Below are 70106 nucleotides of genomic sequence, written 5' to 3'. Positions count from 1 at the left end.
GCTGCTCCTCATGGATACGCTGTGCCTCTTCCTCTTTCTGGCGATAGAATGTATTACGCCTGTCCTCTTTGCGTTGCTTCTTCCTCTCCTCCAGACGCTTCTTCCTCTCCTCCACCAAGCGCTCCTGGAACGCTTTTAGTTTTTCCTTCAAAGACAGAACAATGAAATTGAAACCACTGCTACAATCATATCAATACTCACTGCAGTGTTGGTGGTGGGACTTAATGGAATTGCTCTCCTAGTCTTACCTCATAAATGAAGCTACGGGCTGCTGTTATTTTAGACACAAAGTTCTCTTTGTCCTCCATCATCCTGGACATGCGCTGCTTGTGCTCCAGAGCCTTCTCCCGTTCAACTTTCATGTTGCTGATCTATAAACAAAAATAAGGATTTTTTTTCTTAAATTCTTGATACTCGTCAGAGTGTATCAACTTGATTTAAGAATGGCAATTTTCAAGCAATGATTTACTCTTACCCTCTCCTCTTCCTGGAGCTCCCACAGTTCCATGTCCTTGACACGCTGCTCCTCATAAGCCTTTTTGATGAGAGGAATTTCCTCAAGGCGTTTGGCCCTCTCAAAGTAGTCAATCTGCAAAGAGCAAACCACAAAATTGACTGCCCAATCCACATGGGTGGTGGTTATTTACAGTGATTCATAAGTGATGCGTCGCTCTGTTACCTTCTTCTCCTGGTTCTTCAGACGCTCCTGAAGTTCCTTCTTCTCCTTCTCCAACTGCTCCACCTGTTTGGCCATGATGAAGTCAGGGTCCAGCTCCTCCAGGTCCTGTCCAAAACAGATCTGTTAGTCTCACCTTTCGAAGTTTGGTTACATTGACCCATTTCAGCAGCGTAACCTTCTACCTGATTATTTTGAATAATTCTACCCAGTTGACTATTAAGACATTTACCTCAATATCAATATCCTTGAAGGCCTTGGCTCCAAGTTCAGTCTTCTTGATCTGCTCCAGCCGTTCGCGCACGGTCTTCTTCTTGATCTGCTCATGCTCCTGCATGATGCGCTCCTTCTCCCTCTCTTTGGCTTCCTGGCGCAAGCGCTCCTCCTCAGCCTTGCGAACTTTCTGCATCTCTGCCTCGCGTTGCTCCAGCTCCTCCTTCTCTCGCTGGATGTTCAGGCTCTCCAGGCGCTCCTTGCGCTCTTCAATGGTCTGTCTACGAGCCAGGATGCGCTGGTGATCCTTGCGGGCATTTTTCAGATAGGCAGCGATGGCCAGCTGGCTCTGCTCCTCACGCTCTTGCTGGAAAGGGACAAATGAGGCCAAATTGCAGCTCAGAAATGGAGAATGAACCATGGCAACATGAGACACAGTACTGAACAAAAAGAGATGTGTCTGTTAGTATTCAAGCTATGTGTATGTAAAAAGTCTGTATTTGTGTATATATTGGCTTGTGTTTAAAAGGGAGTCCTGCACAGGTTATTTTGTTTCTTCCCATAGCCACAAAACCATTTCCGAGAACAAGCCATTTTCTCTTCTTTCACAAGACAAGCCAGACATTCTGAACCAATTTTGGTTTCTCATTGGGCGCCTGCAGTTGCCTGACCAGATGCCTCTGGTGTCTGTGTGTCTGTTTTCGAGCTCTCAGTAGAAGGATGAACTCACCAGGATGGAGGCAGGCTTGATGACCTGGATGGCTTTGGCCAAAGAGGAGGACATTGCAGTCAGCTGGTTCCTGATCTGCTCCGAGGGCATGTTCTGCAGGAACGGACCAACCGGAGAGTCTTCTTTGGTCGAGTAGTTCAGGTCAGAACCAAAACTCAATGTTCGAGAGCTGTGGTCAATTCGAACCTACAGAAGAAAATAGAACATAGTTACAAATGTGTAAAACAGTACGAGAGAAATACTAAGTCTTAACATAAGATGTAGTGCTTATATAATGTGGGAATATCTCAGAATTATCAATGCAAGTGACTGTAATGGGTTTTGGTGACTGATTAAAAAAGTGTTATCCACACTCAATAAGCAAATGGAAAAATCATAGCTGTATTGTGAATGATTGCAATGAAAGTGGTTTGTAAGTGGTATCAATAGTGAACCCTAAATGTTGAATGCACAATTTCTCTCCAGAAACGTGACCCTACCTGCAGATCACAGTGTCGGGCAGCATCCACGATGGAGCGCTCCAGCTGGAAGGCATCCACGAATGGAACCAGGGAGGCCAGGCGGCTGAATTCGATGCTTTGATAGATCTGGGCAACCTAAAATTGTGGATGCAGCAAAATCAGACAGATATTACTCCCGTTACAGTGAAGATGGGATGGGACTTGTAGCAATTTTCTCTTAGGGGGAATGAAAAAGATTAAAGAGAAGTCACCTGCTGCAAGAGCCGGAGGATGGTGTTACTCTGCAGGTGAGGGACGTACTGCTGGAGATCAGACTCCTTCTCAGCCTGGTCTCTCACCCAGTTCAGCACCTAGGAGGAGAGAAGGTGGAAGATGGGTTAATACCACAAGTTGGGATAGTTGGGAAATGACCATTCCTTACATATACATAATTATAGTACTAACAGGACAGATAACATCAGACAACACACTACTGTGTCCCATAATGTGGTGCAGGACATTAAACTCCAAAATTCAAATCTAGGTAAAAATAAACTCAAGAGAAACGATTCAACTCTGCATTTCTTCTGTCAATGATATGTTCAATGACCATAAAATAAATTGCACAATCGAAGAAGTGTAGAGATGAATAGTTTTTCCCCTTTTTACACAATTTCCGTGTTGCCAACTTGTTTACCTTGGTCACTCTTCCGCTCAGCTTCAGAGGGTGGAAGTCTACCTCCAGCCAGTTGTACAGTTCTTTCACTTCAGGTACAATGTACTGCAGCAAATTAAATCTCACCTAAAATGCAATCAATAGAACAAACAATTCCGTTATACACCCTGAAGCAAAGGATTACAGACAGCTAATTTTAGAAGGTCATGATGAAAAGTCAATGCCAAAGTCCCAACAGGAACCGAGTCTGTGTTTACAGAAGCAAACGGAAAGAATCTTTGGCGTTGGTGATTTGAAAAAAATATGATCAAGGACATTATTCATAATTAACACAATTCACAAAGCTCATTTCTTTGATGTGCATAATGTACCATGTCATTGATGAGACTCTGGCGGGTCGGTGGAGACTGCAGGCCCAGAAGGGTGGCCAGCCTGCGGTGTTTCTCCACAATGATGCCGTCCATGTCCAACAGCCGAGCAATATCGGTGCGTTCAGGGGTGATGGGAATGGACAGTGTGGCCAGGAGGACCCTGGTGGACATCCTGAAGAAAGAAAGCAACCGTTACTACCAGTCTGGTCTATACCACAGCAAAAAGTCATGTACTGCTCCACAGACTGCTAATGAATAACTTACCTCTGCATCTCCTCTTGAGTGAGGTTCTTGCGCATCTCCCTGGAGAGGTGATAGAGCCGGTGGAGGGTGCAGGCATGGAAAAGAGCATTACCAGACTTCCAGAACACAGTGGACACCTTGTTGTAGTAGTTGGCCATCAGCTGGGGTTTGGGAGGCTTCTTGGAAAGGGCAAACAGGCCGTGGATGTCCTCGACAGCCTTGAACGCTTCCTGGAGAGAGACAAATCAAATAATACTGCATCAGTGACATAATCGTCCAATGATAACTGCATGGGTATCGTAGGGAGGATGTTGAGGGATATACGGTTAGGTTGACCGACCTGCCAGAGCTCCATACTTATGGCACTGTCCAGCTGCACCAGACGGGTCTCCAAGTGCATTGACTGGCTCTCGGGGTTGTTCAGGTTGATGGCGGTGCTCTGGTTGTGGTGGCGCTGGATCTGGCCCAGGTGCATACGCAGGTTGTCGCACAGCTTACGAAACTCAGCCTTACGGGTGTACTGAAGGCAGAACTTGAACGCTGCAGAGCATAGGACCGCATGTTAATGAGGTGTTTAGGAAGTGACTCTCAAAATGTATTAATTTCAAAATTTACTGCATAGTTTACCTGTGAATCAAAATATTATGCAAAACATACATATACATATATATTGAGCATATTTGTTTATTATGTATGTATATGCTCAATGACTCTTGCTTCAAAGTATATTAAGCTAAAAATTTAGTAATGTAGAAGAAGAAGTTTGTAGAAGTTTTTACCACTAAACTAATTGTGTGTATTTTCCCAAGGAAAAAGTTGGTTGACATCTTTCTTTGATTTAAGCTTTAGACTTTATGAGACAAAATGAGTTACAGCATAAATTAGGTCAGAAACTGAACTTGAAAATATGAATTCCCCTGTAGAAATACAACTTATGTTTGACTATTTTATTGTTAGCAACTTTTGTGTGGCCTTAAAAAAAACCCACACCTGAAGTCCAGACAAAAACAGGTGAAACACATAGAAAGAGTATTTCAGGTTGGCCTATTCAATGTGTGTCACTACCTTGCTGGGCAATGTCATGGTAGAGGCGCTCCACCTTGGAGTTGTTTCGCAGCAGGTCCAGGCATTGGCGGTAGGACTCCCACAGGAACTTCACCCAAGGAGTGAGCAGCAGACGATCTGTGCGGTCCTGAGTGTCCTCTCCACTCACAGCACTCAGGAGCACACTGAAGTCACATAACAAGAGTGTCAGTGTCAATAACCCATCAGAAGCAATTTACCTCATTGCTTCTAACCATCTTATATCCTCACTATGTGATGGAGCATTCATCAGTTCAGAATCAGCTGCACTATACATAAGCAGATGCATCATTGGCATCCAACTACATGAAAATGTCTGTTTGAATCGAGTTAAGGGTGATTCAACAACAGGGATGGCCATATTACTTGAAGCATTACAATGATTTAAGTGCAAACCAGAAGCCTGATTTCTGCAGCCTCACCTCTCTGGAGTCTGGATGTTATCCAGATCCTCTATGTCCAGGACCATCTGCTGGGACTCCTCCTTGGCCGTCTCGGTCTTCTCCTCAGCCAGCTTCAAGTATGCCCTGACCACATCCTCCAGGGATTTGATGTTCACCTAAAAGAAAAGGCAGAGGTTAAGTTTGATCTCCAGGGGGCTAAAGAGTAAACAACCACCTGATCGGCACAAAAACAGGAGTGTTTTCTCACAGACCTGCTGGCATATGTTCTTGTACTGGTAGAGGCCCTCCTTGGCCAGGTGGCTCTTGCGGAGATCCACGCAGAGCTCCAGGTACTTGAGCATGATGGGCTCGTGGATCTTCTGCCATGTTCGATGTTTCTTGCTCTTGATGACATCGTACAAAACATCCAAGGCAGGCTGCTTCTTGCCCACCTCCAGAAACTCTGTAGGGACATTAGCAGACGCGGACAATGAGCTCACATCCCACAATAAACAGGTCAATAATTAACTAGACAAAGGTAACAACTCAAAAACCCTAATAGAATCTCAAAAAGTAACACCACTTTACAATACCTCAAAACATTACTATTAGCTGAATCCGCGTTTGACTGACGTAGCGTTAGTTAGGCCCGTCAGTGGCTGTTAACGTTACGTTAGCATTAACGTTACCTGTGTAGAAAATTTACTATCTTACACCTTGACAACTAGTATACATTGTCAACAGAAAGCTACCAAGACCGTTAACGATGGTCTATTATACATCTCAATTAATTGGGAAAATGTTACTGACGTTATACAAATAGTCGTGTTGCTGGACCACTACCACGAGAACGGCCTAGGTAGCAAGCTAACTGCTAACTGTGCAATATGGCTTCCCCGCCATTCCAGCTAGCACTAGCCGTTAGCCAGTCTAGCTACACTGCAGCATAATGATGATGAGGCAACCAAAGGCTACCTAGCTAACTAGTTAGCTTGCATGCCTGATAGCTCGCCACAAGCTTGACATCTCTAAAAAAGGTGCGGTTGTACTCACCGTTCGCTCGTTTGAGAGCATTCTCTGGGCGTTGAAAATATGCCGGCATTTCGGTGGCTTAATAGTGACACGAAAGATTGGCTGACTTTGGTGAATTTGATAAATTTCACCAGTCCATCCGAGCCAGGCTCTGGTCCGCTTCACCACGGTGCTGAGAAAGGGAAAACCTCGTGAGCGGCCTAGTTAGGGTTGCCAAATGCGTCACATGTTATCCCCCTTTCAAGGTGTCTAACAACCATCATATCAAGGCTATGAACTTCTTCTGACATGATGAACATGATCAACACTGTGTATGCGAAAAATTATGTCTATATCCCAACCACAAATAAAGTTGAATTTCTATTGATTACTTAACTGTAGTTTTTGATAATGTGAACATCTAACAATGCATATTTGTGCACATGCACCATTCTATACATATGTTCTTCCATCTGTATACCAGATAATCTGAACATTTAATGATGTAGGATTTGCACATCAGCTTCAAACCTGTACATCTGTCATCGAAGATGCTCTGTACATATTTCTATTCTTATTTATATCCTCTCTGCTGCTGTAACAACACAATCCAATTTTCCCAGAGATCATTGGATCAAGCTTTAAATAACAGCATATTACAACATAGGCCTCTCTCTCTCTCTCTCTCTCTCTCTCTCTCTCTCTCTCTCTCTAGATAGATAGATAGATAGATAGATAGATAGATAGATAGATAGATGAGAGAGAGAGAGAGAGAGAGAGAGAGAGAGAGAGAGAGAGAGAGAGAGAGAGAGAGAGATACATATTAGATACATTTTAAATGAATGCCCGTATCCTCCTCTCTGTATATTTAAAGTTAAAATGTATCTAATTGTGAGATTATGAGATTGTACTGAATAATCCTTTAATTACGTGTTTATGTTAATGGCTACAAATAAATAGATGAGGGTAACCAACAACCTTCCAAAAACTAAAATCCCTAAAAGGGGGTTTCCTACAAACTTGGCAAGTCTGAGTGTACAAAGTTCCCGTATGTGCTCCTCTAATGCTGCGTTCAATATACCCTCGCAAACTGGCTGTAACCTGTACAGAGGATAAAGGCAATATTTTTCTTTCTGTATCAGTTGATATTAAATGAATGCATATTAAATATTCACGAGGAACATTTGGGACCACCACAGGCTGATGAGCCAAACAGGGTCTAAATACAACTCAGATTATTGAGATGATTGGTTATAAACTGTGATGTGACTGACCTGTTGTGGTGGAAATCAACAGTGATGGCTTAGGGAGCAGTGGTCTTCACATCTGCCCTAAATAAGTAGGACACTCTATCGCTGGCCTCATACTTGGTCATATAATGAATGTAAGCAATAAGCCACAAGAAGATATGCATTGCAGTCATTTTTAGAACAGTTCATGTGTCCACGTTGAGTGGCTTAATTGCTTAATAAACGTAATACACAAATGCATAAAAAAAAGAGAATTAAATTCAAGAAATCATTTATTTTGCAATAATGATAATTAATAATAAAGATGATGAAATGTTATTCTGCCCCCAAGCAATGCGGTTCTTGAACAGTAGTTAACAAGCACAGATCCTACAGACCCACGGCGCGTGTGTTCAGTTCTGCACTGAAGCCCAAAGACACCCACTCAGTCCAAGCGACGGTATGGACGGCCAGGAATCAATGAATGAATCAATAAATAAATGCAATAACAAATAAAGGAATAAATAAATCAATAAATAGCCTAAATGAATGAATCAATGGTCAAATACATGTGGGAATATAAATTAATAGGCTAAATAGGCTAACTTCAAAAATAAATCAATAAATGAATAAATACCTAACATTTTTGTTTATTCATTCATTCATTCATTCATTGCCCAATAGCCACTAGTTAGCCATGCAAGCCAACTTGTTTATTAACAAGCAACACTACGAGTTCTCTACTCGAATATGTGATTGTTACATTATCTGTGTAGAGTTCTATGCTTCCCCGTGAAAAAATTTCAGACGGCCTTCATATGACGATTTGCAGACACCTTGCTCTGTTTATATTATCTTTCTAAGCCTAACTACATTTCACGATACGCGAGTAACAGTACCAATTTTACATGTAAGGAAAGAGGTTTACTTTAACAACATTTAATCCTGTTATTATATGTATTTTTATTGTCAGTATCTTCTTTATTGTCAGTATCCAGTGAGGGCTTTCATGCTAGAGAAACCGACAGACACCTCAGGTTTCTTATTGCAAATTTAATTATTGGTTATTCTGAATTAAATACAAGAAATGCATAAATATGAGTTGTTGAGAGCATATTTTTGTCAGGTTCTGCCATTTGTCTCATTATAGTGTACATCTGTGGAAATTGCCACCTGTGTCATTTGTATTTGTGCACAAATGTCTGTCCTCTGACAACGCTTCTGAGTTTCCCGGGGAGTGTTTTTGATCGATGTATAGGTTTAAAACCAGCTTCTTGGGCCTTTCTTCCTCCACTTTGGTCATCAACAGCTGAAATCTTTGCTGAAAAGCCTGAATTTCCTAGCCACATTTTTCTTCCGGCTTCACCCAAATGCCACCAAGCTTACAGCATCCCCTTGTTCTACCGAGCCCAAGAAGAAGCTGAAGATTTTTCCACCCATTAATAAAATAATAATAATAATAAAAATCCCCAGAGGACACTGTTGCACCAGCCACCAGTAATGTTTAGCAGTGTGGTGGAGATGAAGGTGTCATAGGACAAGACAAGCGTCTCTAATTGACTCACCCCTCTTTCTCTCTTGTCTCATGATCATGTCTTCCTTCAGGACTACACGAGGGACTATGACTAGTCCTGGAGAGGACTGCTATTTCTTTTTCAACTCCACCTGCACTAAAGAATGTAAAGCTTCCATTTGAGCAAAAAACCCCAAACATAATCCAACCAGTTGTAGCGATAGTATGAATGGTGAACAGATGGAAGATCGTGGTCTTGTTGTCTTTTATTCTGCAGGGTGAGAGCTGCACTTTCAGGCATTGCGAGGCGGCAAAGGGCACCGAGACGGTCTGCACCCTGTGGCAGGACGGACGCTGCGTCCGTGCAGACTGTACATTTCGGCACAAGAAAATCAAGGTAAGCGAATGGCAAACTGAAGATTTCCCAGAACTATCTCCTTCAGGCTTTGCCAACTCCAGGCTGTGTGTGTCTTAAATGAAAAAAGCCTCCCTTAAAACCTGGGTCAGGAGCCTCACTCCTGCCTCTGAACCTGTTGGCAGGAACTTACTGCACAATCTATAAAGTCAGACAGAAAACCTGTTAATATGTTACTTACCAGTGAACAGAATTCACAGAAGACTCAACTTGGTTCATCCTTGTATTCAAATTAACATAAAGAAAGAAACATTTAGTTGTTCAGGGTTCTTACGTAGGTGTAGAAAGTATGGACAATGAATTAGTTGGGAGGAACACTAAATTACAGGGATAACTGGACATTTTCAGATTACCTTCCTCCAGAAATGTGTCATTATATAGAGAAAAGTTTCTTAATTTTCCTTCAGTTTTATTGTTCTTTACTACTCTTTGAAAGTTGACCAATCAGGCTGAAGTTCGATCGAATCTCTAGGTAAATCCATGGGGAAAATTTACTCTGTGACATTGTGGTCCATTCTGGCTTTAGAGATCTCTGTAAGTGGAGTTGAGCAGGACATACTATGGATGTTGTTACATGCTGTGTGCCTTGTTCACCCCAACAGAAAAACAGGAACGAGGTTCCCTGCTATTGGGAGAAGCAGCAGACCGGCTGCCAGAGGCTGCAGTGTCTTTTTCACCATGAAAAACCTCGCTGCATTGGTGATGACTGGCTCCCACCCACTGAAGGTGAGTTGGCTTTCTCAAAGCAGACAAACTAGGAATGTCAAGTAAAGAGATCAAGATCATCTCACATCCATCTGTGAAAGACAATATTGATATTCTACGTAATTTGTTTGATCTCAGGTCCAACAAAGAACGAGGACCAGGCACCTGAGGAACCAGCTCCTCCTCCACCTGCCCCTCTCCTCCCTGCATCCTCAGCTCAAAGGAGGCATGAGGGCAGGAAATCAGGAGACCAATGGCAAACAGAAAAAGCGGGAGGAAAAGCAGAGCTGGGAGAACTTCCCCAGCCCTGAAAAGAAGAAGGCTCGTAAGAAAGCCCCACGCAAGAGCACAGCCCCGCCCAGCCATGTGGCCCCAGCTGGGGCCGAGGTCAGAGTGAAGACCCTGGAGGAAATCCGCAGGGAGAAGGCAGAAGGAACTCAGGCTCAGCTGGCACCTGAAAACGGGAAGAGCCATGGCACTGAAGCGCCCAGCGCTAAGAAGCCCTGCATGAAGAAGCCAGTTTCCCTCGGTAAGACGGCACTTCAACTGTTGATTAGTTTTGTTCCCTATGTGTTGCCACAAGCTCACAGAAACACGCAGTATTGAAAATAACAGTACATAATGAAATCCATGATGGCCACCTCTGGAACATACATCAGTCAACTGGCATATGATTGATCTATGGGTCTTGAAGTGGCCATCTTTGATGTCATGGAATATATTTACTGATGACCGTGCATTCAGTTCTGTAGCCCTGACAAAGCCTACTATAACCGAAATGTGTGTTTTTAATATTAAGTTTTGTCTGTTGTTTTTCCAAGAGTAGCTGAATTGTTTCATTGTTTGATTGTTTCTTTGTTATGGACAGTCATGTATGTGTCCCTCCATTACATGCCATTATTAATTTGGTTCCTTTTCAGCGAGGGCCGATCGGAACGTGAAGCCTGCAGCCCGGGTGAAAAGGAAGGCAGCGCCCCTCAACAGCACCTCCACAGAGGCAGAGGGGCCACTGCACAAGACAGCACGCAGACAGATGGAGGTAGGTTGGCAGACTGGGCCCACGTTTGGAGTAAATTGTACAATTCTTTTTACACAACACATGACACTTTCTGTCCATATGCATGTCGGACTGTAGATGTGTTAATGTGACACATAGGTAAAAGAAAGAAGTAGTTCCACTGCTATTATTGACCTTCGGTGACTTATTTTATTGCCAGGTGTCCCTGTCTTCCAGTGCAGAGGCTCGGCTGAGCCCTGCTGTCCCCAGGAGCCCCACCGCCCTGCTGGACTCACGCTCCAGCTCCAGCCCCCTGAGAGAAGAGCTCCACACACTCCGTGCTTTTCAGCAGAGTCCGGTCCAAACCGAACCGACCGCCAGTACCGCTGCAGCCAGGGAGGCCGCCACTGTCCCTGAAAGGTAAAGTATGGGCGAGAGGAGATGTCATGATTGATTTACGGTTATGTCTGCATTTACATCATATGGGAAAGACGAGGTTCCTACAAGAGAATACTGTTCACCTCAGGCTTCAGGTGATGAGAAAAATCATAAATAATTTGGTGATCACAATTCTTAAAATAACATGGCAGGACACAGCCAAATGCTGTTTTTTTTAAATTATTATTATTTGTGGTTGACATTACAATGTTTGGCTTGCTGTACAACATGAACTCAAATGTTTTCAGCACTAAATTTATGTGTGAAGTGTAAAAAAAAAACTTATCAGGAGCAACCAAAGTCTATGGAAAACTTCAATCATGGCTCCTTGACAGCTTTGAGTTTGAACGTGTGAACACCTCCGACTCGTTCCGATGGTTATTCCCATATGACATGAATGCAGCATTATTGTCCGTCACTTAAGAAGAAGAATGAGTGAATATCAACTTGCCTCTCCCTACATTTTAGCCCAGTGCCAAAGACAGCCACTCACTACAGCTTGGAGGAGCTGATGGAAGAGTTCACTGACGACTATCTGGAGGTGGACTACAGCAGAGCAGTGGACGACCTGCTGCAGGAGCTGCTGGACATGACTGACAACTAAGGGTTCCCAGCAACATCCTACCACCTTGTTTGCTGGTTCCCAATAAAAACAGTTAAACTGTTTATCTTTGATTATGATGTGCTTTTGTGATAACCTTGTCAACAGGTTGTTGAATTAGGATTGTTTTTGTCTTCATCAGTGTGATGTGGTTTATTCAAAGATCTTATGGACTGAATCTTCTTTCTATTTTTGTCATTTTTATTTATGGACTCTACATTGGCCTTAAAATGTAAATGTTTGACTGAAATGATATATATATATTTTTTAACCCATGGTTCTATCCAACAGCCATACTTTTAAATCACTGCTATCTGGGATAACTTTTGTAAGTGCTCTCATTTTACTCTGTGAATTAACAACTCAGGGACTGTTTCTGATTGTATGATCTTTATGTGCTTGACATATACACCATATTTCATTTCAACAATGCTGTTTAGTTGCTTGAACCCTGATGTATTTTTCTTTTGTGAAACCTTGGCATTGGTTTATCAGTGTGGTATGAGACATGCACAGATCCTGTACAGACCATAGGTGTATCATTATTTCAGTTTTACAAAGCTATTTCACATATTTACGGGCAGCAATTGAATACACCATTGAGTCCGCGGGCTGTGGCCTTCATGTGACCACGTAAACCCCGTAAACGTGCACTGCGCATGTGTAGTATTGCCAAATCCGATTGGTCGTGACGACTCTGTCCCCTCCTGCATCGTCCTCCTGGTCCGGAAGAAGGAAGAAAGTCTGTTGACAGCTGAAATCACACCCAGGTCACTGACAAGCTTATGCATATTTATTGTTTTTCTAAATCTGTTCACCGTCGCATTTGTATATTTGGATTTAGCGGGAGTTCAAGGTACACTGCGTTGCTCTTCTGTTCACCGAGTGCTGTACAGTCACTTGCAGTGTGGAGACTGAGCCAGGTTTCTCTCACAGCACTTAAGTTATATTGTCAACTCTTTCAGGTATGGAATATGGCAGCAACTGAAACGCAGCTTATGTTAAGCGTCGGATTAATTGGTAAGTGTTTATTATCATCACAAGCCACTTCCGCTTGTTTTTCGACCGGTGCCGTCACGCTAACTTGGCGCCTCAGCAGTAACGTTAGGCTCTGTGCAGCAGAGCATCACATGATATCGGTGTGATCCAAAAGTGTCCTATCAGCAAGGCTCTGTGGCTCAGAAACTGCTGGTTAGTACAGTTTCATCTGCATGGGTGGCCTGTATAAAATGTAGAATGTATTGAATAGGCCCTGGAGGGGTTCCCAAGCCTTTTCATGTTAGGGGCCCCCACATTTATACACTTTAGACCACATTTTAGACCCCCATATGGTAAAGGTTTGGTTCCAAGGAGCTCTATCTTAGACTGTTTTGGTTGTCTGTCAGTGTAGGCGGGTGAACCCTCTTATACAGTCTCTAACATGCAGTGAATGAAATAACAGTGACATTGAGCTAATCATATTTTGCTGGGGACCCTCTGGAACCCCTTCAGGGACTCCTGGGAGACCCTGGATCCCAATTTTGGAACCACTGGTATTGGCAACAGCAAAGAGTTTCCCGCTAGGTCTGGATCTATTTCTAATGCTTTTATTTATTTATTTGTAATCCACACAGAGAAAGATGTGAACGGAGACACACTGTGGGTGTGGTGCTACCCCTCCGTCAGCACAGAGCTGAGGGACGTCCTGCTCAGCAAGTGCTGTCTGACGCAGGCCAGCCGGGATCTTCACACCTTTGTGTTTGGTCAGTTCTGTCGCACCTGGTACTACATCACCACAGTGGAAGTGCAGGAACCCACCGCCCTAAACAAGGTCGAGTGTCTTACTATAGAGATTCTTAAGTCGCCAACAGCTATTTGCCTTTATAACTATATGTAGGCTAACCTTGTTTGTGCTACACAGCGATACGAGTTTTAAATTTGTTTTTGGAGGGATGCGTTCACCACTGTAAATCAGTCTTCTTTAAAATGTTTGCACTGAGTTGTATTTTTGTCTCCAATTTCTCTCTTCAGGTCACTCATTTTTCTATAGTTGTTACAGCGAAAGACTTCAACCCTGAGAAGTATGCTGCATTTAGTCGAATACTCTGCAGGTACAGTGTGCAGTTTATTAATTCAATGTGTTATAGACTATTTCAAGATGAATGATGAGACGGTAGTTCAAACAGCTGAGTAAGTTCCTGTTGTGTGGTATTTTTTGTTTTTCATTTCCATTATTCAGAATGTACATCAAACATGGCAGCCCGGTGAAAATGATGGAGGGTTACATCGCTGTCCTCACCAAAGGCATCTGCCAGAGTGACGAGAACGGCTCGTTTCTCATCAAGGATTATGATGTCCGGAAGGCGTACTTAGCCGGTTCAGTCAAAGGTAAAAGCTCACAATTATATAGAGGAACTGAAATCAGGAACTTTGCCACGCTTGCCTGTTTTCAGTTTAATCTTGACACAGTTGAATTATTAGATTCAAACCGGCAAGTCCTACAAGAAAGCACCTTACATGCAAATGTGGGGATCTTCCAATCGATCAGCTGCTGATTGCTATTGTTGGATATTCCCTATTCACTTTAAATTGGAGATTGATCAGCCTGCAGGTGACTGGCCTCCTCTGATGCACCAGTTATGTGAAGCAGAAGAGGCAAGATGTGTGTGTCCTCTCTTGGTCACCATCTATTGTTTTGCATTCTATTTGTTACCAGTGATAAATATAATATTTTGCCATCTATTGGTGCAAGATCGCTGAAAAACATAGCTGAAACATACCGTCGGTATAAGATGAAAACATTGTAACTCCAATTTTGGCGATTTTCATGTTTTCCATGCTCCTCTATGGGTTGAGAAAATTCTACAACCCATGGGTTCACGAAATCTTTTCAAAACCAATCAGATAAACTCAAAACTGCATCGTAGTGAAACTAAAAACAAGGCTGTTTTTCTTAGTTCCTGAAAAGTTGACATATTGGAGATACTAGGTTTTCACCCAACAACGGCGATACTCTGCATTAATAAATCTTTCAGATGACCTTATTAAAAAATTGGCAATCCGTAGTGGTTCAGAAAGTCTCACTCGGAACATCGCTATCCAAATAACTTCAGAGATCCAAGTGGGTCATCCAGTGCAATTCCATCTTTCCGTTTCAGATGTGGTGTCCCAGTTTGGTATGGAGACCATCATCCTGTATACCGCTCTCATGCTGAAGAAGAGGATTGTCGTCCACCACCCTCGTATTGAGGCGTTGTTGGAGTTTACAAGGTGAATTTTGGGCAGAGAATTAAAATATCTGGGTTGAAACCTTAAGCTGCCTGCTGTGCTTTGCCAGATGGGTGATTCCTTTCCTCGTGTTTCCCCCCAGAGTTCTGCCGGCTCTGACGTGGCACAGGAAAGACTGGTCCATCCTGCACCCCTATGTGCACCTGACTGACACCGAACTGGACGACCTCAAGAAATGCCCTGGTGAGGATGCCTGCCTACTCAAATCTACCATACTTTGTTGCAGAAACATTTGAGGCTCGTCCTCATGATTAGGGATTAGCCGCCATCTGCACTGTGTATCCTGAAGAATCTCGTGGCGGGGGGAATGAATTATTTATGTGCCAATATGTTCGGTTTCTCTGTAGGATACGTGGCGGGATTTGTAGATCCAGAAGTGAGCAACAGATCGGACTTGTTTGATGTGTACGTGAACCTCCCAGACAGCGTCATCACGGTTTCCCAGAGTGCCAAAGGTACAGTATGGGTCCGAATGCGTCCGTTCAACAGGGAATGCAGTGTCAGTGTGTTTTCTAAGGCTGCTTAGATTCCCGAGAAAGTAGGGCAGCGTTTCCCTCTCACTGAAGCTCATTATCCCACCACAGAGGCCATGTCTATGGGGAAGTTGCACAAGGACATCGGCCACTTAATTGTCCAATCTGCCGAGGACGCCGACAGGACAGACAGCCAGGTGATCAAGGTGAGAATGCACTCAGAACACCAACATGACTGTCCGCCGTAACACCCAATCTCTTTTCAATTGTAAGAAATGTATTCCATGTTCTTATTCGTTCGCAGGACATTTCTGTAAAGACGAAAGAGATCCTTGCCAACTTGATTGCCCTGGCGGATGAGGGAGAAAACTCTAAGATCACACTAGACGGTTTGAAGCGGCATCATTTCCCCCCAGCGACAGAGAACTTCCTGTTCCATTTGGCAGCTGCCGAGCAACTCCTAAGGATATAAGCCTATTCTTCCCACCCAAACGCTCTACTTCAGGACGTGCCGTTACTCTCAGCAGCATGGACACTTGCTGTGCTGTTGTGTATATGTTGCGGCAAGCACTATGTTCTTAAAGGCTTGCGCGTACTCTAAATAAATGGTTATTATGGCACTTAAACAGCAACCTCGACGCTACAATCCAGTGTCACAATCATCAAATTGAGTTTAGCTGCACTGCTGTGCCAAAAGGTTATGTGACGAACACTGTACCAACAACCAAGTATGATATCAGGTTTTATGTCATTTTGAGATAGAATTTATATTAGCAGTTGCTTACAATGAAAAGGTAAGTATTTGTCACTAATAATGTGAAATATAATGGAGACAATTGACCCAGGACTTTGGAGCTACTTTGTAATAAGAAGTTGATGGCCGTCTTTTTAGGCTGCGTTCACAAATAGCGTTTTTTCCACAACCGCCAGCGCCCTTTTCTCATTAAAAGTAATGGGAAGCGGCCGCAAGGCGCACAAAAGGCGGCCGCTCCCGAAAAGCGCTGCAGCGGCGTTTTTTTCGTCAGAGCGGAGCGCTTTCAAAAGTTGAGAAATGTTCAACTTTTCGCCGGGTGACGTGAACCGGTTTTTCCAGCCGACCACTCGCGATCACAGAGACGCTGGCCGTTTCCCATAGCAACAACAAATATGGAGAAAGTGAAAGTGCCGGTGGAGAAATTGGACGTTGTAATAAGTGAATTTCCGTTACCGCAACAGCGATCATAAAGGCAGTATGGATTATACTGGACATGTATTGGAAAAATCTGGTAAGCCTTTGCTTGTTGCACAACACTGTTCTGTTCTGTCTGCTAGAAGAGCTAACCAGCTGGTTAGTGAGCTAGCAGCTGCGCAGCTAACGTCAGGTGACGTTGCCGTGATCCGCTTCTTATTTCTCCTCACAAAAAGCGCTCCAGGCAGCGCTTTTTCCACATCAAAAAACGCTATGTGTGAACGCAGCCTTTTAGGATGTTTTCCCAGTATGAGCATCAAATGGTGATGTGGATAAAGATGGCAGCCTCCCGGGTCGATGTTAGCGTCCATCCCACAGTGCAATGCGGCAACATCGACTCTTGCCGGTTGAGAACTAATACATCCATGGTTCAGAAACATTGGGTACATATTGCACTGTGAGGACCCAGCTGTATTAGTGCAGCAGTGCCTGATGGCAGCTGAAGTCACTTGGATGTAACAAGCACTCTCTATTATCGAGTTAGTTTCTAGAGACTACCTGTTGTAAGTCGGTATCAGATCATAAAGCTAACCGCAATATATTGGTATGTTGGTTTATTTACATTCTCATCTTTTTAATGCCTCATTTTTGTATTTACTAATGACTGCGGTGCGACCCACAATTTAAAACAAAAATACAAGCAAATTGTGTTGCCTTTTTTTTTTTTTTTTACTTTTGCTATGATGCTTTTTCAAACGGCACAATGTTTTGATAAATAGAAAGAAAAGGCTGGTGCTGTTCATCTATCTGCAGCTGGTCAAATAATCGACCAGCTCATTGATTTCTGTTGCATATTCTGTGTCTTACTGTTATATTTTCTATTGATGTATAGTTTGTGTAAAACGCTACGTGTTATTTTACCATAGAGTACATTTTCGTCCCCATTGCCAAAAGGATGGTTTTGTGCCTAAGTATTTCAGATAAGACACTGTGTGTGCAATATATAGAAATGCTCATTTAACTTTGAAAACTAAATTAATGTATTTTCATGAATTGATGTAAAATTTCATATCTATAAATACACCTAATATTCCCATTAAATAAATTTACTATCAAAAACTTATATTCAAGCTTCTTTTAATGTAATAAATAGTGTTTTAGAAGAAAAAATACACATGAAAACTAGGAGAAAAAGATTCACTGTATGAATGATTTTGCAATTCCTTCATGTCCATTACATGCACCTTACATTTGCTGCTGCATGATAAAAAAAAGAGCAAATTATTATTATGCTATGCAAATTAGGCCATAATGTAGGAAAGGACATTGGAGACCATGTGTCACAGTCTTGGGTGATTTTTGCCTATACTATTTATAAGTGGGTGAAGTGCGGGCCGCTCCTCACAGTCCCCTGTGGTAGAATAGCTGGCCATCGACAGCTGCCGCCTGCAGCACCTCCTCCAAGTTTTCCTTTTTAATCTGCAAAACAGGAATAACTTCAGCCGAGTTCATCGCGAGGACAATGCTACGGTGTCGACAGATGCTGAGTCTTACCGTTCCCAGTTGCGGGAAGAGGCTGAATGACACGGGAATCATCAGGCCCAGGACAATCGCGGCGCTCATGTGCCGGACAGGAGCGACCAGCATAGAGTTCCTCTGGAAAAGTCTCGTCCTGTAAAGAATAGTCTGTTTGTTCAGCTTCAACAAACAGGATTTTGTGTAGGTCGATTCCTGTTCTTCCTCTAACATTTTCTCTAAAATCTTCAGTTAACCACAAGGATGAATTTCTGCTACCAACAATCCCCCTTCATCCCTTCTCAACTAAATGATGGAAATATTGAAGTAGCACTCCCATCACATGCGACAAAGTTATCTAGTGTGGACATTAGATATGATCTAAATCTGAACTGAATACATCTGCTGAAAACAGAATTCAGTCACAACAGCACAATAAAAGTGACTCACCTCTGTAAGAGCAAACCCAGCAGATTAGGAACAGCAGCGGTCGTTCCTAACAGCACTGCTCTTGACAGCGCAGTGTCCCTCACTGCCTGAAAATACAAAGACAAAAAACTGTCAAATATTGAAAACTGTTAGAGTGTGAAGAACTCATTTTCCCCACTCATTTTTCTTACCTTTTCTCCTGCTGCTTTAGAGAGCCCAACAGGATTTCCACTGGAATCAAACACTTGGATTCCAGTTTCGGACTCCTCGCTTCTGACAGTAAACACATTGAAGGAGGCCAGAGCAGCTGGAGAGAGTTACACAACACGTTTAGAGGGGAGATACTGCAAATCAAATAGTTCTACCTCTATATATCTCTAATTGTATAGGTATTATGTTGCAATAGCATTATATTATACTATATATTATACTATCAATGCATCATTTTATGACACAAGCTATTTCCAGATCCATCTAATATCAAAAGATGAGTAAATGCAAAATTAGCAATTAATGCAACATAATTCCGCCTCTGGGAGAATTTATTATGTATGTACTGTATGTATGTATATAGCTATCTGACAATAACTTCAAGTAAAAGAGTATCCTAATGCAAGGGTGGACCTATTTTAGTTTAAAAATGGAGGACATACCTGAGAGTGGGATTGGTAATATTGACCTAAAGAAAATCTGGAATGGCGCGCTGCTTATGCCAAGACGATTAAGGACTATTTGAGGAACGGCCTGAAACATAAAGTACAGCAAATTAAACAATTTTTTGGCAAGCTAATGATTTGACACTTTCATCTCTCCATGTATAGGACATGTACAGGGCTTTAGATGCCACCACACAATCAAGCTGTACACACCCCTGCACACGTCGCATAGGCAACCGATCCAGCGATCAATAGAATCTGCTTCAAAGACGTCTTGTGACCCTGGTGGGGAGAGATAAAGACACGATGAGCAGATAAGGTGAAACACACACAGGGGGAAGATTGAGATTAAAGACTCTCCACAGTGGGAGGGATTTAAAGCAGCTCGCCTCCTGTTATTTTTCAAATAATGCAACTGCCACCTGGGCTGGCTCAATCCAGCCAAACCCACTTCAGAGTGCTGATATTAGTACTGCTTCATTTATACTAACATAGGAATATATGTGGGGACTTAATACATTACCTGCTCTGATGAAGAATTTCTGTTTGCAAAGTTGAATCCAGCACTGTAACTCTGCAGCAAAAACTGCAAGAATGCATTTGTGTCATTAACAAACAGGTCAAAGTATTCTGGTGATTTGTGGTTTGATTTGATGTGATGAAGGTTCTACCTGCCAAAACAGAGCTGGTTTGACTCCGCTGTGTGGCAGAAAGCTGGCAACAACCTGAGAGAAGATCAATTTCATCAATACTCCTTATACAAGCACTGCAATGTTAAGTTCATATTGACATCATTTATTCTCTGACAACAGACTCACCAAAGGGGCTGATATTGGCAACAATGCTAGAAAGAAAATAAGAGGAGTGATGGCATCTGTTTTTCATATTCATTGTTTCAATAATGTAATGCAATGGTATGATAATAATATCTGAAGGTTTCAGAAAGCCAAAGCTAAGGGACATGAAATCCAACTGGGTTTAGTAAAGCAGATATGATGGAAAAACAATGTATATGTTTTGCATATTATACTGCTAACCCTTTTCTGTATTAATCTAAGAGTGGAGATGCAGCACAAAGAAACCTGTCATTGCATGGTGAAAAACTAAGACTTCTAATAACTATAGAAGACATTTTAATACTTTTTGAGGCCCTAAATATAGAAAATGTAAGACTTTTTCAGACTTTTCCAGACTTGTTGATCTTACATTTTATTGGGTGATCTATAATATTGGGTGGAATCCAATTAGTCTAAGTATAAATTCTACTGTACCTGGTGGACGGAAAACTAGTGGAAGTGCAGCACCAGAATCAGCATGGACAGACGACTGGAAACACATACAGAAGAGAACATTGAGCCTCACTCATCAGGTTCTTTTCTTACATTTGTTCCAGTCAGTCAGTGTTATTTGCGAATAACATTTGCAAAATGGTGTTTTCATTAGAAGTAGCCACATCCAACTCGTGCTTATTATAATGTATGCACACCAGAGCTTCAACAGTATATCTGCACATATCAAAAAGCAACTCAAAGATATGAAAATATCCATTGTCATTTCAAATGCACCAAGATATATAGTAATCATCTATACTGCATTATCAGTTGAGTCCTGTTTGTTATTGTTATGGCAGTAGTCATTACAGTGTTATATGGTATTATGGGTGATGTCTACACAGAATCACTTGAATTAATATAGATTAATTTAGTGAACATTCACATATTATTTTCACTTGTTGTTTCCCATCCCACTTACAAGAGAAAGGCTCCATGCATGATCATCCTAGAGGAGGAAACAAAACAGGTTTTATTCATCTGTGCAGGGCAAGCTTCATAAAGTATGCAGTTAGATTTTCCAGCATTAAGCTTGCCTTTTCATTTAGTTTCTCCCCACTTCCAAGAAGGGTACGGGCTTGCTGTATTTCAGCCTGAGGAGAAGAAGCACCTCTGGTTAAACATCAGATGGTTTCTACTCATCTCACACTATAGGGTCACTGCAGTGGCAGGATACTCACATCAGAGGAGAGCAACGAAGTGGGATCAAGGAGATTAAACCAGATTCGTAGTCGACTGGGGAATGACTGAAAGAGAATGAAAGAACAGTTCAGCGTTTCCCAAATAACATCGGAGAAGTAATATATAAACAGAACTCATTTGATACCATGATGGTATCTCTTCATCAATTTGATGATGCTCTGTGCCTGCATGCAAACCCCCTGTGTACAGTACCTGTCCCTGGCTTTTCCAGTACAGCAAGTTAGGATCCATTGGAACGACGTGTCAGTTACTTTCTTATAAAGTCAATGGTCTATGGTTTGCATTACAAGAAGAAAAGGACTGCTAAATAGTCTACCGACATGCATTTCTCATGCTTTTGAGGTCAAATTCTATTTACAAGCCACTTCCGCATTCAACCACATGGCCGGTGTGGGCGGATGTATGCTGCGTTCAAGTGCTTTCGGAATGTGAGGCAGTGAAGTTGTGTGGGCTTGATTCCTAAATTAAACAACAGCCACCTTAACACTACTTTGTGACAGTGTCCGTCTGTTATTATGTCCGACTCAAAGCATACGCGACAAGTCGTATTTATAACGTCTGAAATCGAAAGTAGGCGATTACGAGGGGGGAAACTCGCAAACTCGCATTATTCCTTCACCACCAGTTCTGGGACTAATATTTCATAGTCAGGTTGACGACATGTTGCACAACTGTACTTCTATACTCATAATAATTCAATAACTGTAAGTTTCACTGACTGCAATGTGGGAATACAGACAACCGCGCACCTGCGTAAATACACATGATGACGTGAATAGTCTGAGCCACTGACATAATCCAAAATGGCAGCCACCATCGGAAGACTGCTCAAGACCTCTGTAAGTGCAACTATTAAGTCATAACATGAGGTTCGCTGTTGGAAGTGTTTGGCTTTAGTTTAAAGTAGAGTTGAGAAGAAGTATTGGTCAGTAATGCACACTTTTAGTGAAGCGCTGTCACGGAGTGGAAACCTGAGTGGAAACTGGCTCCGTAACTGGCGCTGTGGTTCCCAAAGTCTGGTCCGGGCCCCCCAGTGGACATTTGCAGTCCCAACAGGGTCCCTATGAAATATGAGAAAACATGTTTTAGTAGCTATTATTTTAGTAACTATTGTTTTGTTTTCCCGAGGTTTGCTCGAGAGAATGCATACGTGTGACTATTTGATGGTTCACTGTTTCAGCATGTTGCCTCATCCTCAGTAGCCATAGTTATACAATGCTGAATTGACACAACAAACCCTAACGAAAAATCAAAGCTATAATCTTCCTATAAGGACTTATAGCCTAGCCCTAGTGTGTATGTGATACTCCATAATGAGTTTATACTGACCATGTGACTTCATATTTTTTTTATCTCCTATGGCTGTCACTATTCCTATAGGGACTTATAGTGTGTCTGAGGTACTCAGTAATGATGACTTTTCGTTTTTTGTTGTTTTTTAATCTCCTATTGTATCGCTAATGTTCTACTTATAATTCACTACAAAATGAAATTTGTATGGCATCCTGCTAAAATGTATTGTAACATACAGTATATAGTTCTTTTTCGCAAGAGAAACAATAAACGTTTTCAGATGAGGCTGCCAGGAACTAAACACGCCAACCACATAACAAAATTACAGAACAAAATTACAGAAGATGATAATAATGCAGCCTCTTGTTAGGGAGTATATTTTCATAGATACAGAAATAGAAACAGAAAATAGGCAAAATGGCTTATCTTAGAGGATGGGTATGTGCTATTTCACAATTTCTTTGCATTTACCACAATCTGTTACAGTCTCATAGGTATTGATTTATGAGTTGTTTTCCCCTTACCTTGATATATTTTATATCAGTTGGATATTACATACTATGAATTTACCTCATAAAAACTCATGTCAGCCTAAAAGTAGATGAACTGTATTCTGCAAACAGAAAGGTGGGTGGGTAGGACATGGACTTCTATTTCTTTCTCAGTGTAGAAGTCCTCTGAAGTAGTAGAAGGAACTCTGGTCAAAATATAAATAAAAGTAGAAATGGCAATGATTTTTATTTGTCATTCCTTCATGACCATGGCATGATGTTGGAAGGTGAGCAGGTTAGCTAACTAGCCTGGACAGCTATGAGCTAGTATGGCTAGTTTGAAGTTGGAAGGTCAGCTAGGCTAACTAGCTAACCTAGATAACTTAGTATGGCTTGATTGTATTTTTTCAGTTGGTAGCAAAAACAGCAGGCTTCATAATATTAGCTTCCTCCTGTCTTAATATAAAACCTCCTTGCTCTTATCTCTTGCCTTTTTCTGTGGTTCTTTGGCTCTATCCATTGAGGTTTAACTCAATTTCTCCCTCCAGAGCAGCTCTGCCTCCCAGAAATGTTTGAATAAATAAAACTCCAATTGCAACATTTAGGACCAATTTGGTTGTGGTTAGTTGTAGTTAATTGTAGTTAAAAACCAACCAGATAGTCAATGTAACCTATTGCTTCTTCCCAAGTAGCTAGTTCCAGTCTTCATGTATGGCTTCCATTTCTAGCCTGACATTTGCCATTATGTAAAGCCATTTTAGTGAAGAAATGGCATTCAAATGGCTTTTAAGTGAACTAAATGGAAGTGAACTTGCTGCAACCTGCTGCTGGATTACTGAAAATCAAATTTGTGGACTAATGTTGACTTGATAACTGTCATGTCTCAGGCACGGGTTGCAGCAGGAGGGCTGAAAGTCTCAGCCTCCTGTCCACATGGAGCCTCTGGGGCTGCAAGGATCCTGACCTGCCCGACACTGCAGAGAGCCTGCTTCTCAACCAGTATGTATGGACTCAGTCACACATCAACTCCATCAAGTTCACACTCTCATCATTGTTCCAACATGTGGATTGCATACAGTCACCTTTTTTGATAAGACAGCTGATCTAGGATTGTTTTCACAAAGCCGTTTTACTATTATCTCAGTTTTCTCTAGTTAGTTTAGTTTACTTTCGGTCAGTGGACAGAGATAATCTTAATCCTACAATGCACTGGGTAACCAGGCTGTAGATGTTGTGAAATAGGCCGTCTGCTGTTCTGCATTCTGATGCTAACAGCATATTCTCAGATGAAGTAAGAAATAATATGGTTTCTTTCCAAGATAGTTATATACCTAATTATGGGTGGAACTTGCTTCCCAAAGGTGTCACATTGAAAGCCCTATTCAGCTTTTCCTTGTTCTTTGAAGTCAAGGAAATGTTAAACACCAATTTACCAATGTGTTACCATTGGTAAATGGCTACTGTTAACAATGGCTGATATTCTTGGTTTGTGTAACTCTAACTCGAGTTTATAACAGTCAATTTTATGAAAACAGGAGTTTCAGACTGACTGCATGTTCCACGATTCATTTTTTGCAATGTCACTGTAAGTGGCTCTTGATTGCAACACCTGCACAAAAGATTTACCATGAAAACATGGAACAAGTAGTCCACTTGGACCTGCTTTGTTAAATTAAACTGACAGAGTTTATAGAGTTACACAAACCATGCATGTATAATGAACATTTTCTTGATTTAGCAGCAAACAGCAAAAGAAAACTCAAGTAGGGCTTTTGACGTAATGCCTCTACGCTATCCAAGTAAAGTTGGCATGTTTTTATATAAGCAAATAATAATATACATATTAATAAATCCTGTATGACTCTGTCAGGCACTGGCAGATGGGCCGCTGCTGTCACCCAGCCTGCGCCTGCTTTTAAGGCCACAGCTGTCCACAACGGGGAGTTCAAGGAGATGAGCCTCGATGACTTCAGGGGCAAATACCTGGTCCTCTTCTTCTACCCCCTGGATTTGTGAGTACTACTCATTCTCAAACACGCAGTGACATGAACAGCGTGTTGGCATTGCTTACACTTGCTTTAAAGGTGCGTTAAGTCTTCTAGTAGCCTTCATCTACCTCTACTGGCGACCAGTTGGAATTTAAACATTTATAGAACTTGTTTTGTTTTTGTTTGTTCCAAAACAGAGTATGGGGAAATAACTGTGATGCAGATACATTATGGTAATTTTGTGCTTGGGGCAGTAAAATGTTTACTTATTGTCCCTTTTAATGTCTCTCTGCTTTTGTCCTTTTGCAGCACCTTCGTATGCCCGACAGAGATCATCTCATTCAGCGACAAGGCCAGCGAGTTCCATGACATCAACTGCGCGGTGGTGGGCGTGTCGGTGGACTCTCACTTCACCCACCTGGCATGGATTAACACTCCGCGCAAGGTACACTCCTCCACTTAATCATTACTGAATAACAAACACGATGCTGCAAGTCTTGGGCTATTCCTGGTCTTTGGAGAGGTTAAAGTTGATGACCTGTTGGTGTGTTTGTTGTGTTGGCAGCACATTGCAACTGTGAGTGAGTATTATCATGATTTATTATTATTTAACAGAGTCTCTCATGTTGTTTTTGTCAGGCTGGAGGCTTGGGCAACATCCACATCCCCCTGCTTGCAGACCTCACTAAGCAGGTTTCCAGGGACTATGGGGTGCTTCTGGAGGGTCCAGGCATCGCACTGAGGTACATTCATCATGCGGCCTGAAGAAGAATGATCTATTCACAGCTGCAACCAAATGGAAATACATATACATTATAATATAATGTAGAATTCAATTCTAACACAATTTAGAAGTGTAGTCTGAACTAAGCGAGGTCCCCTTACTACTACTATTACTACTATAACTACTACTATTACTACTATTATTATTACTACAACTAGTACTATTGCTATTACTACTATAACTAGTACTACTACTACTACTACTATTACAACTACAACTATTGATATTACTACTACTACTACAGCTACTGCTGCTACTACTAATGCTATTCCTACTACTACTACTGTTGTTTCCCCAGGGGCCTGTTTATCATCGATCCAACCGGTGTGGTGAAGCACATGAGTGTGAACGACCTGCCGGTGGGCCGCTCCGTGGAGGAGACGCTTCGCCTGGTGAGAGCGTTCCAGTTTGTGGAGAACCACGGCGAGGTGTGCCCCGCCAGCTGGACTCCAGACTCCCCGACGGTGAGCCGCTGCAACCCCCGGAGACCAGTTCTGTCTCTGTGTCACATGAACCGTTTCAGTCCGAAACACTAGATCCATTATGATTCATTCTGTATCGTTAAAATAGAAATGATCCTTCCTGGACTTATGTAACTTACTATCCTATAATTGTTTGCTTTTCAGATCAAGCCAACCCCTGACGGATCCAAGGAGTACTTTGAAAAAGTCAACTGAAGAAGACAAAACTTCACAGCGCTTACTAAATCAGCGGATCATCCAGGTCTAAAAATGAATAAATGTGCACTGGCTCTTAAATAGTTTACAGTATAAAAAGTTGCATTCATCCATACACAACTGAATACAGTAATAAATATATTCTTTATAAATGTGAGATATACCTTCTGTTTTGATTCATTTCTTGGCTTGTGGTATGATGACAGGTTTTGACATGTTCTTAGGTTGTAAGTAGCTCAGTTATCTCAGTTTTCCCTTCAGATGTCTCATGCTACAATAATAAAGGTTCATCTCACACCATTTGTCAACTCAATATTCATGTGTTTTTAATAACACCATACAGCTCAGGACCTTTGACAGGCCTAATTCACTACCATTTCCGTTTGGGATGGATACAAGGAATCCCTGCTTAAACTGGCAATTTTGGTATATTTGTCATATTTACTCACAGTAAAGCTTATTTCTAAGCCTATACAGTCACAATTTTGTCATTTTTAGTATATAAATCTGCTGGCTCAGTTGCAATCATTTACTATGCTCTATATTCTTCACTATGGCCGTGCGCCTGTAATAAACAGGTACATTCTTGTAATAATTCAGTTAAAAGGTTTACCTTCAGTGACAAAACCACACTTGCATAACCCCTGTACATAAACATGTTTATTTTGTTTCTTTTTACAGCAAGTTAATATGCAGGTTCAAAATGTCTAATGAGACATTATTGGTACACAACATGAGGTGCCAAAATCAACTTCAGTGGGGGAGAATTGGAAATTAGAAAAAAAAAAGGCATTGCCACTTCTCATACATGTAAGGTACATACTGTATTTACACAAAATGGAAAAAAAGCATTTGAAACACTCCGCAGCACTGTATGTGGTTATGAAAACATCTAGTTTTAAGTGTACATAAATTTCACTTTGTACAGTATGTTTGCAGAAACAAAGCGATCGCCTCATTCCTTTCCGACATTCACGATGACGTTTCGGGTTAGGCAACGAAAAGAACGTGAGGGAGAGATGGCTTACCAGAAGATGGAGAGCCTTTTAAAGCTTTAAATAATATATGAACTCAAAATAATAGAAGTGTCCGTAAGCAGGCTTTTTTTTTTTTCCAAACACCTATCTACTGGTCATCAAAATATACCTTTATGTTTTGAGACTGATTCAAGAGATGCTCACAATCAGGGAAGGTCAAAAGAAACAGACAGCGCCGACCAAAATGGACTTCGATGAGCAGATGGTTTGGTGAAAACTTCATGCAATTTCAGGCAAGATGTAACAGCGCCACCAGCCCCACCCCAAGCACCAAAAAAAAAAGAAAAAAGAAAGAAAGACAAAAACAAAATATATTTTTTTGTTTAGAACTGAATGATTCATTTAAAAAAACACCCTGTAGTAAATCTGTACAACGAAAATACATTTGGGATCTACATCTAAAGGTACATTATTAAGGTTATATACACTTTTCCCCCCTATCCATATATTATCTTTACAAGTAGACTTCATTCAAACCCAAACATTAAGAAAACATAAGACTAAACGGGGAAATGGGATCACATCAAACATCCATTTAAAACAATCTGTTATTCATACTGTACCTCAACCGTTGATCAGTCCCTCTTTTTTTTTCATCTGTACAGTAAACTACAGCAGGACTAAAATACCTTTCATCAACTGGATGGATTGCTACTGTAACAGGGAATTAGAATCGTCGAAATAGGGGAATGACTCGAGAGTGACTCGACAGTTTGTATATGATCCATCATTGCAGCGGAAGTAAATTTGAACAACCTACTGTACTGTGTGATGATGTCATTTGTCGTTAAGTGTATGGAGACCAAAATACAATAGTAACGATATTCAGAGTGACTCGGGAATACAAAATAGAATCAGGTCAGAGCGCGGACACGGACCCAACTCTCCAATATTCTAATACAATAGAACAAAGGCTTTCAATACACTTAGGCCTCTTCACTGAAGAGAGCTAGACTATTCCATCAATAAACATCTATGTTCTCTGGTCTCAGGTGGGACTGGGTTGGAAAGAGAAGCCATGTTATCCTTTAACATTTGCCCCCAACGTTTTGTCTGAAAGCAATTGATAAAAACACAACCAATGTTTGATACCTTTTTCCGCAGATTCTGCTCTTGTTCACTTTGTTTTGCGGCGTTTGAAATTCATTCAGAAAATGGAAAACTACATTGTACAAAGTGAGATTCCACAATCTCTTTGCAAGAAAGAAAAAAAATAATAGTAAAGAATGACTTGTGCCCGCCGCCTGTGTTAGGATACACTTAGGCAGATGCAAGGGTATCCCTGTGTTGCTGCTTCGGTCTTAGTCAATTTTCACATTTGTGTAGATCTTCCTCACGAAGGCACTTGTTCCCATGTATCCAACGGCACCTGGAAAAGACATCTGTTCTGTGAGTGGGTCGACAACCACGAACATTTTCAACTGAGTACACTACTCTTTCCGCCTTATCTACATACCGCACAGATCATTTTGCAAATGGAGCCATATACATCCATCATATCAACAGACTGCTGAGGCCCAGATTCACTAAAGCTTTACGCAGGAGAAAGCACATGCATCACCAAAATGCCAAGTCAGAATGCCATGCTATTCACTAACTGATCAATGAGTTGTGTTGTACAGTGGCTCAGTGATTAGTACTGCTGCCTCACAGCAAGAAGGTGGTGTGTTCCAATCTCCGCCCCGGTCCTTTCTGTGTGGAGTTTGCATGTTTTCCGCTGTGTGTGTGTGTGGGTTTCCTCCCACAGTCCAAAGACATGCAGGTCAGGGGAATTGAAGACTTGAATTGAAGAATTGAAGAATCTAAATTTCCCATTGGCATGAGTGTGTTTAAGTGCAGCATGTTATATGTAGCATGTATATGATGGTATGTTAAGCCCTTTGTTCCTACACATTTTCAATTAAAAAATTCCATACTTTTTCCAGACCTTGATTTGTTTTGAAGATTTTGTCTGGTGTTCAATATGATTTACGCAGATAGACATCTTGCCCCTGCTAACTAGGTCATATCACTGTATAGATGAAGATTGTTCTTCACAGCGACAAACATCAGAATATGTGAGATGATTGGCAGGTTCCTACACGGTTTCCATTTTAAAATTCCATATTTTTCCCAGACCCTATGTTCTTGACTGGATTTGATTTTGGTCAGTATTTGATAAAATGCATGCTGACAGCGGCTGGGTAATAAGAGCATCCCTCTATCTGAACATTATTCTTCACATCAACAAAAACTGTGGACTCAAAGTGGGTCTACAACAACATAAAAGCTATAATTATGTGTGTATCGGACTTGAACCACAACATTTTCCATACTTTTCCAGACATTTTTTCAAATTCCCAAACTATTCAAGACTTGGAAATGATCAAATTCATTTTTACTACTTTTCCAGACTTTCCAGACCTGCGTAGGAACCCTGCCTTTGAGACATGCTTGTGATAAAGGGCTATATAAATAAACATGACTTGACAACCTGCCAAATGCTGCTGTTAAAAACATAGTCTCTTTGCACCTGTCAAGGTCATACATATGTAAATTATATGTAAATCTAATTATTTAGCTCACCCCATTTGTAGGTGAGGCAATGCAAATCGAGCCCAATTCACTAATACTTACTCAACACCAACTCCCCTGAATGACTGTAGCACATATAAGATTCTCTGAAAGGTGACTAAGACTTTGAGCAAAGAGAAGCAGATAGCAGAATGGCTGCAACACTGATCTTCTTGTGTGTGACATGCATGGGCCAGACATGACCATCAAACAGCACTGTGCAGTTACTATGGCAGATCAGACAACGCTCCAATTATAAAGGACGCTTTAGGGTGCAAGGATGCCAGTCTTAGTGGATTCGTCTTCCAGCTGAAGTATGCAATTTGCACTTGCAATTGGTGGTGAGGGGCTATTTGCTTGCACAGAGCAAATGAAAACTCTGCACCCTTAGCTCAAGTGCTGAGGTGCAAAAAATGCACAGAATGCCCTCACAGCGCAATCTTAGTGAATCTGGACCTGAATATCCTGGTTATTGTTTTGTTGTTTTTTTGTTTTGTATAGTTAATATGGTCAATTGTCTTATTTCAGGTTATATTAAAAACAATCCTGGAAAATCACTGGCATATCTCTGGTATTACAACAAAATCACACGTTTTTGATAAACACAGGATTTAAATGGCACACATTGCATAATAGGATAAAAAAAGGATTTAAAAAAAGATGACTATTACATTAGTCTGCAGAACGCTACAAATATTCCACAAAGAGTTTCTTTAGTCCAGGACAGCCCTAGAATATCGTAACGATTAGATGGGGGACTCACCACACATGATTCCTAGGGCAGTACTGAACACAGCCATGTAACCAAAGTAGAAGGATGTCTGGAAGAGCCCGTACATCCTGAAACACAGTGGGTTCAAACAAGACATTCAACTTCAACAGTGAGCTTTCTTTTTTTTTTGGAATCTCTGAACTTGAAAATATTTGTGTCACTAATAGGATCCTATTTCATGTGATCAGAAATACTTAAGGATGACTGAAACTCACTTAGTTTTGAAGAAATAGTAGTAAAAGGAGTACATGTAAACGTAAACAGCGGTAGATGCAGCGGAGAGGAAGCTTGTCCATTGCCTGGGAAGGAGAGAAACAAGTAACAGTTCAAGACCCAATCAGTAATTTGAGTATTGAATCACTTTTGCCTCATTACTGACTGTTTACTTCCGTGTAGAGAAGACATTTTATCACAAATAGATTGCTTGAGCTCTTGATCATGATCTTGACAGGAAACCATCAGCTTCACAGTAAATGCATTTTTGAAGCTCTACACGCTTTTTGAATGTTAATCCTATCTTTCAAGAATCCATCTGCACACAATTTATATACAAGGGAATTTAAAGGAACCAAAGCTCTGGTTGCTTTATCTTGATGTCTGATATTTCAGCTGTGTATTAAAGAGGTAGAAGAAGGAAAGTAAAAACTGTGCCAAACCATGCCAAAAAAAGGACTTAAAAGGTCTAATACTCACCATCTGTAGTCCTCAGCATTTAGCAAGAAGTATGTACACACGATGGTGACACACACAGTCACAATGCACAGGATAACCAAGACCAGCATCATGAAGCCATAGACATAGTAGATCTTGTAGGCCCAAAAAGATGTGAAGATGAAGTACCTGAGGAGCGAGGAAAGAAGACGTGTTGACTGACGATCAGTTAACAACCTACACATCCATCAGTATCGCCTGCTCGTCTCCCACACCGGAGAACAGACTTACATTTCAATGAAAATGGAACCGAAGGGAAGGATTCCTCCCAGGCAGACGATGACAGCCGGCTCCATGAACCTACGAGATCACAGGAGGTTTTGATCAAACTGCGTCAGCGTATCAAAGTGACTACATGCCCCCCAGTGTTCGCACTCGGCTTTCACATTCCACCTCTCAGGGAAAAGGTACATCATGCCTTATTGTATTTTGAGAAGGCGAGGGGAAAGGTAGATATCGATTCTAGAAATTCAACCCAAGTCTGAGAGCGGCCTTAGGTCACATCTACAGTTTCTCTCTCAGCGATTGGCCACAGCGCACGGCAGAAAAAGTTGTAAACCTTACTACACGCACGGTTTATTACCATACTATTTATCATTACCCAAGCATGTTTTGCACAATCTTGCACTACTACAGAGTCAGCGAAATCCTTTTGTACTTCAGACCTGGCGCATAACACTTTTCAGCCACAGGAATGTAGGCCATGCAACGGCCACAACTTATTTCATGCATGTCATTATATTGAGTACAACTTCCTCATGGCGTACTGGACCAATGCATTACTGATCTCTAATGACACTTCCCTCTGCAGCTACAAGTATGCCACACTGCTCCAATATCACTGAGGCAAATTCCTGTACAGCTATCGTACTTGGGCGATTAAAGTGATAGCGGCTACACGAGGCCACACCTACCATTTCTTCTCGGGGATTGGCCGTGGCACGGCGTTAACTCTGCAGGGAAAGTTTGGCTGGCCAGACAGATTTCTCCCCAAAATTGTTCCTACGAGGTTTAGCGGCAGAATTACAAAGAAGCAGATACAGCAAACAGCCACCTGCAGAAAGACAAAAAAAAAAAAATACAGTAGGACATTTAATATTCATTTGAGAATGGTTGCTTTCAGTTAATGTAATATGAACTCCCATCACTTGCCTCAGTTGGCCTTTTTTCTGTATCGCACCAGTAAATGCTTCCTGATATCAACTCTGCTAAATTGTCGTCCATGTTTTACTGGGAGACGTGCTTCAATTGGATTTTTACATGTTGTGTGTGTAATTCCAAAAGACCATTCGCACAGGACAAAGGATCTAAGTGGTTTCTCTCAACTTACTGCTCGCAGCCTGGATGTAAAACATTATGATCTACACTTATTCCAATTACCGGTTAGAAAAGGGCTTTTATTATGGTAGTATTTCAAGAAGCTTGCACACTTATGATACCTGTAACGTTCGACAAGTCTCACAGTCTACAAGTATTGTAGTTTTGTGTCATAACTTTTGCCGACAACTGATGATTTGTGCTGATAACATCACTATGAAAAGATATGCATCCCACTGTTCTCTTCTACCATCTAATATTAATTGACAAGTTCTTTGGTGTATTCTGTGGCATGCTATTTTGAAGCTAATGGACACTAATGGTGTCCTAACGCTAATGGTGTGGTATTGGGTAAAATTATTTTATCACAGCAACCCTAAATCACAATGGAACCATGCTTGTCCCAACTCCTCAGAAATTGAGGTTGTTTAAAAGGACTAAAAGTTTCACATTACTGAAATACAGGGCTAAAACTTATTTAACACGCTGGTCATGGAAACACACTTTCAAGGGCCTGTACAGTATGATATGCAGTTAAAATAGTTCTGAACTCTGTATATTTTGTTCATTATGCTACTTGATGAGTTCAGATGTCTTCAGTTCAAGTAGTACAGGTTCTGTGACTATGCAATAACTATATCATGCATCATGTGATTATTATTGTGACAACAGTGCAGCGCAGTGACACAGATAAACCGCCAACTGGTGACTCAGAGGATTTTTTTCATACTCTGTGGTTTTGGGGAGAAGGAGGGGTGGGGTGGGGAGGGGTGGGGGGGTGGGGGGTGGGGGGGGTGTCGCATAAAACTCACCATGGTGCCAAATGGGATGGCCCTGGAGGCGTGGTAGTAGATAGCGATGAAGTTGATGAAGAAGGCCGTCCCGCACACCATGGCTGGGATCAGGAAGGCCCCGATGAACATTTGCTTAATCCATCTTCTGCCTGGGTTATCAGAGCAAATCAAAAACCACAATTTGAGTAAGGCGACTGAGAGAGCCAAATGCATTCTACATTCAGCATCACATATGTCCAGGAAAGCTGAGTCAGAGAGAGAATGATGATGGATGAGGGAGTGTTTTTATATTACCTCCTTGTTTTGCGTACAAGCTTCCCCCAAAGTAGCCATTGACAGGGGAGGTTGCAGCGTACACAAAAATTGCTGTGCTCAGCATGGATCCTCTCCTACAGAGAAAAATGATTTGAGTAGAGTCCTATGAAGCCCCCCACATTCCCTTAAAAACAGGATTTTCACATTTAGAAAGTGTTTCCCTACACTCAAATATCTGTAATCACATCTTTTTAATCTTAATCAACATATCAATAACAGCCTGATTTGATTGTGTTCAACTTTGTTTCTGTTCATTTTTTCCATGACACACACACGATATTACCATCCTTCCTTATTTTCCCCTCAGGACCATTCAATTCTGTGGTTTCCCCCTTTTATGCATGGATGATTCTTCTAAACTCAAATGTATTATTTGCATCCGTTTCCCCCGGACAAAAACCAGAAGACATTCTAAACACACTTGGGCAAGTATTTATCCTGAGGCACCCGTCACTCACTCTGTGTACAGATCCTCGATCATGGCGACAATGATGACAATGAGGGAGACGGAGAAGATCTGGCAGCCGGAACCGATGAGCGAGGAGAAGATCATTGGGTGGCTGGACGGCCGAAACACATCTCCGTGAACCTGCTTCCACCCGTACTCATCTCCCAGGTCTCTGTCCTGTAGGTATGTAATGATCACACACAGAAATTAGAAAAAAAAAGTGCAGATAGGATAAAAAAAAAAACAAGACTCAAACAAGAAAGAAAGAAAAGTGACAAACAAAACCTAAAAATTAAATCCCAAAATGACAGAAAACACTAATCCTACATTCAACAAATGTGAATAAAATGTAATTGCTCTAAAGTGCAGGCTGGTGAGTGAATGAACTTTTACCATGTCATCCATTTCCTCCTCTTTGCTGTATCTGGCATAATCCTTCCTTAGCGTTCTCATCAGAATCATGGACACCAGACCGACCAAGAAAATGACCATCATGAAGGAGTTGAAGATGGAGAACCAGTGAATCTACAAATAAATAAATAAGCAAAATCAATCAACCTCAAGAGCACATGTTGAGAAATATGCACATTGTAGAGCTTCTTACTTCTAAACTGAAATATTAAGAGGGTTTCATTTCAAAAACATTTCAAAAAGCTTAATGGGCATAATTAACAAAACATGCAGTGATGTGAAAACATTTTCCATTAATTATGTGAAACTGTTATGATTTTCCATGTGCATGCTGGTTTCATATACTAAATATGTTACTCGGGTATTTCTATGTAATTAAGCCACACGAATACTGGTTTGTACAATCCCTGATCCCAGTGGGTTCAGCGTCACGAGGCGTCACTGTACAAGTCGGGGCAGGAAAGAAACTTTTTCATCCACTGGCTGTAGTGGCTGGGGGGGATTCCAAAAATCAGCAGACACTTTGACTATTTCACCAGCCAAAATGCTTTTTAGAACAGGAAAGAGCCCGGCTGGACACCTGCCACAGCAGCAGGTAGCGTAAACAATCTGACCAGCCACAGCCAAAAGTTACCAGCGTTTGGTTGGCCAATTACAGAGCGTGCCTATCCTGGTACAAGGCTGTCAGCTCCACAGATCTAAAGGTCATATATCAGTCCTGTTACAACAAGCCACTCACCTCCTTGGCTGGCATGATAAAGCACATACATTGTACAAAAAGGAATACCAAACGTATAATCAGCAACTCACCCTGTGCTGAAAAAACGATGGATCAAGATACTTGTCGAATCTGTCTTCAAACTTCACATCTGACTTCTTCCACTTAACCTGTGATGGGGAAAGGTTTCTTTATACTGGTAGGGAGGGAATGCATTACTAAGTGTCATTTTAAAAAAAAAGATTCAAGAGCTAAGTTAGTGCTCTTTACTACCAGAATATGAATGACGTGACCCATCCCACATGAGATTGTATGATACATATTACAAAACATAAAAACGAGCATTGGCACATAAAGAAGCCCATTGAGTGGATAATTCAATACTCACAGAGTAAGACATTGCAATTCTTGTGTTTGGCACAAGCTTGACTTTGCCTTCGCTGGTCAGATTCACATCAACAATTCTGTTGCCATTGAAACCAATCTCCAGTTTCTTGTAGGTCCACAGGTAATGATCCTCTCCATTTTCATCTGCCTCGCCAACAATACCTAGACAATCGACATGCATGAAATTAGAGATTTGGGCTTCATAAAAGGGGGTCACATGGGAAGCCTTGAGACTTTTGTTATTATAATAAATAGGCAGGCAAGGTCCATAATTACCGAGCCTACAAGTGCTACATGGCAGTAGAATTTGTCTTTGGGGATAAATCGATATGAGTCACTGCCACACTGGCCGGCAACTTTTTGTTACAATGACATTTGTATTCCTCGGACATATACAGTCGCTGGTATTTGCCTGTTCTCAAACTTTGTCCCTGCTGACCACCGTACACTCTCCCTGACAATGAGCAAATCAATTTGATGCAAAACAATGGTTCTGTATCCGACAGGCTCCTGATTGGCTGCTTGTTACTCTGCTCTACACAAAACTTCCTCCACTTTCTCTGCTGCCCGGATAGTTAATGAGCCTAGTGTTAGATGAAACTTTACGTTATTCCCATGTGGCGACACTTAGCAGGTGTGATGCCACTGAAATGAAAAATGAAGACAAAGACAAAAAATATCTATTGTATAAGTGAGCAAGAAAGTTTTATATTAAAACTCTAAATCTGCACTTGTCTCTTTATTGAATATTTCTACATATGAAATAGCATTGAAAACGGGTAGGGTGTCATATTTCTATGAAAAATGCATGTTAATTACTTTGGCCAGTAAAAAATAATCTTGGCAAGTAACTGTTTTAGTTTGCCAGCCCTTGGCAGGTGAGACAAAAAGTACAATTTCAGACACTGCAATTAAGCGGGTGCTGCAGATGTGTTGTGGTCAGAAGGTGATAAGCGACAGATCTGCACACTTAAAGCCAATGACTTCAGGACTGCTGGGTCATTACATGAATAGTGAAACTCACTTCTCCCTGTCTCAGACATGATGAGCACACTGGTGAAGTTAACACGCTGGCATGTACATAAGAAACCGGATATGAGGTCAAAGTCTATATTTATTTATTCTGAATAGACCGTAAGTATGTACTATACAACGTGTAACATAGTTTGACTAAGGGCCCATGCCCCACCCATTGTCCACAATATCATCAGGCTACACAGTTGATATGTTTGAGAAACTCTAGGAGTGGTTCAATTGTACAAATTGCCACGAAGCATGTGAGCGACCACACTGATAGCTTGTTAGAGTGACAGTGTTAAGAGTCTGTGTTTACACAGAATATCAAAGGAGCTGGTATCACTAGCTCCGCTGCCACTTATGGATGTACCAGTATTGTAGGTTGGCTAAGGACAGATGAGCATTTCCACCCATGAATAAGAACTGGTTCAACCTCTCCAACACCAAGTGAAACAGTCTCATCGACAAAAGACCAGTGTTGTTGCAAACGTTTGTAATCAGCTAATGACAAGTAACACACAAGCACGGAGATAATGGCATGTAGAGTGAACATTAGCATGATAACTTTTTAACTTCTGCAAGTCAATACTACAGTACTATCCCAAATCACTGGACCACTCACAACAAGACATGCATTCAGTACCCAGTAATTCCCCGAGGTCTGGCTGGCCCAAGAAACAATGTTGTCTCTACAGAAAACCTTTGAGGAAATAAGAGTATCGCTTACCCCAGATGGGCAGGTCATCGATGTACATTTGGTACCAGTAGTGATTCTTGATAGCATAGACAAAGGCATCCCGTTTGGCTTTGTCCAGGTCAATTTCACAGTATGTTGTTTGCAGGACTTCATCTATGAAGGACAATAAACACAATATCAGCTTTGTCAGATCAAGGATGAAGACGGTGTGGAAGAGAGTACATTGAGACATACAGTAACAAAACTGACCATTCCAATGCACTCATCAATTCAATTGAGCTCAACAGGTGTGTGGCGGCTAATGTGACAGTTGAATACCTTTGAACTTTATGTCTAGGCCGCTGAATTCCAGCTCCACTCCCTGCAGAGCCTCTCCAAGCGTTTCATGGTAGTGACTGATGGTCTTCTTCGTGCCCACGCAGAAGGGCAAAGAGAAATACTTGTATGTCTCTTGTCGGTTGTGGTAAGGCCCTACTGTATTCATCCATAAAACCACCTCCTCTTTATCTGTGTACTGTGAATGAAAGCAGAAGGGCACTTGCTGAAGTCCAAGAATGCTGCACCAGTTTTACTAGTCTTACTGGTTCCTTGTCGTCCATATTTGATATTCTACACAATACAGGGAATCTGTGGCTTACAAATGCACGTGCAAACCTACATTAGTTACAACGCAGTTGAAGCAACATTTTAATATTGAAAGTGGGGCTTGAAAGGACACGAACCGTTAAGAGTTGCATCATATTTCCACTGGACAGATGAAACGGAGTCCAGCTACATTCAAATTCATGCACGTATATGAAAATACTGTACTTATCACTGCGTCAGTTTAATGGACTGATCAAAAACTGGATGTAAGTTATGTTTGGTATGTATGTCGAGCCTAACTTCAGCTGTTGGATTCAACGTTATATCCTCTTCTACGCATTAGCTGACATAACATTTAATGGAGACAATATTATATAGCTTTAATCTCTTGGTAACTAACGTTAGTTGTAGAGAGGACGTCTTGTTCAGATTAGAATGAACAGACTGACAAGAACCACCGAGAGGCCCTAACGTTAAACCGGCATCAGAGCAAGACAACATTAATGCTAACGTTACGTTGACTGGCACAACATCACACTCGTCACTTCGGGAAATCTGTGTTTTGTGAGGATTGCCTAGGGGCTTAATAGCTTTCCATATTACTCATATTAGCGTTACTGTTTTTGAGCAACTAGCTAGCCTAGCTGCAGCCTCCGCCGGTGCCTCAGCCCAGTTTGGGAGACGAGCTAGCAAGCTAGCTGGCAAATGTTAGCTATAAGCACTTGGGCCGATCAATGGTAACAAGCTAGCTAACTGAGTGCTTATCACTTCGATAGCTAACTAATTAACACTACACAACGCTAAAGTCCAAGCTACTTAATGTGACATGCCATGAATTAATTCTTCTTGTTTGCTGCTAGCCAGCACAGCTAATGTTAGCAAGTTACACTGTGAGCACAAACGTCCATTATTTTCAACACACGCAAGGCTCCCCTTTTTCAATCGGCCTCAAAACGCTGTCTTACCGTGTGTTCATGTTCATCTGCGCCGACAGGTAACGAAGAACCCACTATAGCGACAAACACCGCCACTGCTATCTTCCACCTGGAAGACCCCATTATTTTCGGCGAAAGTATGCAGAAAGATTGGGGATGTTAGCTTTGTAGGGCTATCCCACCTTCTTCCTGGTTGTATGACAGAGGCAATTTTTTAGGGATGCTCTCATACGCATATGGCGTAAGCGCCTCACGAGCACTCATCGCACACAGATCAGATTGGCTAAAATATGTCACGTGGCTTACTGCTTCCATTCACAGTCGAAAGCGGTGGATAAGGCGGTGAATAACGAATCTCTTTCTGCACATCGTCCGCAACCTTCAGCCACGTCATCCGACTGCCAGGAGAGGAGCAGCGCTTCACCTTTGACAGGGCCAATTCATGAAACATGATCCCTGCACATAACAAATAGCTCTTGTCATTGATGCTCCCCAATGGGCCCAAAATATCCTGAACTACATCTAACTTTTCAGGTATTCTGTTCCACAAAGCACGCACGGAGGCCTCAACCTTTTTCATTTAGCCTGAGGCTTTGCCATTTCCACGTTCCCCTGAAGATGATGCAGCTAAACATATTACCAGAATTTAAGAAATCATCTGCAGTATGTAATTTATTCCTTTGGCAGTTTCCTTTGGCAACAGTCCAATCAATAGCCAAATGACTGAGAACATCCATCTCTCTGCAAAGACTGCAGTAAGCAATACATTTAAGATATAAAGTTTATCAGGGTCTGATTTTGTGGATTAACATCCTGCTTGTTTCTTGATCTATTTTATTTAAGTTTAAATGCATTTGTAACAGTGCTATGACTTCTGAACCAGAAAATATGCCCTTCAAAATTATCCTGAATTTGGATTAAAGTGGATATTAAAAAAAGTCTCATCAGAGCCACACCACCAAAAACTTTCACATGGCCTGTTTCAGTGGAGCTACAGTTGTTTTTAGAAAAGTAACTCCAACACAACTCATCAAGTTTGAATTCCTCTAGGGACAACCTAGTGGTCAAACCTTCTCTTACACTTATTACAGTGGCTTATCAACTATTCAGCCCCCTTGACTTTTTGTGCATAGGCCTATTGTCCTACAAAATTGAAATACATTTATTTGGGATATTTGATCTAAAATCTATACAAAGTGCTCTTTTAAGTGGAATGGAAATTATGAAATTGAAATTATAAGAGTCCTGGGGAGAAAATAATAAAATAATAATCCTTCCATCAGTATATAGTATATAGTATATAAATGTACAGAAGACGCACTATCAATCCACTTTCTCTTCTCTGTTTCATTATGGAATTCAACAAAGAAATTAGACAGAATACCCCTGAAGACTAAACCCTATTTATATATTTTTACATTTGTATATGTAGAGATGGAGGAATGCTAGAGATGAAGCAGAAGACATCCCACACCCTAAACGTCTATTAAGATGTACAGAGGGGACTTCGTTCACAGCAAGAAATGTGAAATTAGAGCAATTTTGAAAAGAAAATACATTTGACATGTCTAACTGCAGTGCAAAGATCAATAATATATGGTATAAAGGGAGAGGGTGAAGACTGAATAGGTCCTTCAAGGCACCTTAGGTACCTTTCTAACAGATTCCTCCAAGAACTCCATTCTGTGTGAGACTTTGTGAGGTTGGGTGTTGCTGTATGTATTGTGCAAAATATTCAATTGTTTCTGTGTTTTTTTGTGACCCAAAAATGCTTGACTCTGCGATGACTTTTCTGAAAAAATGCAAGACACACATGCAATGAATTGCTGGTTGATGAAGGCTTTCATAACATTTATTGTAATGTGCAGTAATTGCAATGATTTGTGAAACTTGCAGGCCATGAGATTGTTTGTAATCGGATTTGAAGGCTTTACATACTGTATGGCTGAAGTGAAGCATGGCAAAATTGGAAATGGCAAAAGATGTCAAAAGGTGATTAAATTCTGTAATCCATTTCATAATTCATATATTATTCCTGATTCCACTATCATAACAAGGTCAATGGAAAAGAGGTTTTGAGCTGTTATTTAGAAATACCCACACATCCAAGAGCTGGATTACCAGATTGACAGTATTCTAGTTATCAACACACAGGAGTGTCCAGTAGAGGGCAGCTAACACTCTCTCACCTATCTTATTTCTAGCTCTGATCATTCAGAATAAATTCCTCACAGACATATGCAAAAGAAATTCACTCACTTATTTCTTACAACCCTAAGAATCACATGGAGAACTTGCTCTAATCACACAGCTGTAGTCAAATATTCTTGAGTCAATCAATCAACAGCTCGGCTATGATTTAGAAAAAGCAGAACATTTGAATTTAGAGTGTAATCAAATGTATTCAGTGCGCTTGGTCCTTTCTGGGGTTTTGCTCGAGACGTCTTTCCAGTTTTACAACGACAGCACAAACTGCCTGTTGAGGAGACATGATGAGACAGACATTTGGTTTATATGCAACCAAGTGTAAATGTAATGGATTCGCCCATAAAAATGCTAATCAGATAAAACATTAACAACAAAATGTCTTTTCTCACTTTAGGATGTCAGGCAGACGAGGGTCTCTGTACAACCCGTTGTGCAGATACCCCAGGGAACCTTCGAAGGACACCATCTTGACTCGCTCGGAATTCTGGGTACTCACTGCGATCTCATACACCTGAGAGAAAAACCCCCGTAAGGTTAAGAGTCGATCCAAAACAAAAGGTCATTCTAGAGAACCCGTTCAGTTACAGACATGTGGAAAATGCCTCATCAATTTACAGTGTGATCAATGGAGAATAAGAGAAATTGTGTTTCCAGAGCAATTGAAAAGCTGCTCCTCTACCTGCTGAGGCTCTTTAATGGAAATTAAGTGGTCGTCTTCTGAATGAAGGATCAGGAGAGCGCTTCTCATTTTCTTCACACTGCAGAATTAAGGAAACAAGCCAATTTAATACTATTAATTGATTATTGTTTGGGATTTCTGCAGCGTTTTATGATAAATTGTTGCGCATTGCCAAGGATGTCCAGCATATTTAAATCTTACTTTTCATCACTAGGGAAGACAATCTTGTTGTCTTTCAGCGGGTCGGAGAAAAAGTACTCGTAGCCCGGAAACTTCCAGTAAAACTTAAAGCGAAGCAAGCAAAGTTAAACATGACAAGCTAAAATGTAATGTAGCGACATAAAATGCATGAAGGAAATAGACGGGGGAGTGTTAGTGAGTGTACCCAGGCAAAAGGATGACCAGCAGCAGCATGGCTGTGTGCGTTCTTGAACATGCCCTCCAGGATCACACCATCGACAACCACCCCTGAACGAGACGAAGGAATCATATAGAGATTTATTTTCCCTCATGAATTCCCAAAAATTCCATAATAGCAAATCCTACCTTGCTCCATCAGTTTGGCTGCAGTGTTAGTGGCCACTCTGCACAGAGATATGAAGGGAAACATCATTTAGACTCAATTCCTCCAGTTTTAGTAGTATTTTGAAATAACTGCTGCCTCTTTGACTGTCTCAGTCATTCCTGATGGTAGGAGGCTTATTATACCTGAAGGTTGATTGCTTTCATTTCCATCATGAATATGCCCTGTATTGCACTTGAGTTGCTAATGAAGAGACTCGGTTGATGTAATTGTCTATTAAATTATTTATTATGTAAGTACAGAGGCGGAAAGTCACTACAACTGCGAGTTCTGTAATTTTTTTAAGCAGTGCCAGCTTTTTGAGTGCTTCAAAAGGCATCCACTCTTTTCTCTACTTGTGTAATTTTAAAGCATTTATTCCTACCAGACACCAAAGACCTACCAGACACCGGGTGTTTAGAACAGCTAATGTGAATGCTTCCATGAACTGGCTATAGGTTGAATCACTATTGTGTTTTATCACTCAGTGATAGAGAGTAGCATAACAGACATTCATTTATATGAAAATGTTGCAGATTATTAGCCTGGTAATCCTGATCACGTGACCTCACATTCTGTTTTGCTCCACGGATCAGTCTGGACTTCTAGCCGCCTAACGGGCTAGCGGATTATTACCTTAAAAAATTTGTATCCACCACGTTAAAGGTTAATATTTGTTAAAGGGGGCAACATGCAAAAAAAATTAATGAACAAGTAACAATGACTTGACTACAGTTTAACCCAAATAACTGAGTAGCTCTACTTGAGTAAAATGCTGTAGATCAGCACTCTTTCCTTACTTACCCAGTGCCAAGAGAGTGGCCCCAGATGACTACCAGGCTGCCTCCACTGCGTGCTTTGACCCAGTGGTACAAGTAGAGGGCATCAGTCGTCAGGCCGGCTTCAGTCGGCTCCCCAGACGAGTCTCCAAACCCTGCCACAGTGTCCAACATCAGCTGCTGCAAACCGATATTACGGATCTACTCTTCATAACCACAAGGTGACAGTCAATCAGAGGAAAACTTAGACAAAAGGTTGACTCAAAGTTTAGCTGTTTTTGACATTGGTCTTTTGACTGTGTTGACCCTACCCTACCCTATCTTTACAAAAATACACCTGTCATCACTCTACTGCGATTATAAGGCTGCAAATGATATCAAATCAATGTGAAAAGGCTGTTTCAAATATAGGATGAGAAGGCAAAGTAGCAAAGACAAACAAAAGGTTCCCACACCTTTTCACTGATGTAATTCCAAAACTTTTCCATGACGTCTCCATGACCCCTTTTCAAATTTCCTACATTTTAATGAGACTGAATTAAAAAGTAACTACACTAACTTTAAACATTAGCTTGGTGTGGACAGTTTTTGGAGCCATGACTTTTCCAGGAGTGTGGGAACCCGGCAAATATGTCCGTTGATTGAGCAACTATACAAATTCACACCAACCTCTGTAGTCAAGCACCAACGCGTGGTAACCCAGTGCGCTCAATACCTGTCGATAGATATTCTTATTTATCATCACAGTGGCTACTGAGGCCTTCAAATCTTTAGCATGCCTCCAAAAGATGAATATTTGTGTTGTGGTGATCACTCACATTTGCCACTCCCACACGATGAGTGGCTGCCCTGTTTAAATGAAGGCACAATTCACAAACAACAAGACTACCAACACACTGTTGCAATGAATGTGTCTAGCTGTGGAGCTCTCTCTCTCTGCTTCTTCAAAAGCCAGCCACAATACAATTGCATTATTTATCATACCTGTTGCCGCCATTCCCATGAAGATATATGAAAATTGGACTTCCATCGCCTAAAGACTTCTGGTACCATGCCGAGTCCCTCCCTTGTGCCTCTTTCCACAGACTTTCAGGGACAGTGTGCCTTGAAGAATTGAAACCAGCACACCCACTTGAATATACAACTGGCAATTGGCTGATTAAAAAAGGGGTCATGTCTTATTTCTGCTCGAAAAGGTCGTGAAATGTTGAACTTGGCTTACACTCACCATACACCGAGGGAGATCCCCTCCTCTGATGTCAGGTACATGTTGACGGTGTGATTAAGGGAGAGATCAGCAGGTCGGCTGAGGTCAAGGAAGAACGGCACCCTGACTGCAAACAGGGGAAGAAGGGAAGTATAAGCCTTTATTTTGGTTATTTGCAAAGTAACTTCAGGATCTACTGGGAATAGCCGTCGGGGAATTCACTCACTTCTGTAAGAATAAACGAGATGCTTGATTGAGTCGGGGAATGCTCTCAAAGGCGCCAAAATGTAAATAACAACGAGGCCCAATAAGCCTCTTTTCAGCCAAAGCCACCATCGGGATCTGAGAGAGAGAGAGAGAGAGAGAGAGACACTACTGACCATTTAAGTGCATATCTTGGCACAGTGGTCTGTAAAGTGAGGGCTGGGGACCCTCCAGGGGTCCTTGAAAGGGCTCCAGGGGTCCCCGAATCAAATATTAGCTGAATTATTGTACTGTATTGTATGGAAGCCCATTTCCGCCACCTGTTAAAAAAAATCCGGCACATTTTTTTTTTCATCATCAAGTGAGATTTTTTTCTCAATAGGATGACTTAGTATCTCATAATTATGACTTAGCATCTCGGAATTATGAGATTTATGAGATACTATGTCATAACTATGCGAAAGTTTCTCAAAATTATAACTTACTATCTCGTAATCATAAGCTACTATCTCATAATAAATCATAATAAATCTCATATTTCTGACACCAGCCACTTTATTAGGCACACCTATCTAGTAGCGGCTGGTCATCTGTTGCTGTAGCCCATTTATCATAAGAGCCAACAACTTGTGTGTTCAGATGCCCTTCTGCACTCTACTGTTGTACAGACTGTTATTGGAGCATTAATAGCCTTTCTGTTAGCTTGAACCAGTCTGTCCATTCTCCTCTGACCTCTCTCATTAACAAGCTGTTTTCAGCCACAGAACTGCGGCTCACTGGATGTTTTTTGTTCATCGCACCATTCTCTGTAAACTCTAGAGACTGTAGTGTGTGAAAATCCCAGGAGGGCAGCTGTTTCTGAGATGCTGAACTGCCATGTCTGGCACCAACAATCGCACCAATCAATCAAAGTTGCTTAGATCACACATCTTGCCCATTCTAATGTGTCAAACAAGAAACTAAACCACTTCACCATGTCTGCTGCTTTATATATTGAGTTGCAGCCACATGATATCACTGTTTGGAGGAGCAGGCTGTTTGTGTTAACAAGCAGGTGTACCTAATAAAATGTGTGAGTATAAAATGAGTGTAATATGTCATATTTATAAGAGACTATCTCATAATTATGACTTGATAGATCTCAAAATTATGAGAAGCTTTTGAGATACTAAGATAGTATCTCATAATTACGAAATAGTAAATTATAATTATGAGAAACTTCAGAATTATGAGATGCTCATAAATGACTTATGATGCAAAGTCATATTTATGAAATACTATCTCATACTATCTCACTAAAAAATCTATTTCATTTACTAGACAAAATATATGAACCGAATTTAACACTGAAATCGTCAGCGCTAATTTAACTGCGAGAGTGTAAAAATCAACACCCTGCATGGGTTGATATCAATCCATTGATTTGATAGTTTTGAACAGCCACTCCAGAGCCATATCAGCTTTATAAGTGAACAATCTACTCTCCAGTCAACGCTTGCCAACTCCAAATCAATCAATGTCACTGAAAAATCAACTCTTATTTGCGCTAACACTTATACTAACACTGGAAGATTTGCTATGAAGAATACTGATCAATTTTATATGACTCTGTACTAGATCATATGTAACTACAAAAGTCTAGCCAGGTGAGGGTTCACATGGGTGTCACCTCCCTATACCTAATCCAAATTTCATCTTGGTCTAAAACAAATGTCCAGAAATAACTCACGGACTCCCCTTCTTGACTCCGGCTATTCTGTTATGTTGGGAGGCCGAGGATGAATCATCCTGCTCAAAGACCCTTTTCCTCATCACGCAGTCACGAAGTAGGCTGAATTACTCTTTCACTGCGACCCACGAAAATAATGTAGCAAGTCCGCCCAGACTAAGACAAGACTAAAAAGGTTACTGGCTAACTTCATAATCAAATGCGGGGGACGGATCTAAGTACAGGCAGTCGCACTGGACGGAAAGTTACGTTTACGTTTACGTTACGTCCTGTACATCTCTGTACACGTATACGGAAACGCACTGTATCCGGACCATTCGGGCCGCCCGCCCATGCGCCCGCCACACGTCCGTAATTCCCCGAGAAATTTTTGCACAATTTAAAAAATACACAAATGACAAAGATAACAAATACTACAGTGCAGGGAGAGGCAGAAAACCCAATGGGCTTATTTGAAGCCTCCACCTAAAAAATGTTAAAATTTCACAATGTTATAGAGAACACAAAAATAACATACAGAAAATAATATGACTAGATAAAAGTGATGGCAAACTAATAATAACAAAATATATATAAGCAACAACAACAATAATAACAATAATAATATCAAAATAAAAGCTAAAAATGTGAGTATGTGATATGTATGAGTGAGTGTGTGTGCGTGCATATGTGCGTGCGTGTGTGTGTGTGCGTGAGTCACACGCCTCGTTAAATGTCAGCGCACTCCCGTATACTGTCGCAAATTACCAGATATCACTGTACACTAATTAATTATTCATTATTTTATAGGCTATTTAATAGCCATTTTAAATACCTTTTACCAGTGCCTGAATTGGACCAAAAAAGGTGCCAGTACCTAATTCAGCAGTTGCATGACATGAGCATGGCATGTGTCTTGGACATATTTATATTTATACGCATATCTTGGTAATATATCCCACTTCAAATGTATTTTTGTATGCATTTCATTACATACAAATAAAATATTGCATATATGCTACAATAAAACCAACTGAAAATGAAACAATACTGCAGTCAGTTTAGCTGCAAAACAACTAGTCCTAACCTACCTTGCCATTTAAAAAAATCAACACAGAAAAATGTGCTGGGTTAGTGCTGTAATAATATCAGAGAAAGATTACATCAGAGAAAGATTACATACTTACAAGCATACAGAAGACTGATGCAAATAGACAGAGGCCAATATTGTCTTTATATAACTGACGGACAGAGCTGCAACAAAGCAATATTGACCTTTTGCTGTTGACAATCATGATATAAGAAAACTAGCATTATGTAACTTTTTATGTACATTTATTCCTCCTTGGCGCAATAACATAACTTTGATTTGTGCTTGCACATCCTCTATTTTCTTTTCTCTCTCTATTGGCACCTGACCAGTAGTGTCGATTGGACATATTGGCGTTTGATTACCATGAATTTCTTCATGATTGACACTTTAACGGCCCTGTGCTCCACTGACTGCTCTGCTCCATCAGATCAAGTGAAGAGGCATCACTCTGCTCACAATATAAATGTATTCATTTTTTCTACACAATTAATATCATTCCATTGTCGTTTTGCCCACAAAGTCCTGCATCAGAATGTAAGCCATTATATTCTTTACAATCTGCCTTTGCGGGGCAAAACGACAGTAGAATGGTTTTAATATTGGATATTAGGACCAGAGTGGACCAGAGTGACACCTCTTAACTTGATCTATGCAGCTTTGTTTTCGGCTGCAGTTTGACTCACCGTGTGTGAGCGGAGCGCTGCCTTCAGTCTGTAGGATGCTGTCTGCTTAAATGAAGCCCTATGAAGTCTATGGCGCACTTTTTTCATACGGAGATACTCTCTTCATTCAACTAAGGCATACCAAGGTGGCGGTACGGAATAAGAAGTAAGGGTAGTCATGTGGACAAAAATCAGAAGTGCCGGTACGCAATAAGAAGTAAGGGTAATCATGTGGACAAAAACCCGAAGTGCCGGTACGCAATAAGATTTAAGGGTACTCATGTGGACAAAAATCAGAAGTGCCGGTACTCAGTACCGGTGAGTACCGGCCCATTTCAGGCACTGCCTTTTACATGTTTTTAGCTAATAAGATACAACACTGGATACATTCAAACAAGATGTAAACATTAGATGATACAGATGGGGTTCCCATTAATTTGGGATTAGTTGATAACCCCTGTCCTAAAAGCACACAAGAAACATGGTATAGCCTACTTGGAAATACAGCTGTCCCTTTCTCAGAAATCTTGAAAACTGACTATTTGGTTTTGAATATGCTACAACAGGAAATAAAAATCAGCTGTTGAAAAGTACATTTAAAAGCAGTGAAATTATTTAATTTATTAATTGTACACAATCGTTTAATTATGTCCATGTTTATTTATTATAATTTCAGTGAATTTACATTCATTCCTTAATGCTTCAACAAAGTCAATGGCTTTTAAAATAAATGATTAGCTAGTCTACTACTTTGTGCCATTTTATAGACAACTGTTATTACCAATCCCTACTAAAAAACAAAAGGATCAACAGTAAAGAACACATGGTTGCTGGTGAGAACATTTTTTTTGACTGAACTTTTTTTTACTGGTGTCCAGGTTGTGCGGCGAAGCTTGTGTATGTGTTACCCCTCTATTTCGGCTTGACCACAGCAGACTGAAGAGACGACGCTACAACTTCTCTCAGGTTCATGTTGTTTATGTGTAAGTGTTATATCTCTATGAGCTAGCCATTAACAGAGACTAACAGACTTTTAGCTACCTGGATTTCACTCGACGTAACACCATGAAAATTCAACTTAGCAACTCAAACACAGTCACAAAACGTAGCCACACTATTTATGTCACTTTATATGCACTTTGATTTAGACTGGAGTAAGGTTTTCTAATGTAATATGTAGAAACACTGCGGAGCTGTTTTCACCACATACCAGTCTGGAATCGTCAGCAGGCAAAAGGGGCGAGCTGAGCGATTCTGGTTACTATGGTTACCACCACTCCCCATGTGAGGGTGCTTGAACGAAACAAATTAAAAAGGCCTTGCATAAAATAATACAGGATATGAAAACATTTCCACAAAGAAATAAAAATAGCAGTAGTTTGGCATTTGGTCAGGGCAGCAGAAGGCGTGCGCCAGTTTGGTGAAGTGGTCCGTCACAACCAGGACATCAACAGTGCGGTTCTTGGAATCCTCTGCTGTCCAAAAGTCTATACAGACTAATTCCAAGGGCGCTGTAGTCTTAATGCTCTCAAGTGGTGCACGACCCTCTGGTTCTGGCGTCTTGCCAACCACACACCTGACACAACACTTGACATGATTTCTCACATCCCGGTCCATAGAGCTCCAGTAGAACCGCTGTTTTACGAGGGAGAGGGTCCTGTCCTGACCCTGGTGACCAGCGTCGTCATGACACCCATGCATAGCATCCTCCCTCAGTGACAAAGGCACAACATACTGGCGTCTCTTTTTACTGGTAACTGGATCTCTAGACACACGGTACAGGATACCATCCTCTAACTCCAACTTCTCCCACTGCCTCATGAGCCTCAAAACACTCACAGCCTCATTGTATCTCTCTCTCCTAGAAGGTCTGCGACACCGCTCAACGTAGAACATCACCCTCTCTAAGTCAGTATCTCCCCGCTGCCTGTCCCTGAGATCCTGCTTGGAGAATGACAGTAACACATCTTGGCCAGCAGACATCACACTCTGGACGTGGTCCACCAGAACAGTAGATCTGATTCTCGTGGCTGTATCCCAGTTCTCATGACAGCCTAGGAGAGCTGACACCTCAGCTTCAGACAGGGAGCCGACAGGGGGCACTGCAGTGTCAGAGTCAGCTGTCTTGCCTTCCCGAGACACTTTCTGAGTGGACTGATGCACATTCGACCACCTGAAGACCTCCTGAACCTCCCCTCCAGATAGACCTTCTGACTCCTTGAGTAGACTGCCGTACGGCTCACTGATCAGCCTCTGACCAATCCTCTTCCCCGCAAAGGGCTCCCTACTAAGGGCATCTGCCACGACATTTTTTGGCCCAGGGATGTACTTGATGTCGAACTCATAGGCAGCCAACTTTGCCACCCAACGTTGCTCACTGGCATCTAGCTTTGGCTTGGTGAGGATGTGGGCGAGTGGGTTATTGTCTGTCCAAGCGGTGAAGACATGACCTTTCAGCCAGTGGCTGAATTTCTCGCAGACCGCCCATTTCAGAGCCAGAAACTCCAAGCGATGAGCAGGATAATTACGTTGGGCCCTGTTCAAGGATTTACTGGCGAACGCTATTGGGCGAGCCTGTACTTCGCCTGGAGCAACCTGGGATAGCACAGCACCCAAGCCGTCAGATGACGCGTCGGTAGAGAGGATGAACGGCTTGGAGAAGTCAGGGTGAGCCAGTATGACATTGTCGAGGAGAGCAGCCTTCAGGCTCTGTAGAGCCTGGTCACAATCAGGTGTCCAGTCCGCAGCTACCAGCTTCCTATAAGTGTTCACCCGCTTCTGTCTCTTCCCACCATTCGTTTTGCCAACCCTAGACTCAGATGTTAAGTGGAAGAGAGTCTTTGCCACTGTAGAGCAATTCGGAATATAGCGTTGATACCACATGACTAGACCCAGAAATGACTTGATCTTCTTAGGGCAAGGGGTCAGGCCATCAGGAAGCATTAAGTCTGCCTTGGACACTTTTGTTATGGCTTCCACCTTGGCAGGGTCAGTTGACACCCTGTTACGGTCGATAACATGGCCCAGGAAGTGGACAGAGCGGCGCAACACGTGGCACTTTTTGGGGGCCAGCTTTAGGTTGTGTACCCGCAACCGCTCAAAGACCATCTCTAGTCTCGACAAAGCCTCCTCCTCACTTGGAGCGAAAACCATCAGGTCATCAAGATAACAGAGCAAGCTCATGAAGTTTTGATCCCCAAAGATCCTCATCATCATGCGCATGAAACTCGCGGGGCTGTTACACAGTCCTTGAGGGAGTCTGTTGTATTCGTGAAGACCGACAGGCGGGGCAAAGGCAGTGAACTTCCTATGGTCTTCCTGGAGGGGGACGTTGTAGAATCCGGACGTGAGGTCCATTGTACTGAACAACACATTCCCTCCCAAAGCAGCGAGGCAATCTGCCTGATGTGGAAGAGGGTAAGCGTCCTTCACTGTCCGGGCGTTGAGCCAGCGAAAGTCAGTGCAGATGTGTAGATCACCATTTCTCTTCCAGACTAAGACAAGCGGTGAAGCAAACTCACTGGTCGACTTCCTAATGATGCCTTTCTCCTCCATTTCGTTCAGCGTCACCCGGAGTTTGTGGTAGTGCGCCGACAGGCACACGTCTGTAGGGGAGCTTGAAAGGCCTCTCGTCCACAAGATGGATCTTGTGGACGAAGTCTTTCACCTCACTACAGTCGAGCCTGTCCTTAGAAAATATGTCAGAATATTTAAGAGCGAGCTTGCACATCTCCCTCTTACAGCGATCTGACACTTCACATGAAGCCAGATCCAGGTCACTCAAGCCATGTTCTCTCAGGGCTTCTGTCAAGTCAAACAAGTCTGAAATCTGCTCAGCTGTCACATGTTGGCTGTTGGACCCAAAGCATGAACTCTCAGCAGGCTGAAACTCCTCCACAGCCAGACATGGGTACACATCCGCCAACTTAGCATTCCTCCTGATTGTTATTGGCCTATCCGTAGGGTTTATGATCTTCATAGGGACCCATCCATCTCCCCACAGAGGAGTCACAACTCGGCCAACAAGAACATTCCTTGGTATAGAATGAGACGTCGTTGGTTCAACCACCACAGTGCAGCCTGGAGGTCCACGCGACCTCTCGGGGAGCTTCCCCCACACCAGGTGTTCATGTCCGGGTAAGAGTGTCACAGCTTGGTTCAGTTTGACTGTTCCCACAATGTCAGGCACATCCTCACCTGTCCACCGATGAATACCAGCGAGCATGGCAAGAAAGTCGTCACACCCTCCAGCGGCAGAACTAGTCATCCAAGAAACCATTTGCCAGTATTATCTGATTCCTTGAATCTGTGTCAGATACTTGATTACATTTGTCCCAACGATTAACTCGTCCACCTGACGTGGAACAACCAGTGTGGGTACAGCCACCGTACAACCGTACACCTCAAGCTGCAGATCACAGAGTCTTTTAGGATAGACTCTCTTTCCTCCACATCCAATCAGAACAACATCCAAATCTTGATTCACATCACTGTCCAGGATGCCAGCAGCAATGAGCTTCTGTTCTACAACCTCACTCACAGAACATGCCATAGAACCAGTGTCCAACATAGCAGTCACTGTCTCACAACCATTAACAACTACAGGGGTGTAAAACAAACTATCGTTGCTCTTCAATCGCTGTGTGTTCTGAAGGATCACTGTATAGTGACTTGGAAGACTGTCACAGATCGACTCATACACTGACTGCAGATCATCACTGAGGGAGTTGTCACTTAAGCCCACACTGCCCCTCTCCAAATGTAGGCTGTCTAGTTTTCCTGATGGGAAGGGGAGGCAGAGGCAGACTGGGAAGCAGGAGAGGACAGATTGGGACACTGACGTCTCACATGGCCAGGCTGGTGACACAGAAAACACAGGCGGTGTAGCTGACAGTGAGCAATGGTAGAATGAGAACTGTCATTACAGATACTGCAAACTCTGGACCCAATGACTTTTCTCCTCAGAGGAGTGTGGTTGTTGCCCCGGAAGGCAGGAGGTCCAGTAGGGGCAGTCAAACTACACAATAACTCACTAAGCATCTCAGTCATCTTGTCCATACTGCTCTGCATTGAAGCAAGTTCCACACTTGGCTGGGGGTGACACGTGCTCTGCTTGTGGGAATGTAACACAATTTCAGGCTCAGAATTCCCCACCTCCAGCATGTTATTACTCACAACAGCAATGGCTTGTCTGGCAGAGCGTTCTGTTACAGGTTTACTGGGCCTGGTCTTCATCTCCCTGTGGTATTCGTCAATTCTCTCTTGAACCTCTCTAGCGGTCCAGCTATTAGCCAGCTTGCTTTTAACACAACAGACAAACAAGGCTCATTACAGTTTCTCACAAACATCATAGCCACCTCCTTGTTGAGGTCCTCCATTCCCTTCCCCTGACGCCGAAGACACTTGTCTGCTATGTCAGCTGCCTTATTCAGACGCACCCAGTAATCAATGGGACTCTCATTGGTTCTGGGAAGTGTGCTGTAGAAATCAGCGAGTGGCATGCAGGAGTACGACAGGTCACTAAAATGTTGCTAGCATAGGATAGCATAGATCGTCTCAGGTTGCTGCTCAATGCTAAGTGATGGGTCACTGCGTATCCCTATTCTCAACACATCTCTGGCCCTACCCATCAGCTTGCCCATTATTTCTTCAGGCTAGTCTGTGATGTTAACATTCTTCTTCTTTAGATACACTGACATCAGGTCGACCCACTCATGGACAGAGCATCTGTCGGTCGTATCACTACGGAAGACAGGGGGTTCCTTACAGTCTGACTTTAGAACCATGCTGAGCTGTGACAGGTCGACTGTAATGCCACAAGCCTGAGCACACTTGCCAACCCTGTCTTGACTATCAGTACCCTCCCTGTCTGACAGCAATCTTGCTGTGACTGAGTCTCCTATGTGCTTCCCTAGCTCTGAGATAAAAACACCCAAATGTCTAAGTGTACTGTCTGTTTCACTAGACTGATGGTGAATAGGAGTAGAGGTATAAGGAGACTGGGCGCCCTGGCCAACCAACAGACTACCCCCACGGTCATCAGAGTTAGCCAGAACCTCCTTTTCACAAACTGGAGAGGCAACACAACCTGGCAGGGGTGCTGAGCTAGTGAGTAAAGGTGTCCCCCTACCAAAACTTACCCTAGGACATACCCCCATATCTCTCAACTCTGTGTTGTTGAACTGCATGTCCATATCCTCTGTCATATCTACTCATCAATATCACAAATGTGTGAAAAATTAGCAACCAAAACTTAAAAAAAATAGAAGTGACAAAATGACAAATGTGTACAGAACAATGTGCTGGAAAGCTCAGGACTAAGGCAGAGAAACAGCTTACTCTTACTACTACAATAACCGGTAAATTACACCATAGGACTCCTGAAAGTTGTTTGGTCAATTGCCAAAGTGGCTGGTAGGGCAGACAAATTCGCTAGCCACAGACAACACCTGGCATTAATAGGCTGGAGACCCTGCATCAAACTATATCACTAGAGAAACCTGAATATCCACATGAATTTTCAAATCAGTCGCCCTGCAGTCTGCTGGACGTTAGATCGGCTGTAGGCTGATCTTCTGGATCCGGGTCATGGCACCAGATGTAGCCCCTCTATTTCGGCTTGACCACAGCAGACTGAAGAGACAACGCTACAACTTCTCTCAGGTTCATGTTGTTTATTCCAGTCAGTCTGTCAGATAACACAGAAATCAATGTGGTTGAGTGGTGGTTGAGACACATTCAGCTCCCGCCCCTACACACAGTCTGGAATCGTCAGCCGGCAAAAGGGCCAGTCTTTACACAATGTGATCGTATAGTTTTGTTGCTATATAAATATATAAAAATGGGTCCATGGTTGTTTATGTAGTAAACTCAGATGTTACATAGTGTACAATGTATAGTGTACATTTATGAATAAGCTTTCGTTTGTAGCAGGAGTGTTTTTTTATTATTTCTTATGTAACAAAACTATACGATCACATTGTGTAAAGACTGGCCCTTTTGCCTGCTGACGATTCCAGACTGTGTGTAGGGGCGGGAGCTGAATGTGTCTCAACAACCACTCGACCACATTGATTTCTGTTATCTGACAGACTGACTGGAATAAACAACATGAACCTGAGAGAAGTTGTAGCGTCGTCTCTTCAGTCTGCTGTGGTCAAGCCAAAATAGAGGGGCTACATTTGCATCCCACATACGCAATGTTCTTATTATTACCTTTGCTAACCACACATCATATCTCTGCCCTTGGGAATCTGTCTCTTCTAGCCACTGCCACCTCCACTTGTTCTTTAGCCCACGTTCCAGGTCACCTGTGGCAGCGTTCTTCGGCAGATATCGCATACCTTAAAGCAAAAAAAGCGACCTTCAGTCTGTTGCTTTTTCATAATTTGACAGAGAAATAGGGATGGGTATCGTTAGGATTTTGTCGATACTACTACTCTCTTCGGTTCTTTATCGATACTCTTATCGGTTCTTTTTCATTACTAAATAATTGCTTTTTAAAAAATACATTATTTTAAAAAAGAATAAATTCAGAACAGGATTAGAATTTATTTATATTTTAAATATAACTAAATGTTGTTTCTAGAGCAGCAACAGTAATGTTTACAACAGCAAAGTCACTATATAAACTCATTAATATCTCACTGGAAACAAATCTAAAATGTCAATAAAATAAATAATATTCCTGACATCACAATACTGAGTGAAGTTTGGAAAGAATGAAGAACAGACATCAGTCAGTATCAGTCATTCATCCTGTCCTCTGTCCTCCTCCCTCTGCTGATGCAGGTACTGCTGGTAGAGGGAGGAGGGCTGGTTTGTCTCAGCCAGCAGCTAAGTTTACAAGAATTTGCCAAATTTTAAGATACGTGGCAAACTAAGCTAAACAGTTTACAGACAGCTTTTGTTTTAGCTTGTTTGTAACAATTCACTATTAGCTGAGCTAACGCGCTGTGCTTGTGTAAAACATAGCGGCGGTGGATGAGAGACTGCGGACAGAGCAGATGAAATATCGCTTTTCTACATGTTTATGCTTGTTGAACAGGTGTATTGATAAAGTATTGGCTTTTTACTCGCAAAGGTTTATTACACTTACAGTAACGAGCGTAGTTATCGTCAACTCGAGTAAAACGTTATCTTTCACTTCACCTGGTTCACTGTCTCTACCGCGGCCTCTCTGCTGCTGTCCACTCCGTGTGTCTGTGTGTGTGTGTGTGTGTGTTTGTGTGTGTGTATGTGGAGGAGCTCAGCCCCGACACAGAGAGCAGAGAGAGGCTGCAGCGTGATAATAAATTACACCAGAACGTTAGAAAAGTACCGATAAAAGAACCGGTAACGTCGGAGCTTATCAATACTACGGTCTTTAATAATTTAGCCCCGGGGCCCGTTTAATACCGGGTTTCGGTACCCATCCCTACAGCGAAATAAGTGCACATTAAATAAAATTGCCATACCTTTGATTATTTTGGAGAAAATAGACGTATAAATCGTTGCATTATACAACTGCGGGAAGCTGGAACAAGCGTTGATGTCTGGAACAACGAGCGTCTCTTTCCCTTGCCGTTTAATCGTATACAAAGCGAAAAGCGGAAATGCGCAGTCAACTGAAACTGCCCACGATGACGATGGTATCATGATACAGCGATTCTGCGATACTCAATACATTGCAAGACAATTCATCTACGATACATCACGATATCTATATAACTGAAGAAGAAAAAATACCCCTAAAAAGGCAAAAAGCAGGAATTATGTATTTATTCACTGCATTGTGGTGTCAGTTTCACAGAATTTGACAACTGAGATGAAACAATGTACAACAAAGTGCATAGAGTCTTAGCTTAGTCCCTCTTTAACACACACACACACACACACACACTGACTGCAACTTGTCCACGTGTGCCATCATTCCAATGTAAAATAGCCATAAACTGGCAAAAGGCCGAACTGCCAGAAAGCAGAACAGTTCTGGAGTTAAAATGTTTAAAGGAAGGATACAACTATGCCTCACTAAAATCTTTTCAATCTGTGCAAATTAAGTTTACAGAAAACTAAAAAAAACAAATAAATGAATGCAAAAAATACACATTTCAGTGCTTAACAAGCATAACCAACTTGTTTTATGTAAACCTGGACACATCTCAGTGCTTACCAACTTGTTTTATGTAAACCTGGACACATCTCAGTGCTTACCAACTTGTTTTATGTAAACCTGGACACATCTCAGTGCTTACCAACTTGTTTTATGTAAACCTGGACACATTTCAATTCATCCTGAAATATGCATGTTCTTCTTCAGGAACAGCAACTGATCAGCATGCTCAGAGGTGAGTGCACTCAGTCGAAAAGATTCTTTCTGCAGATACAATAGTCCCCGGGACACACAGATACCTTTGTGCCAGCTTGGCAAGGAGTGGGTACCCTTGTGCCTGAGAGTTCCACCAATCCAATGGGTCATCTGTCAGTGGTAGAGGTGGAGCATCTTGGTATTGTCTGATCTCCTTTTCAGCTGTGGAAGTAGCCGACAACAAGGGAGCTCTGGTGCTCTTGAACGTCTGCCCGAGGAGGTCAGCAAGTGCAGATTTCCTCTTCTTTGGTGTGTGTGCAGTGGAAGGATCGTTCCCATTGTCACTGGTGTCAAGACATTCAGCAGCACTCTGCTCAGTGCTTCCTTCCTCGTCAGTAGTGCTCTCTTGAGAATTATTCTCCATTTCCAAGTCTGCATCCTGTAAGAAAATAAACAGTGGCACACCTTTTACATTATTATTTAAAAACATGTTCACATCAAGTCAACCATTTCTATTAATTTAAAATTTTCATGCAAGACTTTTTGCATATGGATTGGATATATATGGACGGCATCTCTAGCAGTAGTCTGATGGTTTAAAGGCAGAACTGAAACTAAGAATTCAGATGACCTACTACTGTTTACAAGATGTAATTACCTTCAGAGCAATAAAATGAGTAGTGATGGTCACATAGGACTCGGTGGCCCTTGAAGTTCACCCAACGCAGGTGAGTGCAACTCTCTCAGTAGATTGAAGTGCATCCTCCACCTTTGCTCTCGTCTCTGCATACAACGCTGGAATAGCTTTTTCAGTGAAATATTTTCGACTCGGTATGTCATATTTTGGTTCCAGTGTTTGAAGCATTCGGCGAAAACCTTCATTTTCGACTACACTGTACGGGCGAAGGTCCTTGCAAATAAACCCAGCGATAGACTTCGTAATACTCGTAGCCCTCGGGGACGTAAAAGGAAGCTTTGCTTTAAATATTGTATTCATTGTAGACTGACTTCCAGTTGTGGTAACGTTAGCTGTTTTGTCCACGACGAGATCAGGATGACGAACAAGGTGGCTATGCATGTTTGTTGTGTTGCCCGTGTACTTTACTTTCACAAGACAGTTCTTGCAGATCGTGTAGTCTTTATCGATTTTGTTTGTCCCATCATCAGTGTTGTAAAAGCCGAAGTGAGCCCAGACTTTCGACTTGAAAGATGACGGTGCCTCTCTGATTTGCTTTCCCCTGCTGTCCACCATTTTCCCCTCTGTGAGTTATTTGTCTTCTTCACCGCAAGTTAGTTAACTTCCGTTCACTTTACCCTCATTCATTTGATAAGCGCCACCATGAGGAGTCATGAAGTAGTGACTCTGGTAAGCCAAAATGGTAACAGGCTTAACGCGGGGGAATCCGTTTAGAGCGCCTGCATGTATTAATAAAAATATCGATATTTGGCGCCAGTGCAACAATAACGTATCACAAGAGGAAGTATGACGACATATTCCAGTATCGATATTTTGTCCCACCCCTAATCGCAAGTCGCGTAGCAACACGCATAATGTATAAGAGGATCTATTAGCGGTAAAAATAAATAGACTATGACGGAACAAATAATTCACTTTCAACGGAAATCCGTCTGTAGACGGAGCTCTTGCACCCATGAGAACATTATAGTATTTGTATAACTTCAAGCATTTATCATCTGAAGCCATCTACCCATTGCAGGAGAGCTGGTGGTATGGAAGGAAGGCATGGGTGTAATAGGACAAAAATAATGTCTAGGGTTGATTCTTCGCACAGGTGATCTGTTGGAGAGGACTCTAGTTGTGTGAGTTGCCATGGTCACTCTCAAGGCAGAACTGCAACTTCTGACAGTGCTGAGAGCATAGAGATATACAGTAGAGGGGACATGTCAGAGAATTCCTATTCTGGAATGGGACTATATGGCAGCCATCTTACCTGGGTAAACTTCTCGGCTGACTGTAATTGGAATCAGTAGTGATAGTGCCTTATTCTGCCATTATAATGCTAATATTTTTTTATTGAGACATCACTACTACTTTTTATTTAGCTCACTGTATGCAAGACAACTGTGACTGTCTAAAATGGTACAAAACATGAGCATTTTTTGTAGTTTGTAGATAAAAATAGCTAAACTATGTTAAGTAATCATGTTTTAATTCATAAAGATTATCTTCTGGAAGTATTTTAATGGTGCATTTACTTTACAGAAACTATGAATCCTTTTTTCAAGAAGATTTTATAATTCTCACACAATAAAATTGACAGAGTATATTTAACTATATTAACTCGGTGTGTATTTGGGTCCAAGGACACAGTGTTCATCCAACACTATTCACAGAGTTTAATATATACACCAATCTAGAGTTGATTGACTGACACTAGGAGTGTAAAAATGTACTCTTCACAGGCACCATTTGACCATTTTCCTAGAGTAACCTTACACCAATAGGTGTAGGATTATAACACTCAAAGAGTACAAATGTACTTCAACTCAATGTTTTTTGGGCACTATATAGAGTCTAAATGTACCACTACAAAGGTTATATATGACACCACTATGGTGTAAAATCGCAAACTTTAACAGTTGAACTGTTGAACTTTAACACTTACTCAGAGCTTCATAAACACCAATGAGAGTTTAAATGCAGTCCACTTCAGATTTTATTTCAAAACTTTCCGGCAAACAGACACTTTTGGAATATACAATGTAAACGTTTTTTGTTTTTTTTTAAAGCACTGAAATGCTTTTTAAACAGTATAAAACAGTTTCTCAACAACAATGCAACCACATATTGGTCATCTCTATAATGCATACAATACAGACTATATGTATTATAATACCATACACTGATTGCTGTTCAAATGGCTCAGAAAAAGCAGACAAGATCAACATGAGAACATTTTTGTCTTCCCTCTGTAATGAAGCAGGCTGGGCTCAAATCACCTTCTGTTCAGTCAATTTAAATAAAATGTCAAATGAAATTCACCAATGTACATTAGTTTGACTGAGTATTATGAATTCAATATCGCTCTAATCTAACAAAACTCTTATATCGCAAACTTCTGAATTTTAAAGAAAATCTACTTCCTGGATTGGTTGAAGTGACCATCATGGAAGTGCTGAAGATGCTTCGCAAAGTAAACTGTCCCAGTCCTGTTACAATAAAGTTGATCACCAACAATCACAAAAAAAAAAAAAAATTGTCGATGGCAACCAAATGACAAGTATCAAACGGTTTAAAGAAACGCAACTGGTCAACTTTCAGCAAAGAAACATTTCCCCCACCTCCTTCCAGCACATGGTAGGAATGAAGATGCTCTGCAAAACCAAGTGTCTCAAAATCTTCTGTTACAAGAAAATAGTGTTCACCAAACCCAACGTCTTTTATTTGACTAAATATTGGCATCCCCTCCTCTATCTTTGAACAAACCAGGAGACCTGGGCGATACTCTGCACCAAAACAGTAATCCAAGAGGCCACATCAACTTCACAGTCCACGTCAACATGCAGATTGTCTGCCATCATTTCACCATTTGTCAAGTTAAGTGACTTGCAAACAAAACATCTAAGCATCATGCCAAATTCTCTAAACCAAGACTCAGTTGAGGAGCTTAGATCTCAGGTCCTTTACCCTTGGGCTTTCATGACAAAGACCTACATCAATGTTGTAAATGGTGGTCTGCACAAATGTATATTGTTTAGGGCCTGATCATAGGAGATGCCAAATACATAATGTGCTTTGAAAAGTTCATCAAAGGCTGACAGGGAAGACTTAGCCTTGCAGAGAAGGAGTTGACCGTCCACCACAATGTAGTAGTCATGGATGCTGTTTCTTGATGTCCCAACTGCCAGGATGTACGGCTGTCTACGCTGGTCTGAACCAGTGACCTCCTGAAGGCTGCGGCATGACTGTAAGATAAAATTAGCAAACATTAAACTACATCGCAAATGACACTTTGATATGAAAATAATTGGCACAAATCTAAGCCCACTGACCTTGTGAAACTTGACTACGTGATCCACAGCTTCCTGGACACTGATCTTCGCAGGTCTCTTCTTCCCACCGGGTGGTGGAGGCAGGAGATAGACCAGCAGCAGCAGTGAGGCCATGTCACTATCCCAACCTTAAGAGGGAAAAACAATCTCAGCATGGCAAACATCTAATAAAGCAGTGCATGCGTCAATACTACAAATCTAAACACTCATGTCATAGAAATACAAGTACTATAGACTTGTCACTGGTAATAGAGAGAGCAACTTGGATCAGTGTTTTAAAAACGGTGGCTGGACATAAACTAATCTGACCTCAACTGACAGTTACCTGGGACATCTTCATCTTCATTAGGGTTCTCTTCTGCAGAATGGATGAGGGAATCAAGCATGAGCGTCTTGGTGAGGTTGTTTGCTTCTTTTATGACTTTTGTCTTCAGGAACGTTCCCCACTTCTCCAGAAGTTTTGATGAGGTCTCTTCTCCAAACAGCAGCTGGAAGTCTTGTAGGACCTGAAGGGGTGGGGTAGGGAACAAAATCAAAATAACGCACTATAATTTAGCTTTCATTTTCACCTCAACTTTGCATTAACCTTTAATCGTGCCTACAAATTTATACTCACATATCCTTTTTGGGAGTAGAGATCTTTAAGCAAGGGGAAAAGCGTAACAATCCCCAACGCATACCGTGTCCTGATGTCCATAGGTGGAGCACTCCTGAACGGGTTAAAAACATGGTTTATAATGTTCATTCCTATCCAAAGCCAATACTGTACTTTAACTTTACAAGATAGAATTAGACATTTTGTAGCCCCACTTCAGAATATTTAACAGGCCTTTCATGGTTCAACAATAAGGCTTGCCCGATTGCCCGGGGCAAGTAAAATGCCACGTCGGGCTAGTAAATCTAGCAACTCACTTGCCCGATTGGGCAAGTGGTAAAAAAAAATAAAAATGTTTCAATCATTTTTTTCGATCGTCGTATCATAAATTATGTTCTCGTTCCCTGGCAGGTACTATGCCATTGTTCCGACGGCCCATTATTCCGAAACAGCAATAGTCCGAAAAATGTCCCACTGGACTGAAAGCCCATTTGTCTGACAGCCCGTTATCCCGAAAACAAACGCCCATTGCTCCGAAGGCCCATTGCTCCGAAAATACACACTCTCCCTGCAGTTAGAAAGATTCATGGCCTGCAATCAGTCGGCCCTGCCTCCTAATGTTTCACACCCTCTTTCCCCCGGTTGATTGGGAGCATCTGTGTATATATATGGCTGTCGGAACTGACGTCCGGTAACTTACCAACTACACCACTCGGCTGCTCCAAACATCAGACCATGTGCGTCCATGAAGAAAACGTGAGCAACTTGTTCTTCTTAGGGGATTAAGCCCTCACTACCATCGTAATATCACTGCTGCATGGAACGCTGCATAATTCCAACCGCGGAAAAAAGATTGTTAGAGTAAATATCCGACCGCGAGGTCCGACAGTCAGCTTCCTCCGTTGCACCCGGGAAGGTCCGATGACGTCATTCTGCATAATAATTAGCCATGTGCTTCTGTTTGTTTGAGAAAGATGGAAGATTTAGTGTGAACAATGGACAGATAAAGAAAGATACATTTGCCTCAGAGTTCAGCTGTACCTGTACTGAATTCATTGAAAGTCTGCTCTGGTCAGCTCAATGATTAAAAAAAAATAAAACATTCCAGAATCTAATAGGTGACCAGAGTTAAGACTCCAGAATTGAGTAAGCAAGTTCAATTTATTTATTAACTTTGTTTTATATTATTATATCTGTAACATGTTAACCAACAGTTCTTGTCCCCACCAATTGCCATAGTAATATCAGTGTCCTCCCTTCCAATTCCCAACATTTTGGAATTTTGTAACCAACACTGTACACTTGTAAAAGCAGCCCTAGCCTGTAATTTTTCTAGAGTGGCAAGTTGTTTTCTCATGCAATAAAAGTGAATGTATTCACAGCATTATGTTTCCCCGTACTTCTCGACCATATCGGCAACAACAATGTTGATGAGCTTGCGCCACACTTGGTCTGTAATCTCCCTGGTCTGGCTGTATTCCTTAACTATTTTCTCCCCTCCTGCCTTGGTTTCCAGAACTGTTCTGACTTGACAAGAGGGCCAAGGTAGATACAAGTTTAAAAAAAAAACTAAAAAAAAACACAAACAACTTAATACCAAAAATATGCTAAATGTTCAACAGCCATTATAAAAATAATTACTACTCAAACTGAGACATCACCTCTTCAGCCTGTGAAGAACTGTCATCAATGCGCAGCCTCTTTGGGGATGTCAGAGAGTTGTCGCTCTCTGATGAATGTGATGAGAGAGACAGGGTGTCTGTACACGAGGACCGTACAGGAGACTCTGAGAAGGATGCATAATCCATTAAAATAAACAAGTTTTGCATTGCTTTGGCTCTGTTAACTGTTAAGGTCTAGTCATTGTGATTGTACAGTATGGTTTTGTTTGCATTTGCAGAAAGCTGCAGAGAATAAAAACTTAAACACTGAAGAAAATAAGTGATTAAAAGGTATATTGAAGGGTTACAGCTTCAACATACAACCAGTGAACTGATATTCAATTACAAGCCAGCAAGCATGAAAATATTCGGTCAAAGAACGTAAGATAAAACCTTAGCACCTCAACCTCAAAAGAGTGACTATATGCGTCATAGTATGGAACAGCATGATGAGCTGATTTTGAGCAGTTTGAGCATATGTGCAGTGCACATAACATAAAGAGGATAAAGTCCAACTGTAGGCCAAACTATGTTAACATAAAGAGGATAAGTCCAACTGTAGGCCAAACTATGTTAACTTAAAGAGGATAAAGTCCAACTGTAGGCCAACCTATGTTAACATAGTAATTAGTCATCAACAGCATTTTTACTAACTTTGTAGCATCATTACTTTTAAAACTCCAAGGAACAAATTTTTCTTATGTATGATGTGGGGAGAAAAGCATACAGTTTAAGGTTGTACACAAAATTCCAACTGCACAATTGTAGTTATGGCCGCTCATGTGTACTGGTGTACCATGTATGTGCACCTGACTTTAACTGTACAATCTCTTACCAATCACTGAATGGGCATCAACAATAGTCCAAAGCAAGTCTGTTTTTTCCTCTAGGACATCACTGAAGATCTCTTCATCAACCTCTGTTCCTGTTTCATCCATCAGATACATGCTAGTGTCATTGGGAATGCTGAACTTCTCTTTGGCTGAGAATACACAAATAAAAAATAAATAAATAAACGCACTGAAATACTGTCATCTGATGTGCCATGGGGCCCCTTCCATACCTATTAGTGTTTTATTATGTAATGTTAACATAATTACTACTAACATTCAATTAGTATGCAAATTATGGCTATTTAAGCCACTTTGTAATCAAATGGTATTTTTAGGGACAATTGACAGCCCTACAAATTTTATCCCTAAATTTGACAACAGATGCAAACTTCTTTTTAAACAATCCTTATCTTGCGGCTATCATAACCTTTCTGCACCTTGTTCAATGAGAGCAAACATTAAACGGAGCATACCAGTGTAATTTTGATTTTGCCGGAGGCATTACCAGAGTCTTGTGCCTGTCTTTAACAAACTTTGTGTGCATAGATGTATACAGTGCTTTAGTAGATCTCAGCCTACCTTACTAATAACAATTCACTGCTATTCATGTTGAAAAAGTGTGGAAAAACAGACTTCATAGTCACTAGGCATAAGTAATTCACCCTTGTGAAAACGATATTTACTTTAGCTGAAATTACTGTATTGCTGTACTACAGGTCATTCAATTTGCACATTGATAGCTAATATTTTTTTTTTTTTACCTTTTGCTTGATCCGGTCTCAACAACTCAACTCTCGCGAGACTTGGTTACACACAGACCGGATCAAGCGAAAGGTAAAGAAAAACGTTTCATTTCTCTGTAGGGTCCTTTCCATAATGTTGTCAGACACTTATAATAACAATCTGAGCCTGTCAGTGGCAAAAACAAGCACTTTTAGTGGACGTACATTGACGGTGCGATTTACCCCGGCGGATTACATTGCAGCCCTTTTCGCGGCTGCCAGCTCAATACTGGACCAATTTCAAAAATTGTTGTCCCCTTTGTCACTTGTTACCCTTTAGAACTTGGAATTGAAATCTAAAATTTCAACTGCATGATCTTGAGTTGATCTGTTTTATCAATATAAACCCATTACCTTCCTTGAGAAATGCAGAATATGAGGCTCCATTTAGTTTGATGTAAGTTACCTCTTTTTTCCTTGGTACTGAACTTTGAACAGCATTGCTGTCTTTGTTGCCTATACAATAAAAGCACAACACAAATTTGTCAAATGTACAACAACTGTTAACATCATTTCAGGTGTGACTGGATGTTATAATTTATAAAAAATAAAAGAAAATGGTGAAAAGACATCTTGGGGGTCACTTAATTAACCAAATAAGACCGCTTTCCATAATAAACCATGTAACGCAAATTTTACTTTCTTGGAAGGCTCGAATTAACGTTAGCTTGTAAGTAATGTAAGATTGTAAGTAAGCAAGCTAATTATAGGCTAGTGTCGACTGTTAGCTTAGCATAGACTGTTAGCTAACCAAGCGCGGTTAAATTAATCCTGGCGCGGTTAGTTGAACCTGGCATTGGCTAAGGTTGAGTTAATATGGAAAAGAAATAGCTATTTTTATATTGCATTCAGAAGTCGAATTAACTTACTGAAATATTTGCCTCATTCACTCCTTACGTTAACCGCAACGTTAGCCGATGTCAAGTTTAACCGCGCTAGGTAAAACCCCCCAGTGCAAAATAGCCATAAACCATGGCTTTCTAAAACATGATACTAACCAACCGAAAATCAAAGTTATTCCATGTCTTACTTCTGTTTTCTTTCTCCGGTCTGTCTTGTGGAGCAGTTGTCCTCTTGCAGCAAGCTCGGTGGCAGAAAGACATAATTGTGGTACTCCGCCAAAAATAACGACTTTGTGGGCGTGGCCAAATCTTCAGTTACGCGACGTAATCACGTAGCGAAGTCAAAATGCGGACGATAGAGACTCAACCAACAAATACACACTCCAGAGTCGTAATAAACACCACATCAACTCCACACCAACACTATACCAAGAATCAGCACCACACAGTGCCACTGTATCAGTATGGCAAGAGTACATTACACCCACTCAACTCTAGAGTATAACCAAAACTACACTGCAAAGACAAACTCTGGAAAATTGACACTCTGCCATTTGCTGTGTAGTGACTCTGGTGAGTCAAAATGGTAACAGGCTTAATGCGGGGGAATCCGTTTAGAGCGCCTGCATGTTTTAATAAAATATCGATATTTGGCGCCAGTGTATCGATAACGTATCGCAAGAGGAAGTATGACGACATATTCCACTATTGATATTTTGTCCCACCCCTAATCGCAAGTTGCGTAGCAACACGCATAATGTATAAGAGGATCTATTAGCGGTAAAAATAAACGGACTATGTTAAGTAATCAGGTTTTCATTCATAAAGATTATCTTCTGGAAGTATTTTAATGGTGCATTTACTTTACAGAAACTATGAATCCTTTTTTCAAGAAGACTTTATAATTCTCACACAGCAAAATTGACAGAGTATATTTAACTATATTAACTCGTTGTGTATTTGGGTCCAAGGACACAGTGTTCATCCAACACTATTCACAGAGTTTAATATATACACCAATCTAGAGTTGATTGACTGACACTAGGAGTGTAAAAATGTACTCTTCACAGGCACCATTTGACCATTTTCCTAGAGTAACCTAAGGCCCTGACACACCAAACCGACGTCAAAGAACCAGCGGTGACGAAGGCCGACTGTTGCGTCGCCTCACGTCGCCTGCGTCTGGTCCAAAAAGTTGCACTTGAACACACCGCAAAGACTACAGCCGACAGCCAACTAGCACGTACGTTCTGCGCCTGCGTGAGGGGAAATAACTCTCCATACCTTATGTCTGATAAGAAGTTGAAAATGGCACTGGCGTTGTCAGCCCTTGGTCTTTTGGTTGTGGCAGAAGAAAGGAAGAGGCGGAGGTGAAAAATAAGGAGAAACCGCACTAAATGGGTGAAATCATGAATAACGTTACTCCAGCGACAGGCTCAAGGGGCTTTCCCGAACCTGTGTCGAGAGCTGGAGATAAATGAAACCTCCGATTTTAAAAATTTCGCTCGGCTCTTTCCTGTTCAGTTCCACATGTTGAAGGATTTTATCAGTCCAATCATCCAGAGGCAAAACAACGAACTACCAATCAGAGTGATCTCTCTCACCGACGGCTCCGACGCCGATTCAACATGCTCAATCGGCCGAAAAGCCGCCGACAGGGTCCGACTAGTGCCGACGGTGCGGGACACACCGCAAAAACTAGGGACACCGACGCTTACCGACGACCCGACATTGGCCGACGGCCGACCGTCGGCCTGGTGTGTCAGGGCCTTTACACCAATAGGTGTAGGATTATAACACTCAAAGAGTAAAAATGTACTTCAACTCAGTGTTTTTTGGGCACTATAAAGAGTAAAAATGTACTTCAACTCAGTGTTTTTTGGGCACTATATAGTCTAAATGTACCACTACAAAGGTTATATATGACACCACTATGGTGTGAAATTGCAAACTTTAAGTGTTGAACTTGAAGATTATCTTCTGGAAGTATTTTAATGGTGCATTTACTTTACAGAAACTATGAATCCTTTTTTCAAGAAGACTTTATAATTCTCAGATTTCTTTGGTACTGAGTAGTTGTATTAAGAGTATATATGAAAATCTGCTTATTTTTAATGTAAACCCCCCAAATGATCTGTTGTTATTACGGAGTAATATTAAATATTAGTAATAATATTAGTTAATTAGTAATAATAGTAAATTAATTAATTAGTTAGTAATAATTAATTAGTTATTAATTTTTTTATGTATTTATTTATTTTAATTATTAGTCATTAATTAGTAATAGTAAAATTATTATTCTACCATGTAGAACAAAAAACCTTGATGTATAAATCCGTGCGAACGGATTTGTAAACTGTGTGAACGGATTTGTAAACTGCTTACGGAAACGGTTTACAAATCCATTCACACAGTTTAAGTGCGAACGTGAAGTAGTCGGTGGGGGCGTGTCTTGTAGCGAGTCTGCAGGCTGCAGATCGACCTACTTTGGCACTGGGTGAGCAACTTTCATTGAAATGAATGGGCCGCCATCTTTGAATGCCTCATCCATAGTTTAATACAGTCATTCCAAAGACTGGGTCGCGACCCACAGGTGGGTCGCAGGAGATTTTATTTGGGTCGCCAAATAAATTTGCAGAATTTTTTCCATAGTCTTTTATTTAAGATTTATATCTGCAGTATACCTTTGAGCCACATGAGGGAGCTCGTTGTTATTTCGACCACACTCACGGTTTCCGCCAGATTCTGCAGCCAGCCACAAGAAATGGATGCTAGGCTAATAAAAAAGAAAGGCCCAGCTAAAGACCAGATTACAGCTAACGTTTTACCGCCCGTGAGGGAAGCCAGCATGAGGATGGACGTGAACCGACCCCTGCTGTCAGTCACATTCAACCCGCTGATGACAGAAATAGACTGAACGCTGCACCCGATATGCGTGTTGCGCTCTCCTCTTGTACACCGGACTGGAATGCAATACTAAAAAGCAAGCAGGCCCACCTATCACATTAGCAAGGTAAACGGCACATAATGGGCCTAATGAGATTTGACGTGGAATAGACCTGATGTGGTTAACGAATTGATTGTTGACTGTTCGAATTGATTGATTGACTGTTTGATAACAATAGCTGCACTTAAACACAAGCCTACTTGTTCTGATAATAGGCATGAGCATTTCAAAAAACTTTCAACAAGAAGCATGTTTTTGATAGTACTGAATGTTCGTATTGTTCTGATAATTGTACTTATAACATTGAATCTAATATGAAAGGCTAGCATACATTCTGTTTGTTTTACTGATAAGAGGAAAAAAACGAGAGCCTGTTAACTCTGCCTAAATGCACTTATTTTGTTTCATTTATAAAGTTAAAATGTGTATATTGTTTTACTGATGAGAGGAAATAAAAACAATGAGATAGCCTGTTAACTCCGCCTAAATGCATTTATTTGGTCTCATTTAGTCAAGTATTTAACATGTGTATATGTTTTCAATAACACGTGCATAAAACGAAGTTGTGATTTATCAAACGTATATCTCTTCGAAATGGCTGGTTTACCTATTCAAGATAATATAAGGTGATGGCAGTAAAAATGGTCAGGAACGTTCATTTATGCACAAATTCGCTCTTCTCACGATTTATAGATAAGGCCTATTGTGAATTGGGTCGCGATGGTTTGTCATTTTTAAAAAGTGGGTCCCCCGAAAAAAAGTTTGGGAAACACTGGTTTAGACATCCATGGCGGGCCCGGCGCCACGAGGGGGCAAGAGTGTATTTTCTGCCCCCCCAGTTTAAGT

The 70106-nt window shown here is 41.5% G+C and overlaps 6 protein-coding genes across 10 annotated transcripts in view; 2 read left to right on the top strand and 4 right to left on the bottom strand.

The window, feature by feature from the left end:
- Positions 1–6032, bottom strand: part of eif3s10 (eukaryotic translation initiation factor 3, subunit 10 (theta)) — a 9717-nt gene extending 3685 nt beyond the window's left edge. For all 3 annotated transcript variants that reach the window (XM_071913234.2, XM_071913235.2, XM_078288568.1), the window contains exons 1-16: positions 5869–6032; positions 5088–5278; positions 4855–4991; positions 4415–4578; positions 3690–3889; positions 3371–3579; positions 3107–3278; positions 2757–2861; positions 2332–2430; positions 2099–2215; positions 1620–1805; positions 909–1256; positions 680–784; positions 476–589; positions 249–371; positions 1–145 (exon numbers count right to left, since the gene is read on the bottom strand). The exon at positions 1–145 is cut by the window's left edge and continues 9 nt beyond it. In XM_071913234.2, coding sequence (XP_071769335.1) covers positions 1–145; positions 249–371; positions 476–589; positions 680–784; positions 909–1256; positions 1620–1805; positions 2099–2215; positions 2332–2430; positions 2757–2861; positions 3107–3278; positions 3371–3579; positions 3690–3889; positions 4415–4578; positions 4855–4991; positions 5088–5278; positions 5869–5917 — 2464 coding nt within the window. In that variant the 5' untranslated portion in view covers positions 5918–6032. The remainder of the gene's footprint in view (positions 146–248; positions 372–475; positions 590–679; positions 785–908; positions 1257–1619; positions 1806–2098; positions 2216–2331; positions 2431–2756; positions 2862–3106; positions 3279–3370; positions 3580–3689; positions 3890–4414; positions 4579–4854; positions 4992–5087; positions 5279–5868) is intronic.
- A 6427-nt stretch (positions 6033–12459) lies between these two features.
- dennd10 (DENN domain containing 10) lies at positions 12460–17740 on the top strand. Of its 3 annotated transcripts, none has more exons than XM_071913305.2 (10): positions 12460–12494; positions 12690–12744; positions 13338–13534; positions 13735–13814; positions 13943–14091; positions 14862–14973; positions 15074–15174; positions 15339–15446; positions 15576–15670; positions 15769–17740. In XM_071913305.2, exons 2-10 carry the CDS (start codon positions 12699–12701, stop codon positions 15934–15936), a joined length of 1056 nt encoding a protein of 351 aa, XP_071769406.1. In that variant the 5' UTR covers positions 12460–12494; positions 12690–12698; the 3' UTR covers positions 15937–17740. The 3 variants fall into 3 exon arrangements, with proteins under 3 accessions (XP_071769406.1, XP_071769407.1, XP_071769404.1); XM_071913306.2 differs by having other exon boundaries at positions 12460–12580; XM_071913303.2 differs by having other exon boundaries at positions 12466–12744.
- Positions 17741–17770: 30 nt separating this feature from the next.
- Positions 17771–21617, bottom strand: sfxn4 (sideroflexin 4). Its single transcript, XM_071913311.2, has 14 exons — positions 21458–21617; positions 21244–21309; positions 21100–21156; positions 20985–21011; positions 20504–20558; positions 20051–20076; positions 19904–19957; positions 19756–19818; positions 19446–19514; positions 19230–19320; positions 18768–18883; positions 18598–18683; positions 18187–18304; positions 17771–18111 (listed from the first exon to the last, which is right to left on the bottom strand). Exons 1-14 carry the CDS (start codon positions 21494–21496, stop codon positions 18034–18036), a joined length of 945 nt encoding a protein of 314 aa, XP_071769412.2. The 5' UTR covers positions 21497–21617; the 3' UTR covers positions 17771–18033.
- Positions 21618–22052: 435 nt separating this feature from the next.
- prdx3 (peroxiredoxin 3) lies at positions 22053–26798 on the top strand. Its single transcript, XM_071913215.2, has 7 exons — positions 22053–22104; positions 23937–24048; positions 24920–25061; positions 25347–25482; positions 25677–25780; positions 26120–26285; positions 26448–26798. Exons 1-7 carry the CDS (start codon positions 22069–22071, stop codon positions 26496–26498), a joined length of 747 nt encoding a protein of 248 aa, XP_071769316.2. The 5' UTR covers positions 22053–22068; the 3' UTR covers positions 26499–26798.
- A 345-nt stretch (positions 26799–27143) lies between these two features.
- Positions 27144–39386, bottom strand: tm9sf3 (transmembrane 9 superfamily member 3). The gene is made up of 15 exons (XM_071913250.2): positions 39226–39386; positions 37994–38189; positions 37706–37828; positions 35963–36123; positions 35667–35744; positions 34839–34970; positions 34456–34622; positions 33977–34071; positions 33701–33831; positions 32486–32625; positions 31803–31871; positions 31554–31700; positions 31076–31159; positions 30852–30928; positions 27144–28904 (listed from the first exon to the last, which is right to left on the bottom strand). Exons 1-15 carry the CDS (start codon positions 39316–39318, stop codon positions 28837–28839), a joined length of 1761 nt encoding a protein of 586 aa, XP_071769351.1. The 5' UTR covers positions 39319–39386; the 3' UTR covers positions 27144–28836.
- Positions 39387–41029: 1643 nt separating this feature from the next.
- Positions 41030–46750, bottom strand: LOC139922705 (lysophosphatidylserine lipase ABHD12-like). Its single transcript, XM_071913289.2, has 13 exons — positions 46564–46750; positions 44857–44972; positions 44652–44757; positions 44408–44527; positions 44242–44272; positions 44093–44138; positions 43449–43578; positions 42629–42666; positions 42468–42550; positions 42284–42366; positions 42083–42161; positions 41793–41914; positions 41030–41671 (listed from the first exon to the last, which is right to left on the bottom strand). The coding sequence occupies exons 1-13, from the start codon at positions 46644–46646 to the stop codon at positions 41650–41652; spliced, it is 1059 nt and encodes a 352-aa protein (XP_071769390.2). The 5' UTR covers positions 46647–46750; the 3' UTR covers positions 41030–41649.
- Positions 46751–70106: the final 23356 nt, after the last annotated feature.

The sequence above is a fragment of the Centroberyx gerrardi genome, chromosome 15, assembly GCF_048128805.1.
Source record: "Centroberyx gerrardi isolate f3 chromosome 15, fCenGer3.hap1.cur.20231027, whole genome shotgun sequence".
NCBI classification, from domain to species: Eukaryota; Metazoa; Chordata; class Actinopteri; order Beryciformes; family Berycidae; genus Centroberyx; species Centroberyx gerrardi.
This window is presented reverse-complemented; position numbering and strand designations above follow the sequence as displayed.

Bases quoted from the DNA above. Each gene is read 5' to 3' on its own strand.
- dennd10 (XM_071913303.2), top strand. From the start codon at position 12,510: ATGCATATTTATTGTTTTTCTAAATCTGTTCACCGTCGCATTTGTATA. The intron at 13,535-13,734 runs GTCGAGTGTCTT...TTCTCTCTTCAG, and splicing joins AACCCACCGCCCTAAACAAG to GTCACTCATTTTTCTATAGT. The intron at 15,175-15,338 runs GTGAGGATGCCT...GTTTCTCTGTAG, and splicing joins CGACCTCAAGAAATGCCCTG to GATACGTGGCGGGATTTGTA.
- sfxn4 (XM_071913311.2), bottom strand. From the start codon at position 21,496: ATGGATCCTAACTTGCTGTACTGGAAAAGCCAGGGACAG. The intron at 19,321-19,445 runs GTGTGTACAGCT...TTTATGTTTCAG, and splicing joins CCTATGCGACGTGTGCAGGG to GCCGTTCCTCAAATAGTCCT. The intron at 18,112-18,186 runs GTAAGACTCAGC...CCTGTTTTGCAG, and splicing joins TCTTCCCGCAACTGGGAACG to ATTAAAAAGGAAAACTTGGA.
- prdx3 (XM_071913215.2), top strand. From the start codon at position 22,069: ATGGCAGCCACCATCGGAAGACTGCTCAAGACCTCT. The intron at 22,105-23,936 runs GTAAGTGCAACT...GTCATGTCTCAG, and splicing joins GAAGACTGCTCAAGACCTCT to GCACGGGTTGCAGCAGGAGG. The intron at 25,781-26,119 runs GTACATTCATCA...TTGTTTCCCCAG, and splicing joins GGTCCAGGCATCGCACTGAG to GGGCCTGTTTATCATCGATC.
- tm9sf3 (XM_071913250.2), bottom strand. From the start codon at position 39,318: ATGGGGTCTTCCAGGTGGAAGATAGCAGTGGCGGTGTTTGTCGCTATA. The intron at 38,190-39,225 runs GTAAGACAGCGT...TTTCATTCACAG, and splicing joins CAGATGAACATGAACACACG to TACACAGATAAAGAGGAGGT. The intron at 36,124-37,705 runs GTAAGCGATACT...TCGATTGTCTAG, and splicing joins CGATGACCTGCCCATCTGGG to GTATTGTTGGCGAGGCAGAT.
- LOC139922705 (XM_071913289.2), bottom strand. From the start codon at position 46,646: ATGAGGAAAAGGGTCTTTGAGCAGGATGATTCATCCTCGGCCTCCCAA. The intron at 44,973-46,563 runs GTGAGTTATTTC...TCTCTCTCTCAG, and splicing joins GGAGTCAAGAAGGGGAGTCC to ATCCCGATGGTGGCTTTGGC. The intron at 44,139-44,241 runs GTGAGTGATCAC...ATCTATCGACAG, and splicing joins ATCGTGTGGGAGTGGCAAAT to GTATTGAGCGCACTGGGTTA.